The sequence below is a fragment of the Humulus lupulus genome, chromosome 1 (genome assembly GCF_963169125.1).
Source record: "Humulus lupulus chromosome 1, drHumLupu1.1, whole genome shotgun sequence".
NCBI lineage: Eukaryota > Viridiplantae > Streptophyta > Magnoliopsida > Rosales > Cannabaceae > Humulus > Humulus lupulus.
Genome location: NC_084793.1, coordinates 299,123,898 through 299,195,986, shown reverse-complemented (window position 1 = coordinate 299,195,986; position 72,089 = coordinate 299,123,898). Strand labels below are relative to the sequence as shown.

General features: G+C 38.5%; 1 protein-coding gene across 1 annotated transcript; it reads left to right on the top strand.

Moving 5' to 3' along the window:
- Window positions 1-36,927: 36,927 nt before the first annotated feature.
- Window positions 36,928-38,400, top strand: LOC133811503 (methyl jasmonate esterase 1-like). The gene is made up of 3 exons (XM_062246178.1): window positions 36,928-37,567; window positions 37,643-37,774; window positions 37,888-38,400. Exons 1-3 carry the CDS (start codon window positions 37,124-37,126, stop codon window positions 38,191-38,193), a joined length of 882 nt encoding a protein of 293 aa, XP_062102162.1. The 5' UTR covers window positions 36,928-37,123; the 3' UTR covers window positions 38,194-38,400.
- The last annotated feature ends 33,689 nt before the right edge of the window (window positions 38,401-72,089 follow it).

Sequence of the window (72,089 nt, the reverse complement as noted above, 5' to 3'; positions counted from 1 at the left end):
TATAGTAATTATGGTATTTAATACAAAATTCGATATTTAATAATTATATTAATATAAATTTAAATATTATAAAATATAATTATTATAATAATATTTAATATATAATCCTAATTTTTTTTAGGCAGATTACTAAAATGCAGGTATTGCCTGTTAATGTTGGCAATGCATTTGGAATTCTGAAGGATAATGTGGAGGAGTTCAAATTTGGGCAAATTTTGTGTGATATGAGTAACAATACAGTGGAAGGGGGAATGCCTTCGGTTTCACATGGATAGAATATTATGTTGGATTGTGAGGGGTATTAATAAGTTGCAGAAGCAGCAGGAGGTTAAGAATTTCCTCTGTAATAAGCATTTAGGTTTGGTTTGCTTGTTAGAGACTAGGATTAAAGGATCAAGGTTGGGTCAATTGTATTTGAAGTTGTTTCAGGGTTGGTGTCTTACAACTAATTTAGCTTAGCGTTCTGGGGGCAGAATCATTGTAGCTTGGAGACAGGAATCTTTTGATGTTAATATCCTGTTATGCACAACTCAATGTATCCATTGTTTTGTTCAGCCGAAAAGAAGACCTGGTTTTCATGTTACTTTTCTGTATGCTTTTAATACATCTATTGAGAGAAGGATCTTATGGGATAGTCTGAGAAGGTTTAAAAGGAGTATAGCCGGGCCTTGGATTATGATGGGTGATTTTGATGCTACTTTGTATAGAGAAGAAAGAGTTACTGTGAGAGGTCATAAACTGGGGTGTTTGGATTTCAAAGCTTTCTTGGAGTTTTGTGAGCTTAGTGATATTAAGTGCACTGACAATTTTTACACTTAGAATAATAAGCAAAGTGGTGATGCTAGGGTATATGCTAAGTTAGAAAGAGTGCTGGAAAATTATGCTTGGTCATCCCTATATCCCACTGCTGAAGCTGTTTTCTTGCCCGAAGGAGAATTTGGTCACAGCCCGGCCCTTTTGTCTGTTTTTCAGGAGGTGATGGGGGAAAAAAACCTTTTCGTTATTTTGATATGTGGAGTTTGGATCCTAGTTAGGAGAGAGTTAAAGGCAGCTGGTTTCAAGAGGTTTCATGCACTTACATGTTTAGAGTTGTCCAAAAGCTTAAGCGTTTAAAAAGAATCTTTAAAGAGCTGAATCATGAGCATTTCGGGGATCTTCACGCTCAAGTTTTACACGCCAAGCATCATATGCATGAGATTCAAAGATCTCTTCAATCAGAACCTTTAAACAAAAGGAAAATTAACGAAGAGCTTGCTGCCTGTATGCACTATAGAAGATGCCAGGATAACTATCTGGCCTTTTTGAAACAAAAAGCTAAAATTAGTTAGCTCAAGGAGGGAGATGATAATAATATAAAGTTTTTTCATCAAATTTTAAAGCAAATAAGGTCCATTAATACTATTTATGCCATTCAAGATATGCACGGGCAATGGGTGGATTCTAAGGATGGTGTCTCCGAGGCTTTCCTCTCCTTTTATAAGGATCTTTTAGGTTCTCAATTGTGTAATAGAAGGAAGGTGTCTAAGGTGGTGATTAATTTGGGACCTCTAGTTTCTACTGAGCAGCAGCAGATGCTTCTTCAAGAGTTTACTTCTGAAGATGTTAAGAGAGCTATTTTCTCCATTTCGAATAAAAAAGCTTCGGGTTCGGATGGCTATGGTAATGGCTTCTATAAAACTAATTGGGATTTTATTGGAGATGAAGGTAGTAAGGCTGTTTTATCTTTTCTCCATTCGAGACATTTCCTCAAAGAGATAAACACCACTATTATCACACTTATTCCGAAAATTCATTGTCCAGCATCGGTTAGTGATTTTCGGTTTGTCTCTTGTTGTAATGTTTTGTATAAGGCGGTTGCTAAATTGATTTGTGAGAGACTTAGAAGTATTTTGCCATATTTAATTGCTCAGAATCAGGGGGGTTTCATTCATGGGCGGTTTATCGCTCATAACATCATGATTTTTCAGGATTTAGTTCGTCATTATGGAAGAAAGACTGTGCATCCCAGCTGCATGATCAAATTGGACCTGAAAAAAGTTATGATACCGTTGATTGGGGGTTTGTTAGAGGAAATGCTTCTGGCGCTAAATTTTCCAATTGAATTTGTGAAGTTGATTATGCCTTGTGTGCGTACTCCTCGTTTTTCTCTGTTGCTAGATGGATCTCTTCATGGTTTTTTCGAGGCTAAGTGGGTCTAAGGCAAGGGGACCCTCTATCTCCCCTCCTTTTTGTCATTTGTATGGAATACTTATCTCACATATTATCTAAAATTACTTGCAAGCCAGATTTCCACTTCCATTACAGGTGTAAAGAGCTTAAATTAACTCATTTGTGTTTCACGGATGATGTTATTCTGTTTTGTAGAGGAGACTTCACTTCAATAGTGCGGCTGCTTCAAGGTTTTAAAAGGTTTTTTGTTTCCTCTGGTTTACAAGCTAATGTGAATAAATCAACGGTCTATTGTCATTGTATGAATGATGAGGATGTGAATCGTATTCTCCTTGTCTCGGGTTTCATTAAAAGCCAGCTCCCATTTCGCTATCTTGGGATCCCGATCTGCTCTAAACGTCTCAGTTTGGCTGAGTGTAGTATTTTGGTTGAGAAGATGATTCACATAATTAGAATTTGGAGATCATGTCATTTGTCCCTAGCTGGTAGAATGACTCTTGTAAATGCAGTTCTGATGTCCATTCAAATTTATTGGGCTCAAGTTATGATCCTACTGAAGACCTTGCTGGAAAAAATTAATCAAATCTGTCGGAATTTCCTTTGGCATGGTTCTTCGGAGTTTGTTGGAACCGGTTCTGTTTCTTGAGACACTGTGTGTAAGAGGAAGCTTGAAGGTGGTTTGGGATTGAGAAATATTTTTAACTGGAATTTGGCAGCTATTGGGAAGCATGTTTGGCATATATCCATGAACAAGGAGAATCTCGGGGTGAATTTGGTCCATTCAATTTATCTCAAAGGTCATGATTGGTGGGAGTATTCAACTACTAGTGATAGCAGTGGTATTGGCGTCAGGTGGTGATAGCTAAAGAGAAAATCAAAAGATTTTTATTCAAGAACAGTTTTGAGCAAAACTCTTATTCCAATTCTGAAATCTATAACATCCTAAAAAATGATCAGCAAGCTAGATTTGTTTATGAAGATGTTTGGAGTAGAATTATAGTTCCTAAGCACATAATTTTCATGTGGCTCTATCTTTTACGGAGATTGAAAACAAAGGATCGAATGAGAAATTTTGGATTGAGTATTGATCCTTACTGTTGCATCTGTGGTTTGAAGGAAGAATCCCATAATCACCTCTTTTTTTATTGTTGTTTTAGTGCTCAGTGTGTTCAACACATCGTGTTGTGATTGACAGTTAAGACTCGTCATTGTACAATTGAAGGCATCTTCAAGTGTATAAAACGAAGCAAGTTGAGTAGATTCAAGAAACTGGTGTATTGGACTATTCTTGCCAGCCTTGTTTACCATATATGGAGAGTTAGGAATTTAGCTTATTGGGAGGGTATAGTCTGGTCTGTTAAGTATACGATCTCATTGATTAAACTGGTTGTCTATAATAGGATTTCTTATACTGGTTTAGTAGGTGTGAGTGTTGATGAGTTAGCTTGGTTTCATGATTTGTTTGAGATGTAATTGTTGACCTGAGTTGTTGTGCCGTTTCTAGCATATGTATTTTTGTTTCCTTTTTAAGACAATGACTTATCAATTTTTTTTTAAAAACACGTTACTTTTTTTATTATTACTTAATCCAACTTAAATAAAATAAATATATTCATATAATTAAATAATAACAAACATTACAAATATATTTGTTACACCCAGATTTCGAGCATGAGAAGTTATGATCCCGAAATCTAGGCTCGTTAGGTGTAAGCTCGAAATATGCACGGTCGTCATATGACCCTTTAGTCAGACCGTATTGCTGTAAATAACGACCTCGAAAGCTCAGAAAGAGTGTAGCCTCGATTATGCTCTGAGCTCGCAAAAACCATGGGTCAACACTGGTATATATTTCTTGATGCGTCTCTTGCCTTCAGACTGTTGGGTTTTATGCCCTTATAAAACCATGTCGGACATGTAGCATGATTTCATATTATCAATAAAAGTAGTAGAAATCATTTAGTTTGACAACCGTGTTGCTTGCTTGTTTTATTACATGATTATTGAAATAATACAAACATTTATAAAATCCCGAACATATGGATAGTTACAATTATAGTGACTAGGTCACAGTGGATTATAGTTGTAATTATATGTTCAAAAGAACGAGTCCTAAGATTAGATCAGTGCATTGGATTTTCACTGATTAGGCAATCTATGATATGATCTACTTACACATTCAGGGTGTGATGTCTTGTCCAAGGCATCGACCAAGTAGATAAGATCGGATGTATTTAGTTACATCGGACTAGGACCGATATTGATTATTGATTGATAAATAAGTATCGTTGTTATCAAATCTAATCAATGTCACAACGTTGACCATATATTAAGCCGATCTTAATTCTGAGTGATAATATTCTGCTAATTATATTATTTAAATCTTTTGACTTGTTCGTTACCAGCTTACCCTACGGTCTAGCCTATACTTACATCTTGGAGATTTATTAGTGTAATTGAGTGGGAGTATTATTCATAGATGCGAAATCTATAACTTCTGTATGAGAAGTGAAAAGATGATTTCCTTAATTGCTTTGTTCAAAAGGTTAAATGATTGAGATCTCATTTCTGTGATTAAGTTCACGGAAATATCATTTATAAGGAACTTAGTGGGAGTTAAGGATAAAATACTGATGAGGGGTAAAACGGTAATTTGCACCCAGCTCGTTAGTAAGTCATCGATAGAGGATTGACTGATTGTAATGGTTATAACAATGGATAACATATTTATGGTTTTGAAAATACGTTCTATGAATTCAAGAGTTCAATTCCGAGTCTATAGTGGAGTCACGAGGAATTAATAAGGTAGTGAAATTATTCGCAAATAAATTCACGGTAACTTGTTGGAGCTTGATTTCATGGATCCATGGTCCCCGCATCACCTTTGAGTAAATCATCTAGAATGTCTCAATTAATTGATTTAATTATCAATTAGGATTTTTAAAGTTGACTAGGTCAATTTTGGAAAATTTACAGAGATATGAGATTTAGAGAATAAAAGAGAATATTTGGGTAAATTTATTAATATTGATAAATTGGTATCAATATAAATAAATAATATTAAATCAAGTTTCAAATTATAATTAGTTAATTTGAATAAGGATTTAATTAATTAATTAAAAAATAAATAAATAAAAGGTTTTGAATTTAGGCCCAGTTGGGATTTAAATTCAAAATAAAGAGATTGGGCCCAAGTTCATTTATGGCAGCCCAAGGCTTTTAGTTTTGTTTATTATTTTTAATTAATTTAAATTTAAATAAATCCCATTAAGTTGCCTATATAAGGAATATGATATCTAGGGTTTTTAGTAGCAAGTCAGTCTCAGTTGATTTGGGTAAGTGAAAACCTAGACACTCTAATCCTTTCTTAGCCACAATCTCTTCTTCTTTTCTAGATCTCTGTCTCATGTGTTGAGAGCCAGCCCACACTAGTTCTAGATTGATCAAAGGCTTGGTGAGGAAGACTGTGTTGCTGATCTTGTTCAATCTCTTGATAATATTCTGCTACAGAATGGAATCAAGGGTTAGAGAGATTGAAGGATGGAGTTGTTCCAGTTCCGCTGCGTAATGTAAGTTTTTACTTTACTTTGTATTTGTATCAATTTCATAGGAGCATGTTCTAGGAATTTGCATGTTTGTGTTGATAATATGTAAATTGCATGAAAATAAATAAAGATCCTGCAATTAGTTTTTCCTACACAGACGAGATGGTTCGAGCTTGGTAAGTGTAAGCTCGAATGAGATGACTTCATCAATGGATACTTGCTATAAACATAGGCGAAGTAAGATGACGAGCTCGTGATTGACAGATAGTCTCGGAGATGAAATGGACCCCGTATCTGAGCTAATTGGTTACATATGAATGTATTTATTGTTGGAAAATCCCAATGTTTAAGGGATATTATATAATTTGTTATCCAATCCCCCATTTTATGGGATGTTCCCTTGTACATAGGAAATAATGCATTAAATGACATTATATTACTTGATTCACAGAATATCTTCCCGAAATATGTGGGAATGAATTGTGAAACCTTCTCTATAAATAGAGAAGGAAACTCCATTTGTAAGGGATAGAAATTATGAGATTTTGAGAGAAAACTCTGGGCAATTATTCTCTGAAAAGTTTCGAGAAAAACTCCCAAATACTAATAACACAGACTCGTGGACTAGGCAGATTTAACTACTGAACCACGTAAAAAAGATCCTGTTTTCTTCTTCTTTTATTTCCTTTGATATATCTTTGTTTAATTGCTCTCCTTTTTAAGTTGACGAAAAATGGCGTCAACAGTTTGGTGCTTTCATTGAGAGCCATTAAACAGTGCGTGCGTGAATCTGTTTATTCAGAAAGCCGCTCGAATTAGCAATGGCTGCTAATGATCCCAATATTCATGAGGAGGAAATTTTAGATGAAGATGAGTACCCCTGCGCCCTGGAAAGAAACCTATGGTGAATTTTGATCCCGATGAGAGGAGTGATTCATCCGACTCTCGGGGACCACCTACCCCCAGTCCCGGCGAGGATATGTACTACAATCCCGAGAGATATGTCCCAATCGTGGAACTCGAGAATTTCCAACTGCGTAAACAGTTAGTAGAAGCTAAAAAACGCAACGAAGAGCTAGCTAGACTAGCTGCTGAAGCGCAGACGGCTCAGGCCCCGCCTCCGCCTCCGCAGGACGTTCATGTCCCACCTCATAGGCCTTGGGGGCGACCACGTAAAAACACGACCACCAGGAGAACGGAGCAACCTCTGCCACCAGCTGAGCAGCCTATCCCACTGAAACCCCGGAGAAGTAACCAGGCTGAAGGTGCTGCCAACCTAACTGCAGAGGCACCAACAAGAATAGGGAATAACCGAGCCCCCTCAGAGGCTCAGACCTGAAATCCTAGTGCCACGCAGAATGTGCCAGAGCGTGATTGAGAGAATTTAGGGCCTTCTAAGCCCCTAATGGACGACAACCACCTTCTCCAAGAAGGCACCCACCATCGCCAATAAGGCACCCCTCGCCAGTTCGGAGGGATGCGCAACCGACCCATCGTGATAGGGAAAGGCGAGCTGGGCGAAGACATGGGAATGAAGAAACTGCTAGGGAACATAGGGGTCCCCATCCCATGAGGAGCCAAATGTCTCGATCTCAAACTATTGAGACAAAGAGACCAGCAGGAAACCCATCTCGTAATAATCATGCAATGAGCCATGTCAGTGAAAACTCAGGTGACACTAGGTCCGTGAGTATATATAACCCAGAACCCAGGAACGCTAGAAATTGAGGAGATCACCCAGATTTACGGGAGCACTTAAACCATAATCGGGGACGTGATAATCCCCCAAATCTAGATCTGAGAGATCATCTCAACGGGCGCAAGCAACTGATTTACAATCCCACGCCAAGATGGGGAACTGGAGTTGTAATCAACGATAACCAGTTCCCCCCAGTTTAGGCCAGGCCTCCCGTAGATCTAGTCCAAGAAAGGATTGAGCAGTTGGAGAGAGCATTCAGGCTCTTGCAGAATGAATGTAGTCGGGAATGGGACGAAGAGTTCGATGATGAAATTGAGCCATTTTCCCCACATATATCTAGCACCCCGTTTCCTCAAGGATTTAGAATTCCTCATGTCCCACCATTTAATGGAAATTCAGATCCGTACAGCCACTTAAGCACGTTCAACACAATTATGCGAGCCAGTAATGTAGGCTATGAGCTTAGGTGTATGATGTTCCCAGCCTCTCTCACGGGACCAGCAAAAACTGGTTTGAAAAATACAAGAGGCATTCGATTTCCTCCTGGGATCAATTGTCGAAAGATTTCAAGAAACAATTCAAAGCCATGGTCGGCATTAGGCCCAAGGCTTCAACCTTGACCAATGTCCGGCAGCAGCCAAATGAGTCACTGAAAGGTTATCTCACAAGGTTTAACTTGGAAGTCGCTCGAGCTCGTGATGTCGACGACAATGGCCATTTAATGGCTGTTCAAGCCGGAGTAATGCCTGGGAGTCCTCTCTGGGAAGACTTGCAAAGAAATCCAGTAAGATCCTTAACCGAGTTCAATCGAAGAGCTCAGAGGTTTGTTAATGTAGAGGAGGCAAGGTCAGCATTGAATATGATCTCTCAGCCTACAACTACAACGACGAACACTAACTCTGCCTCAATCTCGATGGATCCTACAACTTCAAAACCCCCCAGGACAACCCTTCCAAGAGAAAGAAAAATGAGGGGAACAACCCCAAGGTAGATGGGGGAAAGAAGAAGAAAGGGGAAAGATACTTCTCCATATACAAGGTGTATACCGAGCTCAATGAGTCTCGGGAGAATATCTACATGGCTAATGAAAACCAGGTTCCTTTTAGGCGACCTGATCCCATGAGAAACCAAAAGGAAAAAAGAGATTATAGCAAATATTATAGATTCCACAGAGATATCGGGCATACAATTGATGATTGTAGACAACTAAAGGATGAGATCGAAGGATTGATCTTGAGGGGGTATTTTAGACAGTATGTAAGAAACTGAAACCCCAATCAAGCTTCCACCAGCCAAAGGGTAGTAGCTACACCACCTTCCTAAAACAATAATTCTCGACCTCGGGAGGATGAGCGACCCCCTCCGATTGATGGAGAAGATGTGATAACCATCTCGGGGGGACCTCTTATCGCAGGATCGGGGAAGAATGCCCAAAAAAGATATGTCAATGAGTTAAAAACTGGTGACTGTTTTCCCTACGAACCCGAATCTAGAGCTCCGAAACAACAAAGGATTGAAACACAACCATAACTTTTACTGAAGAGGATGCGTCTCATGTACAGTTCCCCCATAATGACCCCCTGGTAATCACCCTTCAGCTTGTGAACAAGAGGGTACACCGAGTCCTGATTGATAATGGGAGCTTGGTAAATATCCTCTACAAAGCCACTTTAGAAAAGATGGGACTCGAGCTTCACGACCTAAAAGCCTGTGCAACTACGTTGTATGACTTTTCAAGAGAAGGGATTGCTTGTATGGGATCCATCGAACTCCCAGTGACCTTGGGAAACTACCTAGTCTCTGTAACTAAAATGATGGAGTTCGTTGTAGTGGACCTTCCATCGGCCTATAACGTATTGCTCGGGAGACTCGCCCTAGTAGGGTTGGGGGCAGTATCATCAATCAAGAATTTGGCCATCAATTTCCCGACTTCTGGGGGCATTGGGACTTTGAAAGGGGACTAGTTGGAGGGAAGGGAATGCTACAACATTTCCGTTAGGGGGAAGAAACAAGCAAGTGCACAAGCACTTGTCATAACTCGGAATAAGGACATCACAATCTTGGAAATCGACGAGGAAATAGACCCTAGAGTAGAAGAAAGAGCATACCTCGAACCATTGGAAGAGTTTGACGAGGTCGATCCCCCAAAAACTGTGAAGGTGGGGAAAAACCTTTCAGAAAAAACAAATTAGCAATTAATTTGCCTCTTAAGGAAGAATCAGGATGTTTTCGCATGGTCACATTCGGACATGGTAGGGATAAGTCTGAATGTGATAAGCCATGCACTTAACATTGACAAGCGCTTCCCCCGAAGCAACAAAAATGAAGACTTTTGGACGATGATAGAAAGAAAGCCTTAAAAGAAGAGGTTGACAGGTTAAAGGCAAATTGGTTCATATGAGATGCCTTCTATCCTGATTGGATCGCCAATCCGGTACTGGTCCAAAAACCTAACGGAACATGGCGAACTTGCATTGATTATTCCGAACTTAACAAGGCATGCCTAAAAGATTGCTTTCCCCTACCTTGGATAGATCAGCTCGTAGATGCCACGGCTGGGCACAGACTTATGTCATTCATGGATGCTTATTCTGGATATAACCAGATCGCCATGCATGCACCCAACCAAGAACATACGAGCTTTGTAACCAATAAAGGGTTGCACTGTTACAATGTTACGCCTTTCGGGCTAAAAAATGCTGGAGCGACGCACCAAAGGCTTGTGAACAGGATGTTCTCCGAACAAATAGGTAATACCATGGAAGTCTATGTTGATGATATGTTAGTCAAATCTAAACATAACGATAACCATGTAGACGACCTCGAAGAATGCTTTTCCATATTGCGGAAGTACAACATGAAACTCATCCCCCAAAAATGCTATTTCGGAGTATCTTCGGGGAAGTTTCTAGGCTTTATTGTAAATGCGCGAGGAATAGAGGTTAACCCAGAAAAGATCCAGGCGTTAATTGACATGCCCTCACCTCGAAAGCATAAATATGTCTAGAGTTTAACTGGACGGATGGCGACATTAAGTAGATTTGTCTCTAAATCCATGGACCGATGTCTTCCATTTTTCAACCTTTTGAGAGGAGGCAAAAAATTCTAATGGATAGAGGAATGCGAGCTCACATTCCAGGACCTAACGAAACACCTCGCGGAACCTCTGATCTTGTCAAAACCTATCACAAGAGAAGTCTTGTACTTGTATCTCGCTACAACTGAGCACGCCATTAGTATTGTGCTCGTTTGAGAATGACCATAAAAGGGCAGGCCCTGGCAGACTTCATTGTGGAATGTACAGGAGTGTCTGATGATGAAGTTATAACCCCAGCCCGCGAGCTGTAGAAACTTTATGTCGATGGATCTTCCAACGAAATGGATCGGGGGCAGGGATTATATTGATTAGTCCAATTGGAAGTCGATTTCACTCTGCCTTGAGGTTCAACTTCGAAGCATCTAACAATGAGGATGAGTACAAAGCTCTATTGGCAGGACTCCGAATAGCCAAAGAACTCAAGGCCAAAGCAATACATTGCTACAATGATTCGCAGTTGGTGGTCAACCGAATCTTAGGGGAATATCAGGCTCGTGGCATAAGAATGGTCACATATTTAGAAAAATATAAAGTAGTGCTCGAAATTTTCGAGTTTTATATGATAGAGTAAGTTCCCCGAGAGCAAAACTCCAATGCGAACGCATTAGCCAGACTTGCCACGTCCAACGAAGTCGATGCGCTCAATGTAGTACCAATAGAGCACCTGTCGACTCCCAGTATCAGCGAGCCTGAAAAGGAAGATGTACGCATGATTGAATCCGAACCGACCTGGATGACCCCAATAGTTGATTACCTCGAAAGCGATATTCTCCCAGCAGAATGGAACAAGGCTTGGAAACTGATGTATCAGATTCACAGATACACTATTGTGGAAGGAAGGTTATATCAGAGAGGATATTCTATGCCATTACTCCGATGTGTGACTCCACCCGAGGCCAAGAAAATCTTAAAAGAAATTCATGAAGGATTTTGTGGAGACCACATTGGGGGGCATAGCCTATCAAAGAAAATTATAAGACAAGGATACTTCTGGCCCACTATCAAAGCAGATACATTCGAGTATGTCAAGAAATGTGATAAATGCCAGTGATTCGCTACAATTCCGCGAGCTCCACCATCCGAGCTAACCATGATGACCTCTCCATGGCCATTTGCAGTGTGGGGAATCGTCTTATAGGCTCGTTTCCAACTGGCAAAGGTGGAGTAAAGTATGCAGTGGTCACGGTCGATTATTTTACAAAATGGATCGAGGCCGAACCTCTGGCAATGATTACCTCGAAAAAAGTCTACTTTGTGGTAAAAAACATCATCTTCCGATATGGAATGCCAAGAAAAATAGTATCAGATAACGGTACTCAATTCGACATTGAATTATTCACCAATTTTTGTGAAAAAAATGGAATAATAAAAAGCTTCTCCTCCGTTGCCCATCCCCAAGAAAATGGCCAGGTCGAAGTGGTAAATAAGACTCTCAAGAGTTCTATGAAAAAGAAGTTAGAAGAAGCTAAGGAAAAATGGCCCGAGGAGTTACCCCAAGTTTTGTGGGCATATCGAACTACAACTCACACTTCAACAGGGCATACCCCTTTTTCCCTGGCATATGGGTGCGAGGCTATGTTACCAATCGAGGTCGAAATACCTACCATTCATAGCCATGCTTATGATCAAGCCTTGAACCAATCCCAGCTCGAAGTAAGTTTGGACCTTATTGAAGAGAGGCGAAATGAAGCTCAGCTGAGAAATGCGGTATATCAGCAGCGAGCTACCAGATATTTCAATAAAAAGGTTTGGGACAGGAAGTTCGGATTGGGAGACTTGGTGCTAAGGCGTGTGTTCCTAGCTACAAGGGACTCGACTGCTGGAGTACTTGGGCCTAATTGGGAAGGACCTTACCAGATCGAGTCAGTTATCCGACCCGGCGTCTATAAATTGGCGAGGTTAAACAGAGAATCGGTACCACGAGCTTGGAATGGCGAACATCTACGACCTTACTATCAATAGTGTAGGAATGATGTCTCATGTAACCATGCTTGTCTATCTTTACAAAAATTTTATTAATAAAGTGTTCAATTTTACTCAAAAGTCCTTCTTGCTTCAATATGTTGTATTTTTTGCAAACTCTCTTAATTTAATAACCTATGATCACACTCATAGGATATTAAGGGGGCATCAGTGGTATATATACCATAAGTTTGAAAAATAAATAGCGTAAATATAGCATACACAAAAACTAACAAATGTTTGGACCGTTAACCTGACATAGAAGTTACAAGTGTATTCTCGAAATAAGTGTCTGGATATAACCAGATGCGCGAGCTAAGATAATTTGGACATAATCATATTATTAAAAATAAAGTGTCTGGACATAACCAGATGCGCGAGCTAAGATAATAAAGTGTCTGGAAATGACTAGATTCGCGAACTAGTATGATCTGGATATAACTAGATCAAAAAATATATAAGTGTATGGATTATGAACCAAACACTACCTAAATAGTTTTGGAACAAACCAGCTAAAACTGATCGACACAAGTAGGAAAAAGATAAACCTACTTCGAACTAAGTCGATATCGAGGCAGGAATATTTTGCAAGAAGATAATTTCGACCTCATAACCTCAGGGAGCTACTTGAGGAAAAGGAAAAGTGACTAAAAAAAAGCAAGATATAACTAAACTACCCATCTTACTCGAGTACTTTCGAGTGCATGGTAAAAGTAAGGTCCGACCTTGATAAAGAACAAGATCGAACATGGATATATCGAGCAAATTGTGCATGAATGCATCGAAACTCGAGCCTAAATCCAACATATGTTTGTATGAATAAACAAACATGAAGGCAAAAATTTAATGTAAATTGCTCAAAATATTTCGATCTAAGAATTATAGGGCGAAAATATTAAAGTAAAGCTGAACATAATATTAAAAATATCAAATGTAATCTAGAATAAATGAAAATAGCTTTTTTACGAGCTGTAAATTGTTTTCGCTCCAAGGGCATAAAAAAAAAAGAAAAAAGAAAGGCCCTAAACTATTACATTTTTTTAAAATGGGACACAACCCATGATCGAGCTCTAGGAGGCAGGAGCTATTAGGAACGAGTTTCCTAATATGTAGCGGAAAGGTGGTTTGGTTGGCCCAGTGTACAACAAAAATTTTGTAACATATTTAAACTACTGTTATACCCAAAAATTGGAGAATGCATCCTAGGAGGCTGAGGAGAATGCATCTAGGAGAGTGCCTCCTAGGAGAGCTAAGGGGAGTGGTCCTAGGAGACTCCAAGGAGGATGTGGTCCTAGGAGACCCCAAGGAGGGTGTGGTCCTAGGAGACCCCAAGGGTGTGTAGGAGGCAAGCCTCCCAAGGTTTTCTAAGTGTTGGCTCGAACGTGTCCAAGGTAAATAGCTAAGGAGGAGGAGTCTCATGCAAGAGAATGGAGACTTAGACTTTCATAAGGAAAGTCTATACAATGTTCGATCGGACATGTTTGGGAGATGCTAAAGAAGGTTGCCTCAATGTTGTCCAAGGTGAGGTTCCCTCAATATTGTCCAAGGTGAGGTTCCCTCAATATTGTCCAAGGTGAGGTTCCCTCAATATTGTCCAAGGTGAGGTTCCCTCAATGTTGTTCAAGGTGAGGTGCCAAGGAAGTTGCCTCGGACCACCTTGGTCCGAGGAGAAGCTAAGGAGATTGGTTCAAGGAGGGACATGGCATGCTGGAGGAGAGTACATGTTCGAGGAGAACCATGCACGTTCAGCCCACCCAAAGCATGTCCTACCACCATGCATATCCTACCACCATGCATGTTTAACCAGCACTTGCATGGGTAGTGAGTAGGAGGTGGACCAACTAGCTAGAGGAGACTAAGTCAGATACAACTTCAACAACATGCGCGGGAATCTCTCATTCTTCCCACAAATAGGGAGTTTGTTACATTTTGAATGTTGAATGTTTATTTGTAATATAAATATAATAAATATAGTAAAATATCCCTATTATAAGGGGATATCAGTTGAGGATCCCATCTCTATAAATAGAGAGCTGATGGGATGAGAAGAGGGTCCCTTCTGCTTATTCTTTCTAGAGAGATAAAATTGGGTCTGTCTATTCTAGAGAGAGAAAGTGCTGAAATTAGAGAGAATTCTTGTATTTTCACAATTTATACTGAAGAAACTCAGTTGGCATAGTCCATCTGATCTTGAGTATAGATTTATAAATCACAACTCTAAGTGGATTAGGCTATTACCGACAATCGGGGCTGAACCACTATAAAAATTCTGTGTTATTTACTTTTCTTGTTTATACCGTCTGTTGTCGTTTACATTCTCTTGAAGGTTCGTCGTATTTGACGTTCTCACGTCGTTGGCTAAAAACGCAGTCAACAACTACCTTTAAATATGCGGATCCATTAATATGCATACATTAATCATAAGCAAGATAGTGATAGAAATCATACCTCTTGAAGCCTATCAAGTGTCCTTGCTATCTTTTCGTATTTAGAACGATCTTCCTATCCAAGCCGCTCCACGTACTCACACCAAGATCTTCCAAAGAGTTCTCTACACCTCAAGAAATGTGTGGGCACTTAGAGAATGAAGGATAGTTTATTTGTGATTCTCCTTGATGTACTCAACTCATGAGATCAAGAGAATAGACCTGAGAATTGGTTCTTTATTTTCAGGGAGAGAGAAAACTATCGTTCTATTTTTCACAGAGCGAATGTTCTGAGATGTCTCACACTCACTTCTCTTCTTCTGAATAATAATCTGATCAGTCTTACTTAACAGAAAATATTCAAAATTTAAAAATTACATCTGTAACCATTTTACAATTTAATTTTTAATTAATTAATTATTCCATTAATGAAAAAATCCAAAAAACCAATTTTTTGAATTATCCATTAATTAATTAATTAAACAAATAAAATTGAAAATCCCATCCCTGAAAATGCCAGCCCTTACACGCCACACACAGTCCTGGACTGTGTGTGAACGTGTAGCTTCCTAATTTCTAGGGATATTGGTTTTTCAAATTTTATTTAATTATTTATTCAAATTTCTTTGTCAGATAAGATCTAACAACCTGATAGCTAATTCAAATTTGAATTCAAATTAATTATCTTTTTAATTAATTATCAAATATAATTAATTATTTGAACAAATATCAATCTTTTAAATTCAAATCCAATTTGAACTTATCAGATTATTTTCTCCCACTCAAATAAAGATATTTAATTAATTCTACTAATTAATTAAACCCAAATTTTTGAAATTAAATATTTAATTTCTTATAATTTAAAAAAATTATAATTAATTAATTATTTAATTAAATTTCGAAAATTAATTTAATTATTTAATATAATTTCGAAAATTATATAATAATTAAATATTAATTAATTTGGTTAACTACAACTAATTTGTAATTAATTAATTAATTAATCATCATTATCATATAATTGCATATTTGGCCTGAAGAACAAGTTTCTTCTTAAATATGTCTTTAAACTATTTTCCCTTCATATCAACTCATACCTTGAACAGTGTTGATAGAGTCGCTATGGGGACCTATGGACCTATAATTCCAAGCTCCAATAAATTTGAGATTATCAATTAAACTCTTTAATTAAATAATCTTAATTTATTAATCTCATGATTATTCCACTATAAATATGAGACTGCACTCTTGTAATTATAGACATTTCATTTACTGAGTACTTTATAATCATAAAGCGTCCATTGATATAATCATTGCATACAACTTGACCCTCTAATAATGGTTTATAATTAATCGGGAATAAAATTACCGTTTTACCCTTTTAATTATGTCTTGTTTCCTTATGTACCATTGACTCTACTAGTGAAGGTTAATTCATAACTAAATTATGAATTTGAGCTCAATAACCTTTCAGTCCCAAAAGTCAACCCTTAAGAGAACCATCATTCAATCTCTTACGAGAAGGTATAGATTCCATATCTGTATACTATGTCCCCAGCCATCTATATTAATGAGTTCCCAAAACAAAAGTTTTTAGCCTGATCATTCTGACAGACCCTAACAAGTGAATCAAAGAACTCATATAACATAAACAGGAGTTCATAGTAACCTCAGGATTAAGATCTATTTGTATATGATCATCAGTTGATATATTTAATTAATACTTCGAAACGGTATTTAACTAAGTATTAATAAACATATCTGGTCCAGTTCTATATATTCTCTAATATATAAAGCACCTCCACTAAAGTGTCCTACCACACTAGTGATCCGGATCTAGATCACATGTATTCATAATACTAGTGGACCGTACTTGCAGTAATTAATCTAAAGATTCCATAACTTTATTTTACTGCGAACTATTCAAGTTCATTTATCTCAAATACAATCCTCTCGTACTAATACGTGTTTGAGATTACATTCATGAACTTAGGAATTTTCCTGATATTTACATAATATTATCATAGAATAATATAGTCCATAAAATATATGCATAACAAATTCAATTTATTTATTTATTTCATAAAAACAATGTCCACTACATATGCTTTCAGGGCACATTTCCAACAGCAGCATCCCCCTTGGAAACACTTGACCCCTCCTTAGCCTTCTCAGCTTCTTCCTGAGCAGCCTCCTCTGCCTCCAGCCGAGATTTCCATTTAGCCAGAAGCTCATCCTCAAAGGTGCCCAAGAAGCTCGTGTCGAGATCGACATTGTTGGCCCAAATCCTATACATGGCCATATCAACTGCTCGATCCTTCCTCTGCTTGAAATCCTCGAGGAGGTGAGCCATTTCACCCTCCATTATCTCAAAGGTGCCTTTTTTCTCCTCCTCGAGCTTGGCGTTCAGCTTCTCAAGCTCCTCAGTCCTGGAGCTCTTCTCTTTGAGCTCGGAATTCAGGTTCTCAAGCTCCTCGACCTTGAAGATTTTCTCTTTGAGTTCAACCTCCAGCTTTGGCTTTGCAGCTTTGAACTCGTCAGCGAGCTTATGCTGGAGATCCTTTGACTCCTGAGCATAGGACATACTCGCATGAACCTCGTTGTTCAGCTTGTAATTTAACTGAGCAACTGCAGCAAGAGCCTAACAAAAACATTACGTTAGAACATGTTACAAGAAAAAAACTCAAATAAATGACAAAGTAAGGAAAATTACCGAAGAAATGAGCTCGGTACTCTTGTCATAGATGACATTGGAGTCCCAAGTGTTGACCAGGAACTGCCATTGAGGAGCCCCAAGACTACTGAAGCTTTGGCCCACTCGAGATAAGACGTCTGAGTCGAGAGTGTCTCTGTGAGTCCTAGCAGCGTTGTCGATAACATACTCATCAGAATGAGTAGAAATCGACAACAAGCGCTCCCGAGTAGGAGCTAATTTTTTCGAAGATGGTGCAGCCAGTTGGAGGGTCTGGACAATAGGAGGCAGGGAAGGATCATTTTCCGCAAGAACGTCAACCTGGGGACTAGAAGTCGCGACTGGGCTCAGAACAAGAGGAGCTAGAGGAGGAGGAGTCACCTCAGTCCTTTTAGGGATTTTGGATGGCTAGCCAATTTTTTGTGAGGCTCTCGGGCGCTTGCTCTGCTTGGCTCCCAAGCAACTTTTGAGCATATTCTCGAGGTCAGAGTCCATAGTGTCTGCATAATCAAATCACATTAGAAAACGAGCTTAAAATGCTAAAGTAAGCGTAAGTCATACCGTTAAAGGAAATAAAGACAAGTGACAAGAAAACTAACTGGAACTCTCCCCCGAGCTCGTGCTCGGCGACCAGGTAATTCCCCTATCTTCAGAAGAGGCTGGGGGAGTCCCTTCCCTATACATGGAAGTCAACATCTAAAGGTCCCTATAGTTGTTTGTCCCATATTGAACGACTACCCCATCCCAAAATTCATTCAGGCTATACATGGTTTGGGATTTACCTAGCCAGCTATCAAACCTATGGACCCTATCATCTACCCAAGACCATACATAAAAGTTATCCCTATAATCCGGGAATAAGATCAAGGTGTCGGGTCTATGTTTAAGAAGGGAAGGAGACAACAAGGCGGAGCTGAGAATGACCTTACCTCTGTCACTCGAGCTCGATGCCTTGTCGCTGGCGTCATTCCTTGAGCACAGACTCCTGGGACGGCGAACTGGGGATCATGCTTTTGAGCTTCGCCTCGAAGGAAGCTTGTCAGTAGGGAGTGGCACATGCTCCCACTTGGTGTACTTCCGGTAGGCAGTATCATCTGTTAACTGGTTCTGCTCCAGAAGACCGTAGGCTCAAAGCTTATCTTCATGAAGAAGATAAGACATGGAGCGCCTACCGTATCGAAGCTGGAGCAGAGCTTCTTTGTGCTCCTTCATTGCATCCGTAGGGTTACGACGGTGATAGTTAGATGAAGATTCGAATACATTATGATTAGTTCGAGCCTAAGTGAAAGTCGAAGCATGAAGGGAAAGGGAGTCATATACTTACGAATTCTTCTGAATGAGTAAAACTTTGAGGCAGCCAGGCCGTCTGTCCAAAAGAATGCCAGCTTGAAGTTAGGAGGATGGTTGGGTATATCTTCGAAAATCTTCCTCTCCTTGGGATAGCTCAATAGGTAGTAGAAGCCATCTCCTCCCCGAGCTCGGGAGGGGTTGCTTTTCAGACAAAAGAGATATAGGATCTCTCTTGGCGAAGGTCCTTCCTACTTCAGTTCGTGGTATAGTGACCTTAGGACTGACAAGACCCTATATGAGTTGGTCTGGAGATGGAAAGGAGCGAGCCCAAAAAATCTAGAAAGTCCTTAAAAAAGGACTTCAAGGGCAATAAGGCCCCTGCCTTCATATGCTCATGGCTCCAAGTTGTGAGCTTCAACTTATTATCGGTACGACCGTCTCCCGTGGCGTAGCAGCTCCATTCGTTTGAGGTAGAAGCTCTACACCTCAATGAGCCTGACAATCCTAGGCCATGGCGAGCTAGGATGTTGGTGATTTTCCCTAATGAAGAAACTGAGCTCCAATAATGCTCGTGTAACGCCTTGGTTACCCCAGAACAGTTACGGTGAATGGTGAACTGGAAATTTGACTCATTTCCTGAGTCCTTTGGTTAAAACGTGTTCTAAGTGTTATTAACAGGTTAAGGTGAAAACCAATAAAAAGGAAAGGATATGTTTTATTTAATACATAAAACTGTTCATGGGCCCACAAGAACATTTACAAGTTATTTACAACTCGAAAAGGTCAATACTGTTCCAAAATTTCAAACCCCGTCAACCTAAGCGGCAAAAATAGGGTAAACCCCCTAGTTCCTTTGAGAACTCCTTGGCCGTGGTGGTCAAGCGGCCGCATATGTACACATCACCACCTAAGCTCTCCACTCAAGGCTAGGTGAGCTTTTCTTTTCCTTTACCTGCACCACATAGCACCCATGAGCCAAAGCCCAACAAGAAAACATAACATTATAAGTAAACATCATCAAATGATTATCATTATAATCACACAGAGCTCATAGCTTTCAAACAGGTGAGTGAATATCACTTGAGGTTCTGATAAACCATACCGAGCGACTGACAAGCAAGTCACTATTTCAAGTGGAAGAGTGGCTGCTAGGTAAGCCACTAGCCTTCAACAGGTTCTGGTAAACCATACTGAGTGACTGACAAGCAGGTCACTTATTCAAATGGAAGAGTGGTTGATGGGTAAGCCACTAGCCTTCAAGCGCTTATAATATTCATCGAACTTGAGGTCAGTCCGACATTAAGGCTCTTTGAGTCATTCAATGCAGAATGTCGATTAGATCTAATCTTTATTGGCTTGCGTTGAACACGCTAAGGCCGTCCTGACTAATGAGTCAGCACAATGTGACCAGTGCCCAGTACCACTGCCGAACCTGACTAATAAGTCACAACTTTACAGTTGATACTAACCTTTGCCCAATCTGACTATTGAGTTAGTACCATTCACAAGTGAGCAACATTTGCTAAGTATTCCACATTCAATTCATGTCCACATTTATACAACCAACATGCCTCATGAATAACCATGCATGTCACATTTGGGGTGCAGTTTTCTTACCTCTGATTCGAGCTAGAATGAACAAAAGAACGGCCCTTGAGAACGGTTTAACTTTTAGTCCTTTAGCGGTTACCTAATCATAACACATTATAGGATACCATCAATAACATGATAATCAAAGGTTCTCAAACCAATATCTAGCCTCCAAGAGATCAATCCAAACTAATCCAAGTAGTAGGGACACTCCCAAGGCCTAAAACTAGGTTCCCGGGGTCAAAACGAGCAAACGGGGTGAAAACTGGGCAAGGGCTGCGGCCCTAGCACCTTGGGCCGCGGCCCCCAGAGTTCCCTGAGGCAAGGGCCGCGGCGCCCAGCAGGCACAAAAACCCCACCTGCTTCTTCAAGGCAGGGCCGCGGCATCCCAAGAACAGGGCCGCGACCCTCAACTCTGGGCCATTCCCGAACACGTTTTTAACACTCCAAAGCCTCCAAAATCATACCTAAACATTCCCCAATCATCAAAATAAGATTCCCAAGCTTCCCAATGCATCAAAACCCTCAAAACCCAAGGTTCAAATGATTCGGAAACCCAACAATTCACAAAGTCCAATTCAAAGCTTAGAAACTCTAAAAACTCAAAACTTTAAACTTAGATTACCTTCAATTAGGTTGTTTTCTGTCAAATCCTTCGGTCAAGAAGCTTCTAATCTTTCCTAGGATCGCTATGCCTCGATCCTCGCTCGATTCCAACTCCTAGAACTCAAGATTTCTTCAAATATGCTTCGGGTGACAAAAATGAACTAACGAAGGAGAACGAGAGATTTTCTTATCGTACGTTCTATCTGACAGCTACTTCAAACTTAAGTAACCTCAAATAAAACCTAATGCTCGGGGTCCTGAAAATACCCCCGGGGACATTATAGTCAAAACCTCCAGAATTTCACCCTGATCTCAAATATTCCCAATTTATCATCAAATAAACATTCCTATTACCCCAAAATTGACCCTGTTATGACAAAACCGCTAATCCACTAAAAATGACCGTCTCATGCCGAATAACTCGAATATATCTCCATAATAATAGAATCTCATTCACAAATCACATCATGCACCCAAATACACAAATTACCCTCAATGGGCCAAATTATCAAAACAACATAATATTTAAAATGTGGACCCACATGCATGCATATATCATTATATCATAATATAATTCACATAAACATGCATATATTCATTTAATGGCGTAATTAAACAATTACGGCCCTCCCGGCCTACTAAACCGCCACTAAACCATATCGGAGAATTCGAGGCATTACAGCTCGGCCTCGAAAAATTCCACCTAGAGGTAGGAATGGTAGTCGGCTATGAGGTGGATGGGCGACTTGATGACTCCTCCATCAGCGAGAATGCAAGATCACCCGATTTGAAGGCAATCGTTACTTTAAGCTTGGGGTCAAGAGGGATCGGTGTAAGCTCGGGATCCGGGCCGGGATAGATCGCGACCCGAGTTTTTTCCTTTTTTCTCTCTTCAACCTCGTCGATTTGGCGCCAGAAGTGAGCTCGAATATCTTCTTGCTCACACCTCACTTTGTGCTCGCAAATTAGCCACTGATTTCGAGTGAAGGGTGATTCAGGGGTCGGAATTGTTGGAGAATAGGGAATTGTGAGTACTGACCCCCACCGTTTTTCAAAATTCTGCGACATCTAGCAAGAAAGAAAATGGTGAGGGCCAGGCATACAAGAAATAAAATATAAAATTCAAGATAGTTCGAGCTTGAATGCTCGAGACCATGGAATAAGCTCGATCAAAAGAACAAGATTGAACTCGGAAGAAACCTGAGCTATTGAAAGAGTCAGGCTTCGAGCGTGTATTTAACACGAAGGGGGGAAAGTGGGTTTATTTTAAAGAATCTTGGATTTTCAGGAAAAAAGTTGGCAGTTACTCAAAAGGGTGATAATTTTGGGAAACGTGCAATTTAAAACCCTAATTTTGTACCCTATTTCTTGGTCTACACGATACGTTACTTGTAATTTAAATAACAATAGTAGCAAAAGCCATATTTGCATCCTCTACGCAAAATCTGGGTTTGAAACCCATAGTATCAGAAGAACCTAAAATCTACACGGTATTGGCTAAAAACATTCTAGTGTTAAACTGGTAAATGTGCCTACAGTGCAATAGAAATACAAGAATACACGAAAAAATAATAATATATAATATGAACATATGGGGTCAAGAACAAAGACTTACACACTGAAGCTTGTAGATACAATGAAATCGATGACTGGAGGAGTGGTTGCAAGGATGAGCTCACAGAGTCGAACAGGCCAGGATTGTTTTTCTTTCTCGGTTTAGAGAACATGCAAAGACAAGGAAATATGTGGGTTCTGGTTTTTCCTTTTCTCTGAAAGCTTGAAAATGAAAGTGAAGAAGAAGAGAGGTCGAGAGGCTATATATACATAAATCCCAAAAGGAGACCAAAGGTCGGGCTAGCTGAGCCATTGACCATATTTCGTGTTTTATCTGACGGTCAGGTACAAATTGTGTCTAAAAATGGCGTGGAAGTAGATCCAGCCAAGATCGAAGCAGTGAAGGATTGGCCCAAACCTAAGACTGCCACGGAGGTGAGAAGTTTTCTGGGATTGGTAGGATACTATAGACGATTTGTTGAAGGGTTCTCCAGAATAGCTACACCCTTAACAAATTTGATGAGGAAGCAACATAAATTTGAATGGACGGAGAAATGCGAAGAAAGCTTCCAGACATTAAAGGATAAGCTCATAACAGCCCCAGTTCTATGCATCCCAAACGATAAGGGAAAGTTTGTAGTATATTGCGACGCGTCGAAGCAGGGACTTGGATGTGTTTTGATGCAAGATGAAAGAGTGGTCGCCTATGCCTCGAGACAGCTTAAGGAGTACGAACAGCGGTATCCGACTCATGACTTAGAGTTAGCAGCAGTAGTTTTCGCTTTAAAGATTTGGAGGCACTATCTGTATGGAGAAAAGTGCGAAATCTATACGGACCATAAAAGTCTAAAGTATTTCTTTATGCAGAAGGAGCTCAATATGAGGCAACGAAGATGGCTTGAGTTAGTAAAGGACTATGATTGTGAGATCTTATATCATCCGGGAAAGGCTAACATCGTGGCAGACGCACTTAGTACGCGGAGTTACGGAAGCTTGTCAACACTTAAGGGGATAGCTCAACACTTACAAGATGATATTAAGAGGTCCGGAATTGAGCTAATAACTGGACAACTAGCTGACCTCATAATCAAGTCAACTCTAATGGAGGAAATAAAAGAGAAACAACAAGAAGACGAATTTCTTCTTAAGATGAAGGCAGCACTACAAAGCTCAGAGAATGCTGATTTCTCCTTGACAAAAGAAGGCATGCTACGTTAAAGGAATCAGATATGTGTGACCGATAATGGTGAATTAAGAGAAAGTATTATGAAGGAAGCGCACACTACTCCGTATTCACTTCACCTGGGATCGACCAAGATGTACAACGATGTCAAGACAATGTACTGGTGGCCGGGGATGAAGAAAGACATAGAAAAATTTGTAGCGAAATGCCTTACATGTCAACAAGTTAAGGCCGAACATCAAAGACCCACTGGAACTTTGCAACCATTAGAGATTCCTGAATGGAAATGGGAAGATATAGCGATGGACTTCGTGACGAGATTACCAAGGACCACCAAGCAGCATGACTCTGTTTGGGTGATAGTAGATAGACTCACAAAATCTGCTCACTTCTTACCAGTAAGAACAGTTTATAATGCTGAGCAGTACACAGAGCTTTACGTGGTGGAGATAGTAAGACTACATGGAGTTCCAAAGACGATAGTCTCTGATAGAGGATCAGTTTTCACATCAAAGTTCTGGGAAAGTTTACATCGTGCAATGGGCACTAAGTTAAAACTAAGTTCGGCATTTCACCCTCAAACCGATGGTCAGTCAGAACACACCATAAAAATATTAGAAGATATGCTAAGAGCGCGTGCTTTAGACTTCTCAGGATCATGGAGCAAGTATCTTCCATTAATAGAATTCTCTTACAACAATAGTTATTAAGGGACGATAGGCATGGCACCTTATGAGATGCTATATGGAAGGAAGTGTTGATCACCACTTCATTGGGATGAGGTTGGTGAAAGACAATATTTAGGACCTGAGGTTGTAAGAGAAGCAACCGAAGCAATAGAAAAGATAAGACAACGAATGGTTGCCGCTCAAAGTCGCCAGAAAAGCTATGCCGACGTTAAGAGACGAAATGTTGAGTTTTCAATAGGCGACCAATTCTTTCTCAAAGTTTCTCCAATGAAGGGAATTATGCGTTTCGGAAAGAAAGGAAAGTTAAGCCCGAGGTTTATAGGTCCTTTTGAGATATTGGACAAAGTAGGGCATGTAGCATATCGATTGGCTTTACCGCCATCATTAGCTGAAACACATAATGTTTTTCATGTATCGATGTTGAGAAAATATATATCAGATCCATCCCATGTGCTCGATTACAAGGCTCTGGAGTTAAAACAAGATTTTAGTTATGAAGAACGGCCAGTACGCGTTCTAGAGCAGGGAATTAAGGAGTTAAGGTCCAAAAGTATCCCTATAGTTAAAATCTTGTGGAGCAATAGCACTGAAAGAGATGCAACATGGGAATTGGAGGCAGATATGAGGAAACGATATCCCGAGATATTTGGTAAGTAAAATTTCGAGGACGAAATTTCTTTAAGGAGGGAAGATTGTAATATCCAAGTAGCTCAGTTACTTAATTGTTTGCTATTTACTTATGACATATTCATTAGTAGTGTTAATTTAGAATAATACTTTTAGTTGTGGTATTATTTTAAATTTAGAAAAAGTGAGATGATTGCATAGAATTCTAGCTTGTTAGATAAATTGGTATCAAGTTATGTATAGTTAAAAAAAATATGGCTGAATAAATTATGGATAATAGATTTTAAGGTTTATTTAGTTGTTAGTTGTTAGTCACAGCAGTGACTACGTTAGTTTCACATTTATATACACTTTGAAGTTGAAAAAGAGTACTTTATTTTGAATAGATGATAGTATGATATGGTTATTAAGATATTTAAGTATTTGACTTAGTCAAATGTGGCAACTAAAATAATAATGATAACTAAGTAATTGGGATATAGGTAGTTAAGAACTTCCGTATGTGAAGGCTTTTGTTTGAGGTTAATATATTGATAGATTCGAAAAAAGATATTTGTTGTTATTATAGAGAGAGAGAGAGTTTGGTGAGTAGAATTTGTTAAGGAATGATTTTATATAAAAAAATATATATAATTACTTAGTAAAGGATGAGAAAAATTTCGGATAGGCTAGTATTAGTTAGGGTCAAGGATAATTATGTGGGAAATAGATATTTTAGGACTTTCAAATTTGAATAGTTTTGAATATTGAAAATTTAAAATGGAAACGTGATATTTTTTTTAAGGCCTATAAATAAGAGTAGTCAATAGATAGTGAAATTAAGAGAAAATAAGTGGCTTTTGGGTGCTTGAGATTTTGGCTGGTAGAGTATTCAAGGTATGGTTGAGTTATTTATTTTTAGTGATTTAAATAATATTTTTTTTTAGAAAATCATTGATGGGGTTTTTGATGATATTAAGGTTCAAATAATTAGCAGCTAAGAAGGTGGTCTTTGTTGTTTCGATCGTATTCTTGGGGTTCTTCGTTTTGCAATCTCTCGCACTCGTTATTTGATAATCTTTGAGGTAAGGAAAATTAGATAGTTTAGTATTATGATCCAGTGTATGATAAAGTTTATTTTTGTATGACCTAACATTTCAGGTACAATAAATGGGTAAGTGTGTTTGGACCTAAGGTGTCCAATGATGTATGGCGGACTATGTCCGGTAGGCTCGATTGCCAAAACTCTATGACGGACCTATGTCCGGTGTATGACGGACTTTTGTCCGGGGCTTAATTGCCACCTCTGTATAAGCACTTATCTTTTTATTATATCTGATTTTTTATTTTTAGTTATGATTATGATATATGACCTATAGTTATGATTATGAGTATGACCTATGATGTATGATCTATGACCTATGACTTATGACTTAGAGTATGACCTATGATTTATAGATTATGATTTAGAATTATCTCTTAAGATATGATATTATCTAGATGTTTGTGTTTGTATGACTATGGTGAATATATGTTATGTTTGATTATATGACTAACCCTTGTTTGTATTTTCCTTACTGGGCTTAGAAGCTCACTCCTTATGATGTTGTTATTTCAGGAAATTAGGGATAGAAAGGCCGGTGGCGAGTGGGACCTAAGAGCTTCGTGATGTATTCGTTGTGGACCATATAGTCGAGCAAGATCGAGCGGGCCAAATTATTTATTTATTTAAACTTTTATTTTAAAATTTTGTTTTATTTAAATGTTGCTCATTTTTATGTTAAAGACAAGTATTATTTTTTTTTAAACCATGGATCCATGTATTTATTTTTAAGCTTTTATTAAATAAAAGAGCAATATTTACGATTATGACCCAACACTGTGTTCTCAGTAATTTATGAGAAATTAGGGCGTTACAGAAACATTCTCTATAAATAGAGAAGGAAACTCCATTTGTAAGAGACGAAAATTCTGAGATTTTGAGAGAAAACTCTGGGCAACTATTCTCTGAAAAGTTTCCAGAAAAACTCCCAAATACTAATAACACAAACTCGTGGACTAGGCAGATTTAACTGCTGAACCACGTAAAAAAGATCCTGTTTTCTTCTTCTTTTATTTCCTCCGATATATCTTTGTTTAATTTCTCTCCTTTTTAAGTTGACGAAAAACAACATCAACAATATTATATATAGGTGTGTGTACAAATAGTGTGGCTGTATAACTACATAAGAAAGTAGATTAATATCCTTATTTAATTAAGAATAAACAAGTTTTTTCTCTAATCATGAATGTGTATTTTTGAATAGTATCATGATCGAATGTTTTGTAACTTAAATAGAGGTAAGTAAGACAATTTGTGATTTAAAAAATTATCATATAATATATTTTTTAAATTATTGACAATATTTTTGGTTTAAATTTCTTTTTTATTTAATATGTTTATGTTATTTTTTTTATAATATATGACAACATTTTTTATTTAAAATTTATATGACAATTAAAAAATATAATAAAATAAATTATTACATTTTTTAAATAAAACATGTAACGACCCAAAATCACTAATAAGGTTTAAGTGCCTTGATTAGTGTGCTGAGATGGCATAATTGGGATTAGAATGAATTTTATTGATTTAAATGCGTAATTATATGATTAATAGTATGAATATGATAATTGATGATATTATATGATGATATGATATATGTATATGAGATATATGTGAGAACCACATTATTATGTGGATAAATCTGCAGCCGGCGACTCGAGGCGATCCTAGGGCTAGATAGCGGGAAAAGTCACAACGGTGCATTATAATTAACTTTGGACAAGTCAGGGGTATTATAGGTTTCAGGTAGTGAATTAGACTATCAGGTTATGAAAATAAATAATTGGAGATATATTTGAGGATATGATGTTTAAGCGAGAATACAAGGGAATTTTACTATTTTTCCCTCGGGGACATTTTCGGTACCCCGAGCTTTGGGATTAGTTTAATCACCTAAGGATATGCTTGGAAAGACTTAGAAAATACTAGACACAGAAATTAAATCGACCTTTCTCTCCTTCTCTCTCTTAAGGAAGAAGAACAATTCTGAAATTTCAAGAGAAACCAGCGGAATTTCTGGGAATTGAAGGGGATAAGCTAGAGGATTAACTCAAAAACCAATCAAGGACTGAATTAGAGCCAAGGTAAGCATTGATTTTTGTTCTGTGGTTAGGAAATTTAAGAGAAATGGCTGAGTTTTTAATAGTTGTGATTTTGATATTCAAGGTGGAGTTTGAGGCTTGAAACTTTGAAGATAGGTCAGGATATTCTTGGAGGAACGATTCTACAGCTGAGGTAAGTTTCAATTCAAATTTTGATGGTTGAATTTTAGTATTTCCATGGCTGGTCTTGAGTTTTTAGGTTTGAAATCTCAGAAATTGGAATTGGGATCTTGGTGAGTGTTAGGCTGGATTTTTGGTGGAATTGTGTTGTTTAAATCATTCTAATGATGTTGTTATTAATTGGTTTTGAGTTTGGAGCTTTGGGATGGCCTAAAGTGAGGTTTAGAGGTTGAAAATGGTGGGTTTTTCTGGGTTCGAAGGGTCGGGCCGCGGCATAGTTCTTAGTGAGCCGCGGCCCTTGGAAGCTGAGATGTGCTGAGGAAGGGGGGCGGGCCGTGAACCTTACCTGTTTTTGTGCCTTAGGAGGGCTCTGTTTGGGGCCATGCCGCGGCATGGATGGCCTATGCCGGGGCCCTTAAGGGATTTTGGGATTTTGAGATTTTAGGCTTGGGAATTTAACCTAGGGTGCTCGGGATTGAATCTTTTACCATATTTGGTGAAGTTCAATGTTCCGGGGACTAGAACTTGGCTTAGAAACTCATTTAAGATTGTTAATGGTATCCTTCATCATGGTTTTTACTAGGTGCTAAGCTAGGGCTCGGGGATCGGATCGCGCTCAAGGAGTATTGCCCGTAACTAGTTCATCTAGAAGCCAAAGTTAAGAAAACTGCACCTGGTTGAATATATGTGATGGGACTAAGGGTTCCTTATTGTGTATGCTTGAATAGATGGTATTATGCCATGCAACCTAATTAGTGAACCAACGGCCTAAGCGTGCCACGGTTAACTTGCGCAAATGGCGCGGCTCGGACACTAGTATCCGAGGATAGCTTATTATGCACTGAGCTCGGTTTAAGCGGGCCAGAGTCAGTGGGTTAAACAGAGGGTGCGGCCTAAGGTGTCGGCCCTAGTTATTGTGTGAATTGAATATTGTATTGATTATTATGTGATATGAATGTTATAAGTGTTTGATTGCATCCATGATTATAAAAATATGCTGAGTGGCACTATTGTGGATTATTGGACGAGAGTACATGCTTAATGAATTAACTGTCTGTTATCATTGATTGTGTTGTATATGATGTTTTCTTGCTGGGCCTTGGCTCATGGGTGCTGCGTGGTGCAGGTAAAGGCAAGGGCAAGATTGATTAACCTTGATTGGAGAGCTCTGCAGGGTGAATGTACATGTCAGGCTGCTCAGCCGCCACGGTTGAGGAGATTACAGGGACGAGATGACCAGAACCTTGTATTTTGCCTTAGTATGGCTAATGTTTACTCTTAAATTTTGTAAACCAGCTTTTAAACATTATATTTTTGGGGATCCCTTCTGTAAATTGTTTATAATTTATAAAATGTTTCTTTTGAGGCCAAAATGTCTTTTAACCCTAGAACACTTTAGCTAATGACACACTTTGAATAAATGACTTGATTAGCAAGTCTCACACCTTTATAAACACGTAGTGTAGCGGTCTTGGCTACCTAGGGCGTTACAAAACAAAACACATGTTCAGTTATTTATATATATATTAGGTGCAAGCAACACGCAATACACATATATGTTTAGTTTTATTAAGTTTTTATGATTGTCATATAAATTTTAAATAAATAAATAAAAAAAATAATGACATAAACATATTAAAAGAAAAATTAAGTAAACCATTGTTTATGATTAAATAATAATAATAATATGATAACATTTTAGATCACAAACTGCCCTATTTAAGGTACAAAATATTTATGATATTATTCAAATCACACATCAATAATCGAAGAAGAAACTTACTAATTTCTTGATAAAAGAGAAATGATATTTTGATTTCTTATGTAGTTACTCTGTCACACACGACACTTACATAAAATATATTTATAATGTTTGTTGTTATTTAATATGAATATATTTATATAAGTTAGTTTAATTAATAAAAAAACATATTTCAAGATTAGGATTATATATTATATATTATTATAATAATATTTTATAAAATTTGAATTTGTATTAATATAATTATTAAATATATAGTCTTGTATTATATATAACAATTATATTTTATAACATTTAATTTAGATTTATATAATTATTAAATATTATAATAATATTTTATAATATTTGAATTTATATTAATATAATTAATAAATATTTATTTTTAATTAATTTTAAAAGTATATTTCATTAAATATTTATAATATTCCATTGAAGTTAAAAAAAACCATTAAAACCAAGAAAAAACATCAAATACCAAATTTATATATATATATATATATATGTAAATCCTAAAATTGGCAAAATTTATAGAAATATCTTTTATGTAAAAAATTATTTTAAATTTCTTTTATTGTGATTTTCAGAATTAATATCCTGAATTAATTTGTAAGGTTTGCAAATAATTCCTTATTTAGTTTGATATTCTCACAATTTGTTTATAAAGAAATTTGTGTCTTGGTTTTATAGAAAATATTCTGTGCTTACTCAAATTTGTTTATAGAAAATTTGTCTTTTGATTTTCGTGCTGCTCAAGATTATAAATTTCAGGAAATACAATATTTGAAGTAATTAATTGTTATATCTATCTTGAGAAATTTGAACTGACACAGGTATTAGATTTCCCCGCAAAATCTGTGTCTGTCGGATCAGAATCATCTAAAAATGGCAAATATTAATTAATCAAGAATATCTTCAAATATTTTTGCTTTTATTAGGAGATTTGTTTTCAGTCTTTCTGAGCACGAAATGGTCTCTATGAAAAGGCTTCTAGGGCCTTGAGAAAAAGTGAACTTTTTGGTACATAGTTTGTGAGTGAATTGTAATATTTGTGAGGGTTCATATTTTGTATTCATGTGATCTTGTAGTAAAATGAGTGTTTAGTTTTTGTGGTGAGTTTATACCACTTTCATGAGTGAATACATGTTGCAATTTGAACACAATTCTTATAGTCTTCAGGAGAAGATTTTTACAAGCCCATCGGACAGATGTAAGCACTCGCTGTCCATTGAAGGGAGTTCAAGTGGTTGAGCATTTCAATCAGAATCATATTAATGAAGAGAAGTACATCAAAGTTGCAGCAAATCTCAAGAGAGAGTCTTGTTTTGTTTAAGTAAACTGCATTAAGAATAGAAACCTAATTGCTACACAAACCAATTTGATACTTTCATTCTAAATTGAAATCTGTGTCTATTGTCTATAGCTATTCCAATTCTCACTTTTCAGATATTGAATTCAAACAAAAAATCATGCGAAAGATGACCAATCAATTACAAGCATAAAGCATAAGAACAATAGATAAACATAAATTCAAGAAATCATATAAATTGCATTAAAGATGAAAAGAATATATAGCAACTGCATTAAAATACTCTAAACAAAAATTTAGTTCATAATGTTAAACATAATTGCATAAAAATAATCTAAAATTGACAAGCATAAAAAGATGAAATAAAACTAATGAATTCTTGCTCTGTTCCTCCTTTATGCCATCTAGAACACCCCTACCTCCCTCTTCTTTTTATTTTCACGAAAAAAACACTACAAAATTTCTTGAAAATTCCAAAAAATGCCCTCGTGCTGATATATCGCCTCCCATGTTGCAATATATCGTATGCCGAAAATTCTCGATAAAAACACAAAATATTTGTTGTCGTTTCTGTCTCTGCAAAAATCCATATTCCTCAAGGGCGATATATCGCCTAAGACTGGCGATATATCGCATGTGCAAGCTTTCCGAATACTAGCCAATTTTGACTAATTACACAGATATTTAATTTAAAAACTCCGAATTCGCATACTAATTAGAATTATACACTACAAGAAAGTCTAAAATTAGAGGCGGACTTAGTCCGCCGGTAATATACGGGGTTATTAGCAGCGGGCTACTGGGTCCGCTGCAGTAGCCCGCCGCTAATAATGTGGAAATTAATAAAAAAAAATAATTTTTTTATTAGCGGCAGACTTACCAATTATTAGCGGCGGGTAGTCCGCCGCTAATACAATGCCCGAGAAACGAAAGGGTGTTCAGTTTCAAAATTAATAGCGGCGGGTATTTTCCCTTAGTAGAGGCGGACTATCCGCCCCTAATACTATTAGTGGCGGGTAAATATCCGCCAGTAATAAGACTATTAGCGGCAGGATATATTAATAGCAGCGGGTCCCGCCGCTAATAGTTTATTACCGACAAGGTAATATTAATTGCGGCGGGTCCCCGCCTCTAATAATCTTACATATTGAAAATTTTGCATATCGTTTCGTCCGTCCCTCTCATTTCTCTTCTCTCCCTCTCTCAGACGCACTCTTTGTCACTCTTTGTGTCTTGCTTGTGGCGGCATCCTCTGGAGCCAATGCGGTGGACTTTGGTGTCGACAAAGCTAAGGGCCTTTGGTGTGCATTGGCTCATGGTTAGGGTCCAGGCGTGTGACGACGATACACATGGTAAGTCTCTCTATATATCTCTCTTTCACACACACTCTACCTATCTCTCTCTAATTGGTTTTTCTAATATTTAGGTGGTGCTTATTCATAGTGGGGCTCTGAGGTTCGTGGTTTTGACCACGACAGAGAGTTTGGCCACTGATGGGGATTGAACACGGCATGGATTTCATGACAGGTCTTAAGTTTGTTATGTTGTTTTATGAATTTTTTTTAATGGTATATGTTTCAGATTTCACATATTTCAGATTTATGATGTTCTTAAGTTTATTGTGTTGTTTAATAAATTATTTTAATGGGATTTGTTTCTAGATTTCATATTTTTTAAATTTTGTTTGTGTTTTTATAAGTTGTTTCCTACTTTAATGGTGTTATTATTTTATTTTTTTGTTCCTTAAATTATGTTTATTTTTTCGGACCACCACCAATGTATGTATTTTTTTTTTAATGATATTGGTTTCATAATATTTATTAAAAAAATTGCTTTGGTCTTATTAAAAAAATAGATTTCCGTGTTGTATTATGTTGTATTTAAGTTATTGTTAAAAGAATGAGATTTGATTATTAAAAAAATTATAATTAAAATAATATTAGTATGTTGCTTTATTTTTTTAGCAGAGCATCAAACTTTTGAAAGAAAAAAAATAAGATTATTAATGTATGTTTTTATTGTTTTTTTATAGCAATCATATTATAGTTTATGTTGATTTGTGTTGTAATATTATTTTAATAAATATTTTGTTGTTCTAGTTATTCTAGGTTTTTTGTTTGGAGATTTTAATTTTTGGGATATGACAAATTTAAGTTATTATGTTGTCAAAATTAAAAAAAAAAACTATATATCTTATAATAAATGTTATGGGACTTTCTGAGTGCAGGATTTTAAATTTTTTGAAATGATCGTATTAAACTGTTATGCTGTCAAATTTTTTGTGAAATTTTATTAAGTAAAGTAGTTTTAATTTTTTTGATATATGTTATGTCAACATAATGAGAATTGTAATGAATATTATTTAATTTAGTTAATTAGTATTATTATAATTAATTGAAAATTATTAAAAAAATTAATTAGTATTTAATTAGAAGTTAATTTATTTTTTTTGTCCCGGTATGTTTATGATTGATGGTTGTTGACTACAACCATCAATTATAGGGATATCTTCGCAGCAACAGTCTCCACAAGCTTATTACCCTTCACCACGAGCACCACAGTTTGCTTTACCATCAGCACCACAGTTTGCTTCACCACCATTGTCGCGCCCTAACATTGGTGATCAAGATATTGACCTGAATGTTAATGAATATTTCTCGCTTGGTTGGCCCGATCCAAACAATAATAATAATAATTAATTTACGTTTTTTAATTAAATTAAGACAATTGATATTTTATTATGATTATTTTATGATTAGTTTATATGTAATTAAATTAAGACAATTGATATTTTTATCATGTTAATTTTATGATTAGTTTATATGTAATTTTGTTTGATGAATATTAATTGTGTTATTAATAATTAAATTTAATTTATGTTTAATTTTATTATCTTTAAATAAGTATTATATGTATATTTATTATTAAATAAAATCAAACGAATTATTATATTTTAATATTATTAATTTATTAGCAGCGGATTAATAGGAGCGGGACCCGCTGGTATTAAATAAGTCAAACGAGATTGACTATTCTTTTACACCGGCGGAGTCCCGCCCCTATTAATCTGCCGGTAATACCCCTAATCACTGACTGAGTATTACCGGCGGAATGCCCTATTATTACCGGCGGAATGCCTCCGCCTCTAATACTATTTTCTGTTGTAGTGATAACGAAAAACTGCACAAGTTCACAAAACAGATCAAATACATAATTTCACTTGAGAAAAACAACCAAATCAAGCCGGAAAAGTCATGAATAAGCGTATATTTTGTACGCTTATCATTAAGTCAATATTTTGTACTTATGGTTCTATATTAATTGATTTTATTCTCTGGGCGTGGTCCTAAGGAGTAGGTTATTCGAAATATTTTCTGAACTTTGTAAAAATTTGTTGTGTTCTTTATTTGTTTTTGCACTGTCTTTTTATTGTATTTAGTTTTTGTCGTGACAAGTTTGTATTTTGTCCCGACAGATCTGAAATCTGTTTTAACATTTAATTACCATTTCACACTTTAATTAATATACTTGGTTTAATTAATTTGGTAATTACTAAAAACGGAATTTCAATATATATATATATATACTAGATGCAAGTAACTTGCAATGCACATTTTCTTAGTTTTATTTATAGAGTTTATTAATTATTTTTATTAAATTTATATTAATGTCATATAAATTTCAAATAAATACCATGTTTAATTAAATAATTAATTTATTTTTGTTTAAGTTTAAGTTTATATTTGTTATAGTTTTTGAATTTGGGAGTGATAACAAGAGATTATATATTATATGATTAATGTAATATTAAATATTATAGATGGATTTTAAATTTAAGTTTCTCTTGCTAGTCTTTTTTTAAAAAAAATAATTTATTGCTAATTGATAGTATATTATAGGGCTGTGCAGAAATTTTTACAACCTGCCCAACTCGAATAATCCGCCCAAACCAACCCGAAAAAACTGCCAAAAAACGCAACCCGAATAAACCGACCAAAATTTAAACCGCCCAATATAACCCAACCCGCCCAATTAAGAATTTGTTATTAATTTATTATTTTTAATATATTCAAATAAATATATAAATTAATTAAGTTTTGTTTTAATTTTTTTTACTATAAATTTAAAATATTGTTTTAAGCTTAAAAAGATAAACTTCACACTATTAGTACTAGTATTTAAAAGAAAAAAATTACAAAAATGTAAAAAATAAAAAATAAAAAAAATACCACTTTTGTTTGGGCGGGTTGACCCGACCAACCCGCCAAAAAAAAATATCATTTCGGTTTGGGCGGGTTAACCCGACCAACCCGCCCAAATTATTGGACGGGTTAAAAAAAATTTCTTAATCGAGCTACTTTTGCTAACCCGATTATGACATTGGACGTGTAAAAATGCCTTGTAATCCGACCAACCCGCCCAATGATCAGCCCTAGTATATTATATTATATGTTTAATATGATATTATTCTAATAAGTGAGTTTAAGTTTAATTAAATTTTATTTAAGTTATAAAAGGTATGATTTTATTATTTTTAAATAATTATCATTGTAAAATATCTAAAAAATATCATATTTTAATTTGTTTAATTATTAAATATTTTTAAATAATTATCATGGTAAAATATCTCAAAAATAGCATATTTTAATTTGTTTAATTATTTATTATTTTTAAATAATTATCATTTTAAATATCTAAAAAATATCTTATTTTAATTTTTTTAATTAATTATTTTATTTTAATTAAGTTTAAGTGATGTTTACAAACTACTGTTAAATATAAAAATATTATGTTAAATATAAGAATATTTTGTTAAAATTAACATTAAAAATAAAAAAAATATTAAAACTAAAAATTTCTGTTATCTACACATCTATTCTATAAAGAGATATAATATAGGTGGGTCAAGATAATGCTTTAAAAAAAATATTAAGTGGGACTACAACTCTTAATTTTTGTCGATATTTTAGGTGGGACATTGAATATGTCGTCGACTATAATAGGGAGAAATATAAAGAAAAAAGAGTAAATGATAAAAGAACATAATTTGACATATGAATTGATGTATTTGTGTGTATTCTTTTTATAATTTTTTTTATTGATTATCCTTTTATTTTAAAAATATATATAGTATAATAATTTATTTATAATCTTTAGAAGTTTTTCCAACCTGGGACCATGAACACACTTATTTTTTTGTGTGTATACACTGATAGTGATTATCCTTTTAAAAAAAACTATATATATATATTATAAGTGGATATTATCTTTAGAAGTTTTTCCACCTGGGGACCATTAACATTTTTGACTAAAATGAGACTTAATAATAAATATGAGCCGTAAGTTAATCATTCTTTGACTATTATATATAGAAACTTTCCAAATTTTAAAATATGAAGCTATCTATTGGTTGAATCCCCATTTTTGACGTATTGGTTGGGAAAGGTTTTTGGGAGTTGAATTATAGTCGAGCTTGACCCTTGATTGGTTGAAGAATGAAGATAGACATATAGAAAGGTACGTAAGAGGTGCACCTTTAAAAATCAACAATATTTCATTTATGCACATTTGAGTAGCTGATTAAGATCAGTGCAGTGTATGTGGTAGAGAAAGAGAGACCATGAAGTGCAATCTAATGCTTGCTTATATAATTATAGCAAGTATCCTAACTTTGTCACCAAACGTTAATGCAAAGACCAAACATAGTCACTTTGTGCTGGTTCATGGGGCTGGTCATGGAGCCTGGTGTTGGTACAAGGTGACTACTCTCTTACAATCCGCAGGTCATAATGTTACAAATATAGACCTCACAGCCTCTGGAATCAACCTCGACAAAGTTAGCCAAGTCAACAGTTCAGTGGTTGACTATGCTAAGCCATTGATGGATTTCATGGAGTCCCTTCCAGCCACGGTGGCTAATAAAGTCGTTCTAGTCAGTCATAGCTTAGGTGGTCTCAGCATCTCCCTTGCCATGGAAAGCTTTCCTTATAAAATTTCTGCTGCAGTATTTGTCACCTCTGCTATGCCTGCTCCTAACCTCAGTTTTCTTAATATATCTCAAGAGGTATATAACTAACTAACTTATTGATTTAATGCAATATTATACTGTGATATATATGATTGTTCAAATTTTTTATAGTTGACAAGAAGAGCGGGTTCTTTTATGGATTCAAAAGTTCTATTTGAGAATGGTCCTAATAAACCTCCAACGTCCTTAATTTTTGGGCCAATATATATGGCAACAAAGATGTACCAACTTTCACCACCACAGGTAATAACAAACACAACATATATATATATTTATATAAATCTTCTAATACGGTATAGAAATTACTCCTTTTCTTTATATTATATATATATAATGATAATCATTATTATTTACAGGACTTGGTTCTTGCAATGTCACTGGTGAGGGCTGTCCCTTTCTTTAATAATGAAGAGTTGGTGAACAAACAAGTAAAACTTACCAAGGAAAGGTATGGATCTGTCAAAAGAGTTTTTATAGTGTGTGACCAAGACTTAACACTCGAGGAGAGTTTCCAAAGATGGATGATAGAGAGGAACCCACCTCATGAAGTTAAAGTCATTAATGGGACTGATCATATGGCTATGTTCACTAAACCACTTGAGCTTTTTACTTATCTTGGGGAGATTGCAGCAGAGAAATATTCTTCAAATTTATTAAACTAGTTAATTTTTTTTTGGAGTTGGTGTTCATATTTTGATTTATTTTTCACAGTAAGGATCTTGAGGAAGAAAAATAAATTATAGCTATTTAATTTTTTGATATTTTTTGTTTTTGTCGTAAGATTTTATATTTTTGCACTTTTCGGACGTGCTAAAACCATGTACAACAAATATAAAAATAAACATATACAATAATATTAGTACATGTAACACTTGTAATATACCATGTGTAAACTAACACACCAACCAAGTCATTAATTATAAACTAAATTGTTTGTAATAATAAAAATTGAAATAAATGATACATTACAAATTAAATTGTTTATTATAATAAAGATGTAAAAAGAATATAGTAAATGTTATGTTCCTAATTGCAATGTTCCAATTAATGCATAGTACACTAAACTGTAGTTATCGTCAACTTAATTATGTATGAAAATAAATAATTGATTAGGAAGAAAAGAATAGTCAAAGGTTAACGTGGTTCAGTAGTTTATAGTCTGCCTATGTCCACGAGTCACTGTTATTATGAACTCTGTGCGAAAGTTTCAAGTGAAAGCAATTTTGCAGAGTCTTTCTGAGTACAAAATTGTGCGTGAGTACAAATGACCAGATCCAAACTATTAATAGACCAGGTTACAAGAATATCTTCTCCTAATTTAGAAAATTTACAACATATATTCAAATTCAAATAAATATTTGAATAATAATAATAATAATACAACTTTAAATGCGTTATTTAAATAAAGATCCCATAAAATTAGGGATTTGACACTGTTATCCAAAGAATCGACATTGATGACGTGGCGAGTGATCCCTGGACACGTGGCTGACATCTGGAGGAACTCTGCTAGTATATCGACCAGAAGACGTATTAGAAGCAGTAAGCAGCCCAGTCTTACCTGCGACCAGTCTGGTCGATGGTTCCACATGCAATGAAATATTACTGTAAAGATCTTTGTAGATCCCGAATTTAACTCACACAATCTCCTGAATATCCAGTTATTTAGGAGAGAATATCGGCAACAAATTCATGTAATCCCCCTTGAGCCTATAAATAGAAAAAGATAGCTCAAGGAAGGGACTTTTGGCTTTCGAATTACTTAATACTAGTGTAATTCTATCTGAAATATTGTATTGTTCTTCAGAGGTTGGTGAAACTCATTGAACCCTAGTTCTTTGATCACTCATTTGATTCTTACATCAATAACAGTCTAAGTGGACGTAGGTTATTACCAGATCCTGGGGCCGAACCACTATAAAATATCGTGTTCTTATTATTTTTGTCATTATGTTCTTCTCAACGCATTAATTCACATCAAGCATATTCTGACTCCGTGTCAGTTGGCCAAAATCTGGGTCAACATTCTCGTGCTTTCATTGAGAGCTTGATTTATCATTGTTGAGAAAACCAATGGCGAAAACTGCAAGGAAAGCTGGACAGGCGGCTGCTGCTGCACCGTCAAACCCACCTCCTCCTCCCCCTGCAAGCGTGACGGAGGATGAGCCACATCTGGACTTCGAGGAGGAGGAGATGGATGATGCAACGCTGAAGAGTACTCTGGGAGCGCTACAAGAAGAGCTGGCTAATCTGAGAGCCAGTCAAGAGACTGCTGCCGAAGTTGTGGCGCGGCAACAGCAGGAGATTGAATGGCAGCGAGCGGAGTTAAGCTAAAGGCAGGCGGAGATGGACCGCCGCCAGAGCGAAGCCATGGCAGCCATCGAGGCAGCCTTGCAACTGGCTAGGAATCAGGCCGCACCTGTCTCGCAGCCTGACCAACCTGCAAATGGGCCACCCCAGAGGGGTCCCAATCCTAGCCCACCAATCTAGCCCTCAAGTCCGCAAAGGCCTGAGCAGCCTCAGGTGACCCATGACGATGTCCCACTGGACCCTGAGGCACAGCCACCATCCCAAGCTGGTCGTGGTAATCCCCCGCAGCAGAGGCAGAATAGGACCGAGCACCAGCCTCGCAGTCCTAGACGCCGTAGGGGTGGTGAGCCAAACCTACCGAACAGAGGTCAGTACCCTCCCGGTAACAGGAGGGACTCAGAGTTAGGCTTTGCGGCCCGGGGTCCCCCACGGCATGATAATGCACGGGGACACAACGACCAGCGCAGGCCGCCCTTTAACGCTGGGGACGTTTCAGCCAGGGATGGAAATCGAGGGAACAGTCGATCCCACCATAGCCAATCGAGGTTCAGAGATGGCCATGGATATAATGAGGCCGACTCAGGCAAGGGAAATGCTGGTAAGAGGAACGAAGAAAGAGGTAGAAGCGGGAGCCAGGTACCTCAAGATGACCAACCCAATAGATAGGATGCTGGGGGGCAGCCCAGGCAAAATAACGTCTTCAACCGGCTCGGGGGTAGCGAGTAGCGGAGAAGATAGGAGGATTTGAGAGATGTACTCAATGATTGCCGCGAGAGGCATGGTGAGAACATTCCCCCAGCAACAGAGGCTACAGCGATTCCTGCCGCTGTACAGGCCCAGATAGATGCCCTCAACCAAGCAGTGCAACAACTGGTCGGGGGAAGGACATCTTTCATCGACCACGATAGGAGGAAAGGCACTCCTTTCGTACAGAGGATAGCTAATGCAGAAACTCCAAGGAAGTTCAAAATGCCTACGCTTCCAAACTTTGACGGGTACAGAGACCCAGTATCTCATGTCAATAAGTTTGAGATTCAAATGGACATTCAGAAAGTGTCCGAAGATGCTCAGTGCAGGATCTTCCCTGCAACACTTTCTGAATCCGCGCAGGAGTGGTTTTTTAAGTTCCCACCCCCAATTATAGTTTCCTGGGAGATGTTCGTAAGGGAATTCTACGGACAGTTCTACGCAGGTCGTGTGCATCCGACCGAAGCAAACCAGCTAGTTGAAATTCGCCAGCAGGATGGAGAATCAGTGAAGGACTACATCCAGCGCTTTATGTGAGCAGCAGCTGGAGCAAAAATGGTGGGGGACGAAGGAAAAATGATGGCCATAACCGCGGGGGTTAGGCGTCGTTCCCCCCTCTGGAAAAGTCTCCGAAAGGAAGGAGTTAGAACTACCCAGGAATTCTTGGATCGGGCTAATCGTTACATCAAGCTCGAAGATGCCATTGCCGACGATGGAAAGCCTTCTGGCAAGGATAAGAAAGCAGCCGAGCCCGCCAAAGCCGCCAATGGGTCCAAACCTAATGGCAACGGCAAAGGCAACGGGAACGGCAACGACAATGGCAAGAATGGTGGAAAACGACCGCATAATGAGCCTTCCACCTCCGATAATAAACGAGCCAAGGGTAATCGTTATGAACCTCAGTTCACTAACTACACTGCCCTCGTTGAATCTCGGGGAGAGGTTTATCAGGCCACAAGTTCTAGTGTGCCTTATAAAAAACCTGGCCCCATTCGGAAAGATATTTCGAAGAGGGACACTACCAAGTTCTGTCGTTACCATAACGACTACGGACATGACACCAACGAATGCAACCAGCTGAAAGGCGAAATCGAGTTCTTTATTAGACAAAGACACTTGAGAAGATACGTACGGGCCTCGGGAAATTCCCAGCGAGAAGCTCTGGGTAGCAACGAGTAGGCGCCCACGCGCCAACGCTCGCCACCCTTACAGCCTGCCCCTGGGACTGGCACATTATTGACCATTTGTGGAGGCCCGCACCTCGCGGGAAATAGCGAAAAGGCCAGGGAACGATATGCTCGCACTCTGCGCCACGACCAGGACATCGAGAGGATGACTGTGGAGGACCATGTGCCAAAAAAGGCTCGGTCAGAGGAAGGCGGAATAACCTTCTCTGATGGCGATGCCCAACACGTCTGGTTCCTGCATTCCGATCCGCTGCTCGTGGATATCCAAATGGCCAACATGATGGTAAAGAGAGTGCTGGTCGATACAGGAAGTTCAGTGAATATCCTGTATAAGTCTTCGTTGGAACACATGAAATTTTCCGTTAAGGACTTGGAGCCCTGCAACCAAACGATATACGGCTTCTCTGGAGAAGGACTCGCCCCCACCGGATTGATCAAACTACCAGTGACAACAGGTACAGCGCCTGCTACAAGGACATTACTCGCCACTTTTGTAGTGGTCGATTGTCCTTTGGCGTACAATGCCGTCATTGGAAGGCCTATACTGGTTGATCTACGGGCCGTCATCTCTATGTGGCACTTAGCCATGAAGTTCCCAACGGACGCAGGAGTAGGACGCGTGTTGGGAAACCAGAGAGAAGCCAGGGAGTGCTAAAACACCTCAATCACAAAGGCGAAGAACGGAACGCCGAAGAGCACTACCTCGGATAGGTTGCAGATGGCAGTTGATACACAAGCCCAATCCGGTGATGGAGTCACCAAATAGGGTGTTGCCCAAAGTGAGGATAGAGATCTAGATCCTCGCTTTGGGGATTTTGAAGAAAACGTTGGACCCGTCGAGGACCTGGAGGAGGTCCAACTCGACAAAAAGGACCCGACCAGAGTAGTAAAGGTCGGGAAAAACCTAGAGCCCAACACGAAGCATGCACTGGTGGAATTTTTGCGAAAGAGCCAAGAGGTTTTTGCCTGGTCACACAAAGACATGGCTGGGATAGATCCTGCAGTTATCAGCCATGTCCTGAATATAGACAAGACCTTTCCACCTGTGCAACAAAAGAGAAGGCTGCTCGATAAGGATAGATTGAGAGCCTTAAAAGAATAAGTTGAAAGACTAAAGGAGAATAGGTTCATCAGGGTGGCATTTTATCCATCGTGGGTCTCCAATCCAGTGCTGGTTCCCAAGCCTAATGGCAAGTGGCGGGCCTGCGTGGATTTTACAGACCTCAATAAAGCCTGCCTAAAGGACTGTTTCCCACTCCCAAGAATCGACCAGTTGGTCGATGCAACTGCAGGGCACGAGATCCTCTCGTTCATGGATGCATATTCAGGCTACAACCAGATTAGCATGCACCCCCCTGACGAGGATCACACCAGCTTTCGGACCGATACGGGCTTATACTGTTACAAAGTAATGCCCTTCGGACTGAAAAACGCAGGTGCGACTTACCAACGGCTAGTCAACCACATGTTTAAGGAGCTGATCGGAGTAAACATGGAGGTATACGTGGACGACATGCTGGTAAAGTCTAAGAAGGCAGGAGGACATGTGAGGGATTTACAATAGTGCTTTGATGTATTGAACAAATACCAGATGAAGTTAAATCCCCTCAAATGTTCCTTCGGAGTTGGATCAGGGAAGTTTTTGGGGTTCATTGATAATTCAAGAGGAATCGAGGCCAACCCCGACAAGATAAAAGCCCTAATCGACATGAAATCGCCAGAAAGGATCAAAGATGTACAAAGTTTAACCGGGAGAATCGCAGCCCTAAGTAGATTTATTTCAAAATTAACAGACAAGTGCGTCCCTTTTTTTGATCTACTTAGAGGAAATAAGAAGTTTGAATGGACAGGAGACTGCGAGCAAGCATTCCAGGCCTTGAAAGCCCATATGGCACAACCTCCCATCTTATCAAAGCCGATCAAAGGAGTAACTTTGTTTATTTACCTGGCGATTACTGAAGTTGCTGCTAGCGCGCTACTAGTGCGAGAGGAAGAAGGCGTACAAAAAGCAGTCTACTATGTCAACAAGAGACTGATCGGGGCAGAATTGAGATATCCACCAATCGAGAGGTTAGCATATTGCTTAATCCTTGCCTCTAGGAAGCTACGCCCTTACTTCCAAGCCCATCCTATCACAGTTTTAACTGACCAGCCCCTGCGGCAAGTCCTCCAAAAACCAGAGGCGGCTGGGCGATTATTAAAATGGGCAGTCGAACTAGGGCAGTTCGATATAACTTATTCGCCGCGAGCAGCAGTAAAGGGACAAGTCTTGGCCGATCTTATTGCAGAATTCGCCGAACTCCCAGACAGCGAACAGTACGAACAGCCTAAAGCGCCTGAGCCTCAAGACAAAGCTCCTTCGTGGAAGTTATTCACGGATGGGTCATCCAACGAATCCCACGCTGGGGCGGGAGTGATATTGGTAACGCCGGAAGGGCATCAATTTCACTGCGCCATCAGGTTCGACTTCACCGCGTCAAATAATAAAGCCGAATACGAAGCACTCCTCGCTGGATTGAGAATGGCAAAAGATATGAGCATAAAGGCGCTTGATATTTACAGTGACTCACAGCTGGTCGTGAACCAGGTTCTAGGAGAATATCAAGCGTGAGGTTTAAAAATGGTGGCCTACTTAAATAAAAAAAAGGACCTGCTAGCCCAGTTCACAGAGTACACCCTCCAGCAAATACCGCGGGATCAGAATTCAAACGCAGATGCCTTAGCAAAACTTGCGAGCGCAAAAGATGCTGACACTTTGAACATTGTGCCAGTAGAAAGGCTGAGTGAGCCAAGCATACGAGCGGTCGAATCCAGTATGGAGATTCGAATGGAGGATACATGGATGGCACCTTATTTGGAGTATCTGACAAACGGTACGCTACCAATAGATAGAAACAAAGCCAGAACTCTACAAAGGCAAGTTACTAGGTACATACTGGTCGATGGTGTTATGTACCGAAGAGGATATTCCATGCCACTTCTCAGATGCGTTACACCAGAAAAAGCTAAGGAACTCATGAAAGAGGTGCATGAAGGCTTCTACGGGGATCACGCTGGGGGGCAGAGTTTGGCAAAGAAGATTCTAAGGCAAGGCTACTTCTAGCCAACTATGAACGAGGATTCGATGAAGTTTGTACGAAGATGCGATAAATGTCAAAGGTTCTCCAAGATTCCACGAGCAGCTTCAAACGAATTGAAACAGATGCAAAGCTCGTGGCCTTTTGCAGTATGGGGGATAGATTTGATTGGATCCCTTCCTACAGGGAAAGGCGGAGTAAAGTATGCAGTCGTGGCAGTTGATTACTTCACCAAATGGGCCGAAGCTGAACCACTCGCTACCATCACGACCAAGAAAGTTCTTGATTTTGTCATCAAGAACATTATTTGCCGGTATGGTTTGCCCCGAAAGATCGTTTCAGACAACGGAACCCAATTTGACAGTGACTTATTCACCGATTTCTGCGAAAGACATGGAGTTATTAAAAGCTTTTCTTCAGTCGCACATCCCCAAGCAAACGGGCAGGTCGAGGCCGTGAATAAAAATCTTAAAGACACCCTGAAGAAGAGGCTTGAAGAAGCTAAAGGAGCATGGCCAGAGCAGCTGCCTGAAGTCCTCTGATCGTAGAGAATGTCTCACCGAACAGCGACAGGACATACCCCATTTTCCTTAGCCTACGGATATGAGGCGATGTTGCCTGTCGAATTAGATCCCCCCCTCACATCGACGCCTAACATACGACCAGGACCATAACAGCCAACTGATGATGGAGTCCCTAGACTCGATTGACGAGATACGGGAGAAGGCCCAACTCCGAGTTGCTGCGTACCAGCAAAAAGTCGCCCGGTACTTTAACTCCAAAGTTAAAGAAAGAAAATTCAACGTCGGTGACTTAGTGCTACGACGAGTTTTCTTGAATACCCGCGACCCTACTGCTAGATTGCTCGGACCTAATTGGGAAGGACCTTACCAGATTGAAGAAGTCCTTCATCCGGGCACCTACAAACTTGCACGCCTAAACAGAGGTCTCGTTCCACGTTATTGGAATGGAGAACACCTGCGCAAGTACTATCAGTGAACAACCCTTTTTAAAGGACTGACTTGTATTAAATTTTATTTTTTACAAGTTTTGCAAAGAGGGTTAGCCACGTTGTATGGCTAATCGCTCGTATATGTAAGATTCTATTTTAGAATCACTCGTAAAGACATGTTTAGTCCATTTTTAATACGAGATTATAAGGGACTGTGCGCAGCCAGTCATTCTTGCCAACTTTTGTAAATTTATATTTACAAGTATTTATTCATTACGTGTGTTGTTTTGTTGTATTACAAGTATTACTTTTTCACCCGAGCAGAAATGTTCGAACAGGTCGTGGTCAAGGCAAGTGACCAAGGACCTAAAGCTCCTCGATCACTTGGGGGGCATATAAGGCACATCGATAGCAAAGCATACCATGAGGTATGTAAACACATGAACAAAATGAGTGAAAGCATGCTAAGGTACTTAGAGTATTTTTTAAAATTTATATTTTGTTAAATCAAGCCAAAGTACTATGCTAAGTTCGGTCATGCAGACAAATGTTATAATAAATGAAAATGTTATAGCATCATGATGCAATCTTTTACACTGCAAGCATCACTGCTTGGATGTTACTGTTCAAATAAAAGGAAAAGTTTGCTGCCCATGCAGCAAATTCAAAAAAGGTATTGTCTTTACATCACGACCCGTGGGTCGTGTAATCAAAAGAAAGAAAAAATAATAAAAAAGCTCAAGAGGCATTGGGAGCAGGAGGGTCTTTATCAACATTCTGATTGGTCGTGTCCTCAACGACTCCTTCTTCTTCTGCACCAGCAATGCTTGGGGAAGCAAGGATCCTTGCTCTTGCCTCCTCTGCAGCCAGTTGAGCAGTGCAGCGAGCCAGCTCAGTAGTCCTAACATCCTCTGAAAGATAACTGAAGTTGGCACCCTGATTGTTTTTCAAGAAGTTGTAAAAACACCGGAGCGTCGCGTTCTTATATCTTTCCAGATTTTTGGAGTTGTCAAGCCTCAGTTGCTCTACTTTTCCCTCAAGAGTAGCGATGGCCTCGTCCTTGGACTTAAGATCCTCGCCTAGTCTCTTGACTTCGCGATACTGGACTCGGCTGGCCTCCTGATACTCCTCCCTCTGCTTTATTATATCAGCCTTCGAAGCTTCAGCCTTCGATAGCTTTGTCACCGCAGCATCCCTCTGCTGAACGATCGCCTCCAACTCCTTCGCATGCCTGGCTTCTGCAGCCGAGAGCTCCTCAGCTGCTTTCACCTGGTACCTCTCGATGGCCTTTGCCCGAGCCTGGTCGATAGAGGCTTGGGGCACGGGTATGAGCATCAGTTGCAGATAGCAAAGCCTGTGAACAAAGGAAAAAGTTAGAACCTGTTGCAAAGAATAAAAGACTAAGGCCAAAGAGATAAAGAAGCACTTACGCTGGCTATTTCATTCAGGGTCCTGTTCAGAATTTGGTCGACCCCCATACTCTCTGCCTTAACCATTGCATTTTTGACGCGGTCGTTCTTCACGATGTGCGCAGGGCGGTCTTTGGCTGCTCGTAAGGCATGGCTCGAGAGTTTGGCCCCAAGAGTTTCTTCCCGCTTGTTTTGTTCCTTGGTGGGCGCAGCCGGAGGGTTTGACGGGGCAGGAGGAGTCTGCTTCTCAGCAGGAGCTGGAGGATGAGCAGAAGTTTGCCCAGTTGGCACGTCCTTGGGAGGGTCTTCTGTTCGATTCTTTTTGGCAGGTCCCTGGCTTGTTTCGCCGTTGTGTCTCCTTGATGACTTTCGCCAGAGCTGAGGAACTTCCTCTTCCTCCTCAGCCTGGTATAGGTCGAAGACGTTGGGAGTGGCCATATCTGCAGACAAGTAAACACATGCAAAGGGTAAGATAAGGGCAGATGAAGACTCTTTATCCAATGGAAAAGAAGGTCACAAAGTTAATACCTGAGCTACAACTACTGGTCGCTATACTATTGACTCTATTAGCCACCCCCTGATAAAAAGGGTGTAGAGGGAGGAAAGCCCCCGCCTCTATGTGATACCAAGACCAGGCGCTGTATATACCTCCGGGGAGGTTAGCCCTTTGGTCTGCGGCAGGAATTTTAATAGTAACCCCTATGAGAGGATACTTCCTGAAATAGTTAGCAACCATCCGGGGAGTCACTAGGTTGGTCGGGGAGATATACCACTCGACATCAGGCAGATTCTGATGGCGATGGCGGGCTCTAATTTGGATGTTAGGGTCAGGAACAGGATTGTCTCGACCTCTGGTCGAGGGAACCCTAGCCTGCGAATCAGGCTGGGCAGGAAGGTTTGGACTATCGTCGGAGTCAGGTCTTCTCTTGCCTAAAGATTTGGAACGAGCCATTTGAGGAGAAGAAGGACGAGGTCTGGAAGAGGATCGTGTGAAGGGAATCTCGTAGATTCGGTCGGCCGGTTGTTCTTCGCCTTCGAGCAGCTGGGCGAGAAGATCGTTGTTGATGGGCCGTTCACCTCCCCATAAATCTGGCATCAAAGTCTGCAAACAGAAGAATGGGGAGGTGAGGATAGAGAATTTTTAAAGGCTTTTTAGAATGGCCCTGGTCGAGTATAAAAGTCAAGCTTTTATACAACAGCATTCTAACAAAAAGCTAAATTTTTCCACACGAACAGTTTGAGAAACGGATCAAAGGGTGAAAGTAAAAAGGTTTTCAAAAAAGCTTTTTCAACTCCCCTTAGAGCGGGAAAAACCTATTTTCCAACTAGCCTAAAGATCGAATTTTTACTTCGATTTTGCGTCCTAAAAGTATGATCCCGACTATTAAACTAACTTGTAACCTTTTTCGCCTACAAGACATTCTACTCACAAGCATCTCAAATCAGAAGCAGATGAACTCAAACAGTCAACATACAAAAGCATGCATTACGAAAATACAAAACATAAAGATTCGAAGACTTACCGGAAAGAAGATCGTTGAGAATGGTAAAGAGTCTTCGGAAGTCGGGGTGCTCTCGGGTTGAATCTTGAAATTGCAGAAGAACGGTCTCTGGGAGAAGACAAGCGCTCTGGTTTTAGGGTTTCTGGAGTGAGTAGTGGCGTGCGTAAAAAGAAAAGGAAGACTTCGGAGATATTATATAAGTTTGTCTGTGGCATTAAAATGGTGTAATCATCAGTTTCCCTTTTTCGAAGTATGGGGAAACAGAATAGCCATCGAATTATTACTGGGGAGCTAAAAAGTCATGATTAGACAGGAGTAGGTTGCTTTTTCCAAGAACACACGAAGGGTTTTGACACGTATGGCGGGGTTACCGAAGGGTCGTTCGCTCAAAAGTTTATTTATTGCTCGTAATAAATAAACTTGGGGGGAAAATGTTATCCAAAGAATCGACATTGATGACGTGGCGAGTGATCCCTGGACACATGGCTGACATCTGGAGGAACTCTGCTAGTATATCGACCAGAAGACGTATTAGAAGCAGTAAGCAGCCCAGTCTTACCCGCGACCAGTCTGGTCGATGGTTCCACATGCAATGAAATATTACTGTAAAGATCTTTGTAGATCCCGAATTTAACTCACACAATCTCCTGAATATCCGGTTATTTAGAAGAGAATATCGGCAACAAATTCATGTAATCCCCCTTGAGCCTATAAATAGAAAAAGATAGCTTAAGGAAGGGACTTTTGGCTTTCGAATTACTTGATACTAGTGTAATTCTATCTGAAATATTGTATTGTTCTTCAGAGGTTGGTGAAACTCATTGAACCCTAGTTCTTTGATCACTCATTTGATTCTTACATCAATAACAGTCTAAGTGGACGTAGGTTATTACCAGATCCTGGGGCCGAACCACTATAAAATATCGTGTTCTTATTATTTTTGTCATTACATTCTTCTCAACACATTAATTCACATCAAGCATATTCTGACTCCGTGTCAGTTGGCCAAAATGTGGGTCAACAGACACGGTCTTAACTAATCCCAAAGGAATAGGGATTTCCTAACAACTTTTCAGTGTGGTAAACGCGTCATTGAGCTTGAACATTACTTTAGCTCGCTTTCGAGATCACTCATAGCTTCGAGCTCATCATTCCAGTTGTTGCTTCCTCCTCCCTCGCTAAGTTTGTCGAGCTCATCCCTTAGAGAAGGTTAATGCCTTCAAGCCTGCAACTCATGCTCGAACGCTGATGGCAATTCTAGAACCACGTGTCTATGACATTTCATGATAATTTGTACAAGTGTATTGTGGAAATTCATTTATTTCGAGCCCAAGCTTTCACGAGCCTACATTTGGAGGTTGTTTCTTAATCTCGAAATTTTGGTGCAATATTTTCCCTCTCAATAGTGTTGGTTCGAGTCCAACGAGAAGAAAACTTTTGATCTTCACTTTCGGGAAACGTGCCCACCTTCCCTTGAAAATCGGGATGAGTCTTATTAGAATTAACCTCCCACTCCTCACATGGAATCACCCTTGATGCCTCGAACTTGTACCAGCTTGGGTTGGTCATTCAGGTTTCCTCGCTCATTTCGAGTCTTCAGTTTTGAATTTTCGAGCTTTGATGATTTTTTTTTATCTTATTTAACTCTTTTGTCTTGAGCTTTCGAGCTTAAGTTTTCATCCTTATCCTTTCCAAGTAGTGGGTCCTCACCTTTTTATTATTTCTTGTTAGATGTCACAGTCTTCAGTGAATCGGTGAGGACCCGAGCTTGCAATCTCGTACCACCCACATTCTCCTCGAGCTGAATCTCCATTCACTCGAAACTAGCACTTGATTCAGGAGCACGAGGAACATCTCCATCGAGAAGACACCCGAGCACACTTTCGACGCCAAATCATCGAGGTCAAAGGAAACAAAGGATATTGTAATTTTTCGTATACCCAGATCTGGACCCCAAGATCTGTCCAATCCATTTAGATCCACACCAAAAAATTACCATAGCCTATACCCAAGTCAACTTTCTTTCGAGTTCATGCTAGCTCTTCGAGCCAAAATCCTTCAAACTCCCCTCCTTTCTCTTCTATCCCCACCCTCCAACGTGAGTTCTTCGAAGCAGACCTATACAAGAGTACCGTTCATTCCACAAGACAGATATCAGACATTCTATCCTGTCACGGCTTAAAATTGTCTGAGGAGATCATCTGTCAAGCTCCTAAAGCTGACAAAAGAAGCTGCTACACTCCGGGGAAGATGACCCCGAGAAAAAGGTTAAGCTCACAACCTGGAGTCGAGAGCATATGCGAACTGGGGCACTCCTGCCTTTAAATTCATATTTTAGGAAGTTTACCGATTACGTCGATATAGCCCCCTTCCAACTCCAAACCAACTCCTACAGAGTTCTAGCGGCATTAAAGTCGCTCTATCGCGAGATGAAATGGGAAGACCCCTTCCCATACGAAATCTTATACCTTTTCTACCTAAAGAATAACCTCATGTGAGCAAAAGGGGGAGACAAATTCTACTATCTCTCCAGCTAGCCTCAGGAAAAGAGGCTGTTCGAAGATATTCCCAACCACCCTCCTAATTTTAAGAGGCTATTCTTTAGGATAAGCAGCGTCGAAGAATCCAAATTTCTCTCATTCCATCGACTTGTAAGTTATCTATCCTCTAAATAGTTTTTACTTCTTTCACTTTTAAAGGTCGAACACTCACACCTTTTTGTCCTTTTCAACCAACTACGATCGCCCAAAACCCACTTAGGACATGGCTAATCGAAGGGAAAGGATGATGAAGCTCCCTTATGGCTAGTGATCCCTTCTCTATCTCTTGCATGAGGATAAGCTGCGCCTCTACAAGCTCATTGGCGAGAACAAGTCCATTGATGATTCCTCCATCCGCAAGTATGCTCGATGGGAGGATGTCTTGTGGTATTAAATGATCAAATCAAAGGTACGCAACGGAATATATAGACCCATTTTCTTAAATATTAATACCAGCTAGGATCATACACATATATAAATATTAATTCACATACAAAATAGATCAAGGATTACCTCTTGTAGCCTATCAAGTGTCCTTGAATCTTTTTGTATAAAATAAACGATCTTCCAATCCAGCAATCTGACAGCTCACACCCTGATCTTCCAGACTAATCCTCAAACACACAAGAACGTGTGTGGGCACGTAGGATTCAAAATGTTGATTTATGTGACTCTCTAAATGTACTCAACACATGAGATCTAGAGAAGTTTGATAGAGAGAAGGTTTAGAATAGTTTTCAGGTTTTTTAGAAAACTATCGCTTTAGAGAGAGAGAGCCTATATTTTTATTCTAAAAAATAATAATAAAAGCTTATTCTAAAAGTCACGTACTATAAGACTTATATAAAGATATTTAATCTAATTAAATAATCTTTATTTTCTTAAAAATATAATTCAAATTAAAACTAATCAGATATTCATTTAATTAATTATTTAAATCATATTTAAAAAGAATAATTAAATAACTGATTAAAAAAAATTATTTGAAATTCAAAATTCAAATCCGATGAATAAAAATCCCTGAGTTAGGCGCCACACACTGTGTTGCGCAGTGTATGTCGCCCAACCTAATCAGTGTTTCCTTGATTTTCTCATTTGTTTGTTTAATCAATCTTTAAAACAATATATTTATCTTAACATAAATATCATTTAATTCAAAATTAACTTTATCTTAAAGTATCAATTTTTAAATTAAATAAATAAACAAATATCATATTGTAAATAAGATATTTATTATTCTCTCTCTTCATATTAATCCAAAAAAGATTAATATTAATTTTAACCTATAGTTTTTCAAAATAAAAACTATATCGTTAAATAATTAATTAATTCACACTTAATCAATTACCCATAATTATCACATAATTATATTGCTCTAGAAAATTAATTCCTTTGCAATTTAGTCATTTCTCTTTACAAATATTTCTTTTGACATCCTTACTCTTGACAGTGTAGGACAGAGGTGATCTGGGGACCATAGACCTATAATACGAAGCTCCAATAAACCAGATTATTAATTAAACTCTTTAATATAATAATATTATTTATTAATTCCATGATTACTCCACTATAAATATGGAATTTCACTCTAAGTATTTATAGAATTATATTTACAGAGTTTTCTCTTGTAGTACATTGATATAATCAATATATGTAGTTCTATCCTCCATTATTAGTTCATTAATTAGAGCTGGTCAAAATTACCGTTTTACCCTTATAATTACCTCTTGATCCTTAAGTACCATTAATTCACCAGCGAATATTTAATCTATAATCTAATTATAGATTTGAGCTCAATAACTATTCAGTTCCAGAATTAGCCCTTAAGGGAACCAATATTCGATTCGTTAAGAAAGCATGGATCCCACTATTGTAATTCATGTTCCAAGTCATTCATGATATTGAATCTCTAAAACAAAAGTCATTAGCCTCATTATTCTAAGAGACCATAACGAGTGAATCAAAAGATCCAATAAACATGAATTGGAGTTTATGAATACTCAGGATTTAGACTGATCTACAAATGATCATCTATTATGGTAAGAATTAAATCTTTACGTCAAACGACAAGTTTATAAAGATAATTAATTCTCATTGGTCCTGTCATATATAATCTCTATTATATGCAACACCTGTACTAAGATGTCTATCAACATCAGTAATCCGAATCTAGATACTTGCATCTTGTATGCTTAGCAAATCGTACTAGTAACCATTCATTTAAGATTCCATATTTTAATATGTTAGTGACTATTTTATTCATTATATATGATATTAATTCTCTCGTACTAATACAAAATCATATTCTCATAAATGAATAGAGAATTTTCTTGATATTATTATATAATTAATTCAAACAATAATTATAACATCCAAATATAATAAAATTGTAATAAAATGTCTTTACATGTTTTTAGGGCATCAATCCTAACACGTTCCTCTGCGTAGCCCTCCTCATCCTTCGAAGAATAAGAAGGATTCGACCCTGAAACTAACGGAGCCTTCTAGGTTGGGTAGCGAAGCCCAAGATGAAGCGTCTCCAAGCTCGTTAGGAGGTAAAGTTGTTTTGGATATGTCTAGTGTCCTTGTTCTCTTTAGAAATTCCCAAAACAACTTTTTTACCTGGTCGAGTGTAGATCTTAGAATTCATAGAGACGATAGCTGGCTAGGTAAATTCCAAACCATGTATAGTTTAAACGAGGTTTGGGAAAGGATAGCGGTCCAATATGGAACCAACGATTATAAGAATTTGTCTAGGTTGTCCCCCACCTATCAAGAGGGTACTCCCTCAAAATATTCAGATGGTAAGGGAATTTCCTGGGTCCCAAGCTCAAGCTTGAAGGAATATTCTACTTAGGTTTCCATACTAACCGTTCTTGATCTCGTTGCGATAACCGGTTACTAATAAAATTTTTCTTGTTTTTTCAGGCGATATGGACTTAGATCTCGACAGTATCCTCGGGATGCCACTCAAGGCCTGAGATAGCAAGCGGGGCCGTGGGTCTTCGAAGAAGGATATTCCTTCTTCTAAGGTCGCAAAGGTTACTAAGGACCTTGCTTTGGTGACCTCAAAGGCTTCCCCCAGCGAGCCAAAGACCAGGACGCTTTCTCCCCCAAAAGAAGAAAGCTCCACCTCCAAAGAAGAAAACTCCACCTCCTCCCCCCCCCCCCCCCCCCCCCCCCCCCTCTCTTAGTAAAGTCCTAACTGGGCATAAAGGTAAACAAATTATGGAGCACAAGGCCTCGAAACCAGCTGGTGCCCCGAATCCAACTGTGGCTCACAACTTTTGCACCATGCCCGATATGCCAGAGTACCCCTTGACAAACGAGGCTGGAGCCTTAGGAGCCGACATGTGCTCCGACTTGCTGTCGCGGAATGGCCAGTGATGCAGCAACCCCGACAACAACGTGTGGAGGTTCCTGATGGGAGACAAAACCACGAATCTCTTCGACTAGTCTTTGGAGCTCGGGGTTTCTGTGAGTGTGCTATACTTGTTTAACCCTTTATTTCCACAGTTATTTTTATGTTCGCTAACTATTATTGTTTTTCCTTTTAGGCTCTCCTTGGATTTATGGGCCAGTGCTCCCTCTTATCCTCAAAGGTCGCGACCGACAAGAAACTGGTCAATGATGCCCACCAAGCTCGAATCCAAGCTGAGGATAGCCTAAAAGAGGTCAAGGGAGTCGAGTACCAAGCCAAAAAATCGCTCAAAGAGGTCAGGGAAGCCCAGACCAAGGTTGAGGATGCCTTCAAAGCCACCCAGGACAAGCTTGCCTCCTTCAAGGCTAAAGCTAGCCATCAGAAGGCGGAGCTTGATACCAAGACAGCTAATTTCGACGCAGCCAAGGCCGAGCTTGCCAATAATGCCATAGAGATCGAGTGCTTCAAAGAGGAGAAGAGCACCTCCTATGAAATCCTTGAGGACGAGAAGAAACGTATGCTCGAGGAATTCATTGCCAAGAAGGAGTGGGCTACCGACCGAGCCATGCATCGAATGTGGTTGCTAAACCCCGAGATCGACACCTCCTTTCTAATGGACAAGGAAGAGGAGTTTCTGACCAAGTGGAAGGCTCGGTTGGCTAAAGAAGAGGCGACTATGGGCACCACCGTGGAGGCGGATGGCGAGGAGGAGAAAGGAGAAGAGGCCGAGTTTGCTCCTGCCAATAAAGAATGATTTATCTGTTTTACAAAGGCTGCGTCCCTTATCATTTTTTTTGTAATATACTCTTAATTAAGGCCCTTTGGGTCGAGACAATTTATATTGTGGCTCAAGCTCGAGCTATTTTATTATCTTATTTGAATGCTCATATAATTTATTAGTAGTTTTATGCTTAAATTTCTTTCTCGAAATCTTTATGCACATTTTCTACGTATAACCTTGGCCTTATCATTATGCATCATATTCCAGGATTGAAATATTTCGAGCATATTATTGCGTACTTGCTTTCATATTTGTTTATCTGTACAAATATCCTTTCGTGCTTAGGTTTGAAATTTTATATATTCATACATAGTTCATCTGATTGCACAATTTTAACCTTGTTATATTCAAGTTCGAATACTACTCTTACCATGTATTTTCGCATTTAAAAATGCTTATTGGCATGTAGTCTCATTAATCTAGTTATTTCTTTCTTAAATATAGTAACGCTTCCTCATCCTCAAGTATGGTCTCGAGGTTGCGAGGGCGAAATTTTTTTTACAAAAAATTCCAGCCCTGTCTCAACTTATGAATTTCGTTGGTTTATCATGAGTTCTAACTTTTAATTGTGTTGATTAGTTTTTGCTGGTTTATTTAAGATTTTTGAATTTGTGTATGGTTAGCGATCCATCAACTGTAATTTTATTTTATTGATGCTATATTTTCGAGCCAATGGTATGATTGTATACCACTTATGCCCCCTTAATATCCTATGATTGTAAAATCTTAAGTTATTAAATTTCGTGAGCTTGCGAAAAATATAACAATAAAAAATAACATTAAAATAAGAAAATAACGCTTTATTAATGAAAAGCAAAAAGTAAATACAAGCTTGGTTACAAATAAATAAACATCATTCCTACATTACTCGTAATAAGGTCGTAGATGTTCACCATTCCAAGCTCATGGAACCAATTCTCCATTCATTCTTGCTAGTTTGTACACACCAGGTCGAATGATGGATTCAATTTGGTAAGGTCCCTCCCAATTAGGCCCGAGCACGCCTGCAGAGGGGTCTCGTGTGGCCAAAAATATATGCCTAAGCACCAAATCTCCCAATCCAAAGTGTCTATCTCGAACCTGCTTATTGAAGTATCTTGTGGCCCTTTGTTGGTATGCAGCATTTTTAAGCTGAGCTTCTTCTCATTTTTCTTCAATTAGATCTAGGGTTTCCTCGAGCTGAGATTGGTTTGAGTTCAGGTTGTATGCTTCACGTTTGATCGTCAGAATTTCGACCTCAATGGGCAACATTGCTTCACAGCCGTAGGCTAGGGAGAAGGCGGTGTGTCTAGTTGAGGTTCGATCTGTTGTTTTGTAAACCCATAGGACTTATGATAATTATTCTAGCCATTTTCCTTTAGCTTCTCTGAGCCTTTTCTTAATGGAGATCTTTAAAGTCTTGTTCACGGCTTCGATTTGTCCATTTGCTTGTGGATGAGCTACTGAGGAGAAACTCTAAATTATCCCATTTTTTTGCAAAACTGTTTAAACAGCTCGCTGTCGAACTGAGTTCCATTGTCTGAGACTATTTTCCTTGGTACCTTATATTTGCAAATTATAGTTCTTACCACAAAGTCCATGACTTTCTTCTTCGAGGTGATTATGGCTAGAGGTTTGGCTTCGGTCCATTTGGTGAAGTAATCAACAACAACTACGACATATTTGACTCCTCATTTTCCTAGGGGTAGTGTTCCTATGAGGTCGATCCCCCATACTGCGAATGGCCATGTGGAGCTCATCATGGTGAGCTCGGTTGGTGGAGCTCGCGGGATTGAAGCGAATCATTGACATTTATCACAAAGTTTGACATACTTGAACGATTTTGCTTTTACTATAGGCCAAAAGTATCCCTGCCTCATTACCAATCTTTGATAGACTATGCCCCCGGTGTGGTCTTTGAAAAATCCTTCATGGATTTCTTCTAAGATTTTTCTAGCCTCGGGTAGAGTTACAAATCTTAATAACGGCATAGAATATCCTCTTCTGTACATTACCTATCTACGGTCCCCTCCTGTACCTGCAACGTTAGCCTAACATAATCTTAACTGCCTAATTTCCTTACCTCAAATAACTGAAAAATTGGTGTGAGAGATTGCAAAGTGTAACCCTAGATTAATCACAATACAAAAATAAGATTACATCTAGTAATTAAAAGAAGACTAATTCCTTAATCCATCTTTAGAGAATTACATATCTCACCTCATAGAATGTAACTAGAATTGTACCCAAGCCTTTCTTTGACTTATAATCACTTGAAACCTAACACAATATTAAACACCATAAGTGATTATCTAAACAAATTATCTAATTCACCAAAATACAAAGAAAATCTTACCTTAACCAAGCTATACTCAAAAATTCCAAATCCTAAGATGAAGAGATTTGACACTGTTCTCTTTAAAATTTTCTAACCACGTCTCCTTCTTTTCCTTCTTACTTTCTCAATTCAAAGCTTCTCCCTTGACCTCTATTTATAGATTTACATGATCTAATAACCTTATTTTAATTTCAAATACTAAATAAATATCCCTAAAAGATCTCTCTAAGCATCTCTCAACTATTGACTCTCTCACTCATTTGAATTCAGATCCCAAAATCCTAGAATATCTCTTTAAGAATCTCTCAACTATCAACACTCTCTCATTTGAATTCAAGTCCTAAAATACTAGAATATCTCCTTAAGAATCTCTCACTTGCACGTTTTCTTGAAAAACTTATTTTTTCCTGCCTATCATTTCAAACCGTAACATAAAACACAAATTTGGCCTAGAAATAATGCAAATTTGCAAAACCATATTTCTATATTACTTATAGATATTTTAAATAGCTTTCCAACGGTATCTTATCCATAAATATTGGACTTCTAAAACGAAAGTTATGACCAAAATACCATAGCTGGTGCTTAAGTTACGAAAATTCCAAATCTAAGATTTATCTCTAATTAGAGTTTATCCCCTATTTTTTGAAATTCACTTAATTAATAAAAATATCATCATTTAGTTTATCCTCAAGCAATAACATCGAATGTCAAAAATTCTTATTTTTGCTAAAATACCATAATACGAATCTATTCGTAAAAGTGTCATTTTTCTTAAAACTTATGCAATCAACTCAATTCTAAGCTTAATAAAATACTAAAAGAATAAAACAAATAACAACACACAGTCTAAACAAAAACTCGGGTTTTATAGTGGGGAAATGCCATTTGCCCCCACCGGTAGGGGCATTTTTATTTTTGGCTCGTGGAAAAATTATAATTAATTTTTTATATGACAATGTATATTATAGTCACTATAAAAAACCTTACTTTTGCCGGCGCAAATTTAAGGAATTGTGCAGGCAAAAGCACTGTGGGTTTTACCGACGTAATTTTGCGTCGGAAAAGGTCCACGATGTACCCTCGTCGATAATGTCACTTTTGCCGACACAAAACGTAATGCGCCAATGGTATCTTTTGGCGACAAAAAAATGCGCTGGAAAATTTTTTTTGTCACGTTGTTGTGGAAAACACATTTAGCGACGCAAAAATACGCCGGCAAAAGATGACTTTTAGTGGAGCAAAATTGCACCGGTAAAAGATGTGTCTTTTAGTGGCGCATTTTTGCGCCAGAAAAAGGTGGATATATGAAATTAAGATTAAGACTTTTGTCGACGTAATTTTGTGCCGGTAAAAGTTTTTTTTAAATAATTTTTTTGATAATATTACTAATTTTATTTTCAATATATTAATATTAATTAATAAATTTTGATTTTAATATATTAATAATTATTTAATTTTTTAGTAATATTATTTAATTAGAAATAAAATTAAAATTAAAATTTTATAACTAAATAAAAAAAATTACAACTATTAATATTTATTGTCTCCACCAAACATGAAAATATAAAAGTAGTTTAGTAAATTAAATCTCTAATAAATTAAACTTTAAATAAATAAATAAAAAGTTCTACAAATGAGTACTGCGCGCCTCATCATCCCCGCCCTCGTCAGCATCATCGTCCTCATCCGGATCCTGTTCTGCTAAGTCGACAGTTGTTGAGTCTAGTTTTTGTCATGTTTAGGTGGTGTTTTAAGTAGTCTTTTATCTCATTTTTCTTTTATTTAGTGCAGGTTTATGCTTTGTTTGTTTGTCTTTGTGAATATCAGGAAGAATTGAGTACTTGGAGGAAAATGTCAAAGAAAGGGAAGAATTAACCAAGTTTTTCAACATATTTCGAGAAAGGATGAATCTCAACATGATTTGGAAGTGTTAGTGAATTTTTGGGATGAAATCTTGATAAATTGAGAAATTCCGTAAGAGCCACGGCATGAGCAAAATAGAGTCGCGGCTAGCTGATGAGACAGAACCATTGTTTTGAAGGAGAACCACGGGCCACGGCATGGCTAAAGAGGGCCGCGGCATAGATGGGATCAACCCAGAAATCGTCGACACGGGCCGCGGCATGGATGAATAGGGCCGCGGCATGGAGAGAACAATTCGCCCAGGAATTTAGACACGGGTCGCGGCATGGTGCATGTAGAGCCGCGACCCGCCTCTTTTAAAAATTGAATACTAGGTTTTTATAAGGCGAAAAAGAGAGAAGAAAATGATGTACGGATTTGGGGAGTGGCTTTTGCTTGAAGGCTGAAGGCTTGGAGTATTCAATCTACATGTTTTTCTTCTACTTTCTGATGTTATCTTTAATTTTCGTTGTGATTAGTATTATGATTATGAACTAATTTTCTATTTAGGATTTTTAATTGAATCACTTGAATCCCTATTATGAACTAATGCAATTTCAATTTTCTTCTTCTTCAATCTTCTTCAATTCCATATAACCTGTTCTTATAGATTGATTATTGATTGGCCATCTATAGTCATATATATATGTTTTTAAATCAAAATCTGAGAAGTGAGATTTGAATCTGCTGTGGTTATATTGGACATAATTCTAATTTGGAACGAAAGTATCCATATTAATTGTGTAACTGTTTATTAAGTTGTCAAGATTAATGCTACCTTTGTGGTTCAATTTACCATAGAAATATAGGAAATTGTCACCTAGGTTGAGTTTATAATTCATAGTATGATTATAGGCTGCTGTATCAACTTGTTAATTGAATTAGGCAAAAAGAAGAAGAACTCAGTACTTTGCATTAGGGAATGATAGGGAGGATAATTGATGAGATTAAACATTCTAATTATTTCTTCAGTGGTTAAATCAAAGGTTTTACTATTAGTTGTTATTCCATTTAATTTTCAATTATTGTTTCTGAACTTTATAGTTTCTTTTGCTGTGTCTACAAAAATCAAGAATTTTAATTTATCAAATAGAAAGAGAAATTAATTGACTGGTAATTGATAATTCAGTCCTTGAGGACGATACTTGGTTTCTTTACCATATTATTACAAATTGCGACTGTGTGCACTTGCATAGCTTAAAATATCGCAACAACAGTAAAACCAGGAACCAATACACCAACCTGCTTCAACAAAGCACTGAGCAGAACATCTTGATGCCGTTGACGACTCTCAAGTTTAGTCGTATACTTCTTTAGTTTCTAATTTTTAGCATAATGTCCTGAGTTTGCTGCAAAATGGTGTCCACATCAAGTGGCAATTGCCCGGACATTTGAGAAGTTGACGAAGATGCTGCCCTCTTTGCACCAATTGCCTTCAACCTAGGCAACCCCCAAACCATTTCTTATAACGCGAGCGGGGTCCAAGGACATCCGTGACAATATCCATATCAGGAGGGAACTGACCATCGACATTATCGCCGATACAAGAAGCAGCAGATGATACAGGGGCCGTACTCTGCGATGCTCGATGCTCGGTCATCTCAGTCTGCACAACAAAAAGCACGTATCTCAAATTCCAATATAACATTATTTGAAAACCTAACTTATAAATTTTTAATATAACAACATATAAAATATAACTTTATTATCTATCTGCCAACATCCTATCATTAATGACTGCAGAGCAGTGGTTGAAAAAGAATGTAATTAATTTTGTTCCTGTATCAGGGAGCAAGTTGGCTAAGGTAAATTTGGTTATGAAAATCCATATCTAAATCAAAATCATGAAAATGTTGTTGATATATACAGTAAGTGCAGTTAATTCCATTAATGGGGAATTTACGTCTCTAAACATATACATCAACTATATTTGCATGTTTTTTATTTAGATATTGTAATGCCCCGAAATCCCTAATGCGGCTTAATGGCCGGATTAGTAGGCCGGGAGGGCCATACTTGTTTAATTATGCCATTAAATGAATATATGCATGTTTATGTGAATTATATTATAATATGATGTTATATACATGCATGTGGGTCCACAATTGTTTATTAAACTGTTTTGGCAATTTGGGTTGTTTAGAGCATAATTGTGTAGTGCATTTTGTGATTCATGAATGAGATTCCATCATTATGGAGATATATTCGAGCTATTTGGCATGAGACGGTCATATATAATGGATTAGCGGTTTTGTCATAACAGGGTCAATTATTGGGTAATAAGAATGTTTATTTGATGATAAATTGGGAGTATTTGAGATCAGGAGGAAATTATGGAAGTTTTGACTATAATATCCTCGGGGGTGTTTTCGGGACCCCGAGCACTAGGTTTTATTTGAGGTTACTTAAGCTTGAAGTACCTTGTCAGATAGAACCGTACATTCGAAAACATTTCCTCTCTCCTTTGTTAGCTCATTTTACCGTTCGAAGCCTTTTTGAAGAAATCTTGAGTTCTAGGAGTTGGAATCAAGCGAGGATCGAGGCATAGCGATCCTAGGGAAGATTAGAAGTGTCTTAACCGAAGGATTTGACGGAAAACAACTCAATTGAAGGTAATCAAAGTTTAAGTTTTGGTTTTTTAGAGTTTCTAAGCTTTGAATTGGATTTTGTGAATCGTTGAGTTTTTAGTTCGTTTGAACCTTGGGTTTTGATGGTTTTGGACCATTGGGAAGCTTGGGAACTTTGATTTTATGATTGGGTAATGTTTAGGTATGTTTTTGGAGGATTTGGGAAGTTGAAAATCGAGTTTGGGTGTGTTCTGGGTTGGGCGCCGCGGCCCTGTTCTTGGAGAGCCGTGGCCCTAGCTCGAAGAAGTAGGTGGGCGGTTTTGCTCTTGCTGGGCGCCGTGGCCCTTGCTTTAGTGATGGCTAGGGGCCGCGACCCAAGGTGCCAGGGCTGCAACCCTTGAGCAGGGTTGAGCCCGTTTGAGTGTTTTGGCCCCGAGAACATGGTTTTAGGCCTCGGGATCACTCCTACTACTTAGATTAGTTTGGATTGATGTCCCGGAGGCTAGATATTGGTTTGGGAACCTATGTTGTTCATTTTATTGATGGTGTCCCTTATTTGGTTATGGATAGGTGACCGCTAAAGGACTCAAAGTCAGATCGTTCTCAAGGGTCATTCTTTTATTCATTCTTGCTCGAATCAAAGGTAAGAAAACTGCACCCCATATGTGACATGCATGGTTATTCTTGATGCATGTTGGATGTTTAAATGTAAACATTGATAGCATATTGAATGCTTGGCAATCTTGCTCATTTGCATATGGTCATTATTGAGGCATGATGGATGATTAAGTGTGATGCATGTGATGCACGAGAAACATGTGATTAGGGCATGCCATGAGTATTGACTGTGAGATTGATCAGAGCTTGTTTCTCGGTGTTTGTGCATGATCATAATTATGCTAGCAACTGTTAAGTAAGCATGCTGAATGCCCTACGTTTGAATATTTGACATATGACATATGTTTGGTAACAATGCTTACTTATGCATGGTACTGACTCATTAGTCAGAATTGGCAAAGGTGTTAGTATCAACTATGAAGCTGTGACTCATTAGTCAGGTTCGGTAGTGGTACTGGGCACTGGTCACACGGTGCTGATTCATAAGTCAGGATGGCTTTAGCGTGTTCAATGCAAGCCAATAAAGATTAGATCTAATCGATATCTGCATTGGATGACTCAAAGAGCATTAATGCCGGACCGACCTCAAGTTCGATGAATATTATAAGCGATTGTGTGACTTACCTATCAGTCACTCATCTGTAAGGCTAGTGGCTTACCTAGCAGCCACCCTTCTGTTTAAGGCTATTGGCTTACCTAGCAGCCACTCTTCTGTTTAAGGCTAGTGGCTTACCTAGCAGCCACTCTTTTGTTTAAATTAGTGACTTGCTTGTCAGTAACCCAGTATGGTTTTCTAGAACCTCAAAGTGATATTCACTCATCTGTTTAAGAGCTATAAGCTCTGTGTGATTATAATGATAATCATTTGATAATGTTTATATGCAATACTGTGTTTTCTTACTGGGCTTCGGGTCACAGGTGCTATGTGGTGCAGGTAAAGGAAAAAGAATGCTGGACCATCCTTGAGTTGGAGAGCTTAGGTGACGATGTGTACGTATGCAGTTGTTCGACCGCCACAGCTGAGGTTTGAAGGAAAGGAACCAGAGCTAAACCCTGTTTTGCCGCTTAGATCGGCTGGTTGTATATATTTTCTTGTAATAGACCTTTAAATTATATTTTTGGGATCCCAATGTATACAGTAAACGTTCTAGTGAAACGTTATATCTTAACCAAAATTTTTAATCCCTAAACCGCTAATCATACTTAGTTACACGTTTATGGCCAAATGACTCGATTAGCGAGTTTAGCACTAATTGCAATGTGCACCGTAACGGCCCCTGGAGTTGGGGCGTTATAGATATGGATTTTCATGACCAAATTTACTTTAATCCACAAGCTCCCTGATACGGGGACAACATTAGTTATATTCTTTTTTTTTTATCTTAGTCCACAATGATTAATCATAAAAATATTGACACATAGATTATAAATATTTAATTGTTAAAAATTTAATTAATAATTAATAAATAATTACTAATTGACACCAACCAATTAATAATTAATATTTATTAATTATTTACTAAACTTTTTTAAAGTTAAATGATCATAAATTAGTTAAGGTTATGCAACTTACATGTTTTGTCGCCGCTACATCACTAATCCACTTATCCTTCTTCTTGTGGAGGTGCTCGAATGTGTCGATCATGCTTGGAAGCTCGCTAGTAGACGGGTCCATTTAAAAAAGAAAATTATTTAAACATTGTTACCTTTATAATATTTTCATAAATGTAAGGATATAGGTTATTATAATTTACGTGATCATAAACATGGGCAACGATGGATTTGGAACCGTGTCCTCCTGGTATGGTCATTTTTGCTCGAGCTTCTTTATTTCTCTTCGATATACGCTTCAAACAGAAAATAATACTCATTAATCTAGATTGTAATTTTATAATTAAACATTAATGTAAAATCTATGGCATACCTGCTGAGAATCAGAAGCCCAAAAATTGCATAGAATTGCCAAATCAGAAGAAGCAATCGACCCAAAAGGTTTTGACTTTGCTCTCTCGTTGTCCACCTCTCCTCCAACCTCTACCCAATGTTTCTTCATCGTGTGGCGCCAATCAGTCAGATGCTTTTGCATTTGTCTTACCATGACATCGTTGATTACTGGATTGTCTTGTGGATAAATGAATTTTCCTAAAATCACAATTAAATTTGGAATTTATTAAAATATTATGAAGATAGAATTTTTTTTTTAATAGTGAGTTATTAAAGGTTTAAAAAATGCTTACAGATTGCCTTTGTCGAATAAATTGGATATCAGATGGTTTTACTTGTTCCTAAGCTAGGATAGTTGGGGGTACGGTGTTACGCAAATAACGAGCCATGGAATTGTTGAACCACTTGCCGTACGTTTGAATAGCTTTTCCAGAGTAAGCATCGAACTCTACTTTCAGATGGCTAACTTTTTTTTGGTGGTCAGCTCCTTCTCGATATTGGCACCGTAATAAACTCCCCTGCCCCTCTTAGAGCCACCACCTGTGTCATTACTTGGTTCGGCCATTCTACATTAAAATATTCATTAATTAACTAATTCAAATTGTGTATGTCTGTTGTTTTTTGTTATAAAATTAACATTTTATTACTTATGGTCTTTCCCAACCTACCCTATTCCAACCTAGTGGATCCATTGGAGATAGTAAGCAGCCATGTACTTTTCCACATTTTTTCAAGATGTTTCTCAAACATCTTGAAAAATGAGGAATAGTACATGAATACATTGGCTATCCCCAAGGCATCCACTAGGTACATGTCTATTACTTTTTTTTTTTTTTTTATCAAAAGAAAGGATATTCATTGATCAAACAAACTGAATAATACAAAAGGGAGAAATAGCCAACCCTCAAAACTTACAAAGATTTTACAAACTCAATCATTTGCCTTTCTCTAGTAGATAGGTGCCTAGAAATTACATTAAGAACTCTAGCTTTGACTGCTTTCCTAATCAGATGATCTACTTTAAAATCAATTAAACAACTATCACTAAAACAACAAGCATTTCTATTTAACCAGATGAAATAAGTACAAGCAGCAAGAGAAGCAGCCACTATAAAATGAATCCAGTCTAACTTCCAGCTGGACAGGCAAGTGATCCAGTCCTCAAATTTTCCAGGCCAAGTAACCCGTCCAAGCCAACAAGAAACCAGTAGCAAGACCTTTCTAGAGAAAATACAATCAAATAATAGATGGTCATGGCTTTCCTCAACAAGACCACAAATGGGACATCTCAAATTTTCTACTGGGATGTGATGAGAAGCAAGTAAGTCCCGAGTGAGCAAATGCTGATTTACAGCCTGCCACAGAATAAATTTGTGTTTAGACACCGAGAACTTACACCAAACAGGTCTTGCACATGCAATTCATTCATTCGACAGAAGCTAAGAATATAAAGAACCTAGCTGTAACTTTCCTTTGATCACTGCAGCCTGTAATTCAGATCTTGAAATGGATTGACAGAAGGACATCATTTTCCTCCAATACCAGCTGGAATCAGCCTTAGGACTATAACCCCAGATACTAACTCCTTTAAGATAAACACAGTTCGCCCACTTAACCCAAAGTTGATCTTGTTTAGATTCAATTGCCCAAATATACTTGGCAAGTTTCAGTTTATTCCATATAGCCCTCTCACGAAATCCTAAACCTCCAAAAGGCTTAGGCCGACAAACTTGCTCCCAAGAAGTGAAATGAAATATACTTCGGGAACCACTCTCACCCCAAAGAAACTGACGGCAAACTTTATCAATATCCTTCACAACACTCTGAGGAAGCATGAATATACTCATCCAATAATTCTGAATACCCATTAGAACCGAATGAATAAGTTGGACTCTACCAACATAAGAGAGATGGCGACTGGACCATACATTGAGCCGCATCTGAATCTTTTTAAAAATAATATCGCAATCTGCTGATTTCCATTTGGTTGGTCGAAGGGGAACCCCAAGATAATTCAGAGGAAAAGTACCCTCAACAAGCTATGAATAAACCAATATTCTCGATTTAACCTCAGCTGAAACACCTCCAAAGTATATATGAGATTTGGAATAATTAATCTTTAGACCCGAGGAGCCACCAAACTCAGCAAACGCCTCAATAAGAACTTGAACACGGGAAGTGGTTCCTTTGCAAAAGATAATGAGGTCGTCAGCAAAACAGAGATTAATAAGATTCAAAGACTTGCACATAGGATGAAACCTGAACCGATTGTCCTTGGAAGCCTTGATCAGAATGCGAGTAAGATACTCCATCACAATGACAATTAATAAAGGAGAGATGGGGTCTCCCTGTCGAAGCCCCTTTCCACCCTTGAATTTCCCTTGAATCCTTCCATTTAGAACCAGAGAATAAGATGATCCCCTCAAGCATACCATAATCCAATAGATGAATCGACTTGGAAAACAAAGCACATTGAGTAAATTTTCCAAGAAATCCCAGTCAATAGTATCATAAGCCTTGCTCAAGTCTAACTTCATAACGCAACGAGGCGAGCTATTCTTCCTATTGTATCCTTTAATCAGATCTTGTAAGATGAGGACATTGTAAGCCAAGGATCTCTGTTTTATAAAGGCTCCCTGATTAAGATTAATCAGAGAAGGAAGAACCGCTGCCAGCCGGTTGTAAAGCATTTTCGAAATGCATTTGTAAACAGAGTTGCAACAAGCAATATGTCTGTATTTAGTAGCATTTGATGGCTGGTCTACTTTCGGGATGAGTGATAGGATAATATCATTGAGAAATGGAGGAATTATGCCTAAGGTGAAGAAATCTAAAACAGCCATAGAAATTTCCTTGCCTATATCCTTCCAAAGAACTTTGAAGAATCCAGCTCCATAACCATCTGGGCCAGGACTTTTGACTGAATTAATACTAAACATAGCTGAGCGAACTTCTTGGTAAGTAAAAGGCTTTATTAAGTGCAGCTGGTCATCCAAACTCAGAACAGGGCCATGTTTAATACAGTCAGGATCAATTTGACCTGTAGCCCTACTAGCATTGCCCAAATGATTCTTAAAGTGGTGAAAATAATGATCAACAACCTTAGCATAATTATCCACAAAACAACCATTATCATCATTATAAGAAATAATGCGATTAGATAACTGCCTATGTTTCAAACTATCATGAAAAAATGAGGAATTTTCATCACCAAACCTGAACCAAGTGGTAATGCCTCGAATCCCTAATGCGGTTTAATGGCTGGATTAGTAGGCCGCGAGGGCCATAATTGTTTAATTATGCCATTAAATGAATATATGCATTTTTATGTGAATTATATTCTAATATGATGTTATATGCATGCATGTGGGTCCACAGTTAAATATTATGATATTTTGATAATTTGGCCCGTTAAGGGTATATTTGTGAATTTGCGTGCATGATGTGATTTGTGAATGAGATCCCATTATTATGGAGATATATTCGAGCTATTCGGAATGAGACGGTCCCATATAATGGATTAGCGATTTTTTCATAACGGGGTCAATTATTGGGTAATAAGAATGTTTATTTGATGATAAATTGGGAGTTATTGAGATCAGGAGGAAATTCTGGAAGTTTTGACTATGATGTCCCCGAGGAGGTTTTTGGGACCCCGAGCACTAGGTTTTATTTGAGGTTACTTAAGCTTGAAGTAGCTTGTCAGATAGAACATACGTTAGAAAACCTCTCGTTCTTTCCCGTTAGTTCATTTTTACTGTTTGAAGCCTTTTCGAAGAAATCTCGAGTTCTAGGAGCCGGAATCAAGTGAGGATCGAGGCATAGTGATCCTAGAAAAGATTAGAAGCTTCTTGACCTAAGGATTTGACGAGAAACAACCCAATCGAAGGTAATCTAAGTTTAAGTTTTGAGTTTTTAGAGTTTCTAAGCTTTGAATTGGACTTTGTGAATTGTTGAGATTTTGGTCTGATTAAACCTTGGGTTTTGATGGTTTTGGACCATTGGGAAGCTTGGGAACTTTGATTTGATGATTTGATAATGTTTAGGCATGATTTTGGAGGCTTTGGGATGTTGGAGAACGAGTTTGGGCATGTTCTGGGTTGGGGGTCGCGACCCTGTTCTTGGAGAGCCGCGGCCCTAGCTTGAAGAAGTAGGTGGGGGAAATTGCCTTCGCTGGGCGCCGTGGCCCAAGGTGCCAGGGCCGCAGCCCTTGAGCAGGGTTGAGCCCGTTTGTGTGTTTTGACCCCGGGAACATAGTTTTAGGCCTCGGGATTGTTCCTACTACTTGGGTTAGTTTGGTTTGATGCCCCGGAGGCTAGATTTTGGTTTGGGAACCTATGTTGATCATTTTTATTGATGGTATCCTATATTTGGTTATGACTAGGTGACCGCTAAAGGACTAAAAGTTGATCGTTCTCAAGGGTCGTTCTTTTATTCGTTCTAGCTCGAATCTGAGGTAAGAAGACTGCACCCTGTGTATACATGACATACATGATTGTTATTAAGGCATGTTGATTGATAAATGTGGACATGGATTGCATATTAAATGCTAGCGAATATTGTTTACTTGTATATAGCACTGATTAGTCAGGGACACTGACCTAAGAGTAAAAAACGGCAATAACGTCTTGAACGCAGGGTCGAATGAAGATTAGATCTAATCGATATCAGCATTAAATGGCTCTAAGGCATTAATGCTGGACCGAACCTAAGGTCGATGAAACTTATAAGCGCTTGGCTAGTCTAAGACTAGTTACTCAGAGCCAGGGCCTAAGGCCCAGGTGATCGCTTGTCACATGGCTAGGGAACGATGTTCCAGGGTTATGACTCTATGGTCATGAGGAAGGTTATGTTGGTGACCAGTCACCATGCACCTATCCTGTTTAAGCTAGTGAAAGGTTCACTTACCTGTTAAGCCCCGGTGACCCTATCGTCACAAGGCTGAAGGGAGTTATTCCCAATTTAGTGACTTTTGCGACTGTCACCTATCTGTTTTGGACTGATAGTCATGAATGATTATTATGATCATTGTTGATATTATATCATGCTATATTGTGTTTTCTTGCTGAGCCTCGGCTCATGGGTGCTATGTGGTGCAGGTAAAGGGAAAGAAAAGCTCACCCAGCCTTGAGTGGAGAGCTTAGGTGGTAATGTGTACATATGCGGCCACTTGACCACCACGGCCAATGAGTTCTTAGAGGAGCTAGGGGGTTTACCCTATTTTCCCACTTAGGTCGGCGCGTTTGTAAATTTGAAACGGTAGAGACCATTTTGAGTTGTAAATAACTTGTAAACGTTTTGATAAGCTCATGAGCAGTTATATACTTAATGAAATATATCTTTTCCTTTTTATTGTTTTTCCACCTTAACCTATTAATAACACTTAGAGCACGTTTTTAACCAAAGGACTTGGGTAGCGGGTCACATTTCCAATTCACCGTAACTGTTCTGGGGTAACCAGGGCGTTACAACTTGGTATCAGAGCGTGCCAAGGTTAGGGTTCCTGCAGACTGGCTGGGCATGTACACACATCACTGAAGTCAAGCTCGACTCATGGTTTGGTAACTATTTATGTAGTTATATGTGTAACTGCTTAAATATGGTATATATGCTTTACCTGTATGAATGAGACACTATGTTAAACCTGTGTCTTGAAATATTATATCTACAGCAAGAGTGTGCTAATTAGTACTGAGATTGCTGGAACATACTTATTAGTATGGTTGATTATGAATTATTATGTGATACATGCTGTTGACGGTGAAATCTCGTCAACGATATAAGGTTAGAAAACTAAGACTATATTGCCAAAGGTATCTCAGAAGAAGATGGAGAAAACTTGAGAGAGTAAATATGTAAAACTGCCATGGAGTCGAAATTGTATCTTATTCAAAAGCCTTAGAATACAATCAATTTTCCAACCCCTTTTCTAGAGGGGTGATGATCTATTTATACTGGAGCTCTAATGGCTCCCCATACATTGTGGTCCCAGGGGACAAGATTGTACATAGGTACAGTGTCAGGGTTGTGGCACAGGTCGTGGTGGAGCAGAAGGTTATGGTGTTGGCCTAGTACATAGTCAGAGGTATGCAAGTAGTGCTTCCACTCTCTGTACAAATCTGTACCTCCACTACTTGTAGGACACAGATGTCAGAGTCATTCCTTTGCCCTTTTCAGGGTTGTACATCCCGTGCATGTACATTCATCTCATGTCTAGTGGTCCCGCTTACTTAAATACCTTCTCTAGGTTTCTTCATATTTTAGTAAATGTCGAACCATACTTCTTTCATCCCGACCCTATTTCCATGTATGAGACCTTGAAATAGGCATGTACGAGGCTAGGGGATGGGTCTCCCAAGGCGAGACCCTTGGTCCCTAGGCAAGTACCCATGCATGTATTGGGCACTCACGAGGCTCGGGGATGGGTCTCACAAGGCGAGACCCCCGGAGCCTAGGCGGGTGATGGCATGGGACGGCTGCATGTGCACAGTGGGCAACCTCGCATAGCGAGGCCCCAGGAGTCTCGACAGGTGCGCGCACACGATGGGCAACCTCGCATAGCGAGGCCCTAGGGGTCTCGGCAGGCGCGCGCACACGATGGGAAGCCTCGCATAGCGAGGCACTTGGGTCCTTGGCAGACGCGCGCGCATGGTGGGCAGCCTCGCATAGCGAGGCACTTGGGTCCTTGGCAGACGCGCGCGCATGGTGGGCAGCCTCGCATAGCGAGGCACTTGGGTCTTTTTGGTAACCTTTGCTAAGGCCTCCTATGAGACATGGGTCTCGTGTGGGGCAAGACTTCGGGTTGCTTGGTTTTCCCGAGGCTAATGAGGGTAACCCTCACTTTTTCTCTTGAGAATTGACTATGTCTTTGGTCAATTTTTGGCATTCACACATGCTAAGTGTTAAATGCTATAAACATGTATCTGCTTGTATATTGTATGACTGTGGAATGTGATAATTGTCTACTTGTTCTTGGACCGTAAGGCGGCAAGAGGTTTAGTTATTACTACCTGACTGGCCGTATTGATCAATATTTCAGCAAACTATCAGATAAGAATGAATCCAGGGCAGACATATACTTCAAATGGTCAGAGTGATCAGGGCTAGAATAATAATAACAGTCAGGGTCAAGAAAATGACCAGTCACATATTCCACCGCCAGCTCCTGCAAACTGGCAGCAGTTGTTTAATGATATGCATGCTACAGTGTTAAGGCAGGGGGAAGAGCTTCGTCTCTTGAGACAGCAGCAAGCCCCTGCAGTGGCTAGTGTATCAGAGGCA

Excerpts from the sequence above, each read along its gene's own strand:
- LOC133811503 (XM_062246178.1), top strand. The coding sequence starts at position 37,124 with ATGAAGTGCAATCTAATGCTTGCTTATATAATTATAGCAAGTATCCTA. Across the intron at positions 37,568-37,642 it reads TTCTTAATATATCTCAAGAG|TTGACAAGAAGAGCGGGTTC; the intron begins GTATATAACTAA and ends AATTTTTTATAG. Across the intron at positions 37,775-37,887 it reads ACCAACTTTCACCACCACAG|GACTTGGTTCTTGCAATGTC; the intron begins GTAATAACAAAC and ends TATTATTTACAG.